Source organism: Gobio gobio (genome assembly GCF_949357685.1).
Source record: "Gobio gobio genome assembly, chromosome: 14".
Taxonomy (NCBI): domain Eukaryota; kingdom Metazoa; phylum Chordata; class Actinopteri; order Cypriniformes; family Gobionidae; genus Gobio; species Gobio gobio.
The window spans coordinates 7,701,585-7,766,337 of record NC_137107.1 but is presented as its reverse complement, the minus strand read 5'-3'; the positions used below and the strand labels follow the sequence as shown (position 1 = coordinate 7,766,337).

The 64,753-nt window shown below is 43.8% G+C and overlaps 2 protein-coding genes across 3 annotated transcripts; both read left to right on the top strand.

Moving 5' to 3' along the window:
• Positions 1–8,243: 8,243 nt before the first annotated feature.
• LOC307136765 (uncharacterized protein) lies at positions 8,244–48,508 on the top strand. Of its 2 annotated transcripts, XM_079834017.1 has the most exons (4): positions 8,244–8,455; positions 33,669–33,725; positions 34,676–34,755; positions 47,406–48,297. In XM_079834017.1, the coding sequence occupies exons 3-4, from the start codon at positions 34,731–34,733 to the stop codon at positions 48,131–48,133; spliced, it is 753 nt and encodes a 250-aa protein (XP_079690143.1). In that variant the 5' UTR covers positions 8,244–8,455; positions 33,669–33,725; positions 34,676–34,730; the 3' UTR covers positions 48,134–48,297. The 2 variants fall into 2 exon arrangements, with proteins under 2 accessions (XP_079690143.1, XP_079690142.1); XM_079834016.1 differs by lacking the exon at positions 33,669–33,725 and having other exon boundaries at positions 8,252–8,455; positions 47,406–48,508.
• Positions 48,509–59,020: 10,512 nt separating this feature from the next.
• Positions 59,021–60,468, top strand: LOC307136764 (uncharacterized protein). The gene is made up of 2 exons (XM_079834015.1): positions 59,021–59,134; positions 59,316–60,468. Exons 1-2 carry the CDS (start codon positions 59,077–59,079, stop codon positions 60,284–60,286), a joined length of 1,029 nt encoding a protein of 342 aa, XP_079690141.1. The 5' UTR covers positions 59,021–59,076; the 3' UTR covers positions 60,287–60,468.
• Positions 60,469–64,753: the final 4,285 nt, after the last annotated feature.

Sequence of the window (64,753 nt, the reverse complement as noted above, 5' to 3'; positions counted from 1 at the left end):
ACCTACTATGGTCGGTCGAAAGTTTATTTGATAAAGTTTTAAATATGAATATTTGTCTTACACAAACGCATCGATTTGCTTCAGAAGGCCTTTATTAACACCCCAGAGCCGCGTGGAGCAGTTATTTGACAGACAGATGCACTTTTTATGGACTTCAAAAACAGAGCAACTGGACTTTTGTAAAATAACTCAGATTTTATTCGTCTGAAAGAAGAATGTCATATACACCTAGGATGACTTGGGGGTGAGTAAATTATGGGCTAATTTTCATTTTTGGGTGAACTATCCCTTTAAGTGGGCAATTTCGTTGTGAAAACCTGGCAACCCTGAGGCCGGGGGGTAAAATATGTGGGGTTTTTTGGGCACGCCATGGCCAATGGTCCTCGAGTGCCACCTTTGGCTTAATTTGACTGAGATCAAGGATGCTGACAAGACAGCCCTCCTCAACTCCCCTGTCTCTCCCTCAGGCTTATTTGGTTCCCCGGTAGATGGCTATGCTGAGAGCTTAACGTTGGCTCAAAAAACATCACAAGCTATGTGCCATTTTCTGCCAAAGTAAGTGAGTTCCTCTGCTGCTTCAAGTCGCCCTAAATCATCAGCAGCATGTCAAGCCAGCTCACGACCCACTCAGTCCCAGCAAAAGGCAGAACCTGAGGTGAAGAAGCACTTCTGTCCAACAAAGCGCTACCCATTTCCTAGGCGCCAGGGACCCCACCCTAAGCTAGAGCTGATCCCTGAGCCACCTAAGCAGCCCTGATATCTTGGGCACAAGGAGGCCGGACCACCACCTCCCAACCCCATGTTCAGTTCCGGACGTTGTGTTTGCTGCCAGTACTAGGTCCACCAGATCTCTCTGCTGTTACAACGAATCAAATAAAAAACAAACAGCTTCACAAAAAGAGCATTCCTCCTCCGTTTCACGCTACAGCAAGCGTCAGCCCGCCGCCACAGTGCTGCCATCTGCGGCTCAATCCCTTGCTGCCTGGAGCCAGGCTTGGGAAGCCATTATCAGTGGATCTAAAGGACGCATAGCCTACTTTCCTATCCAGATAGCTCCTTAACACAGATCATTCTTGAGATTCACGTTCGAGTGGGTGGCTCACCAATATAAAGTCCTACCATTCAGACTGTCCCTAGTGATGGCCAAATGAAGCGTTTCGAAACATTATTGCTTTCTGATACAATTGTGTCGAAAATGGTTCATTACTCGAAGCTTCATTCAGATAGAAATTGCAGCACCATCTCCTGGTGAAGTAAATGTAATGCAACAAAGCTGACAACCATAAAATGCAAGTAGGCTTATATGTTAACGCCCCGTTTATTACCGAGGCGATCAAAGCTGAAACGGTGTTAGTGCTGTGAAACTCATTTAGGTGAATTTTACAGATACTGATGAATTTCATGTGTTCACCTTGACAATAAAACATTAAGCTTGATGTGTGTGTGTGTGTGTGTGTGTGTGTGTGTGTGTGTGTGTGTGTGTGTGTGTGTGTGTGTGTGTGTGTGTGTGTGTGTGTGTGTGTGTGTGTGTGTGTGTGTGTGTGTGTGTGTGTGTGTGTGTGTGTGTGTAATTATTTCTTTAGACAAGGACAGAAGATCAGACCAGCTTAAAAAAAGTTGGAAACATCACAGAAATTCTAATGGTTTCTATTAAAATACCAATAGGAACCATTGGCTCTTACCATTTAAACCACTACAGAATTATTTTTGGTAGTGTGTTTGGGACATATTCCATTAGGATTTAATGCCCCCACCAACAGAACCCAACATATATCAGTAGAGACCACTATAATTCCCATTACAACCAATAAAATTCCCATAAACCATTAAATCCAATAGAATTTCTGTAATGGTTTCTATGTTTTTTTTTGCAGGGCAGTATCATGTGTGAAAGCTTTGTACTTGTGTAATGTTGCAGAGGGTTTATGAAGTTTCTGTCTTTGATGCATTTTTTTATGTAACAATGTTCACATGTTCTCTAATTAATAATAATTAAAATAAATAAAATAAAAAATATGGCAGAGGGTGACACTGAAATAAACTCAATCCACTCTCCTCAACAATAACGCAGATCCAAACACCGACTACTACGAGTGGTTCATTGCAAGGACCTTTCGAGTTTGAAGCAAGCTTCGGAGCGTCAGTGTCAGATGTAACATCACTAACTGTCCCTAGCTTCACACACTTATGAAATGTGTGGATGGACCTGAATTACCTCGACGATTGGTTGCTCTTAGCCCAATTGAAAGATGCTCCTCAGCCATCTAAAAGGTCTGGGGATCAACTTGAGCAAAAGCTCACTGTCACCCAATCAACGCCTCCAAGGCTGCGTTCACACTGCAGGGCTTAATGCTCAATTCCGATTTTTTGAAAAAATGCGATTTTTTTTGCAAGGCCGTTCACATTTCCAATTAAATGCGACCTTTTGTGATCTCCTGTGTGAACGTGAAATGACCCAGAAGTGACCCGCATGTGCAGAAGAGAACTCAACGGTCAACGACGTCACTTGTTCACTTGTTGTTTACGGAAGTAGCCAAATATGGGTGTCAGCATTGGAGTTCGTTTAGCTTTATTAAAGTTATTTTCGCAACGGAGCCAGCACCATTACAACCTTCTCATGTTAAGAAGAAAATTAAAAAAGAGGAGGAGAGCAAGGTTTTTGGCAATGGCGTTTTGTATCTTCTCATTCCCGCCTACTTCAACGTACAATGATGACGTTTGTCGCATATCAACGACGTGCGGGTCGGATACATGTGACCTGGCAGTTCAGACTGAAGACGCATTTTAAAAGATCGGATATGTATCGGATTTGGACCACATACCCAAGTGGCCTGGGTCGCATTTGAAAAGATCGGATCCGTGTCGTTCAGACTGTCATGAAAAGATCAGATACAGGTCGCATAAGGGCAAAAAAATCGGAATTGGGTCGTTTCAGCCTGCAGTGTGAACGCAGCCCAAGACTGGTTAGGGTCCAGTCAGACAGGTGCACCGTCTACTCCTGTGGGCAGGGATACTGGACTCCATGAACATGGGACTAGATTTTCTGTGGAGACTCCACCCCCAGGATTGTATTGATTGTATTTTTTCGTCAAAATTGAGCAGCTGCTTGGAGCTGGAAGCAATAAGTCGATAAGTCATAACTAAACAAGCAGATGCAACAATATCTCCGACCCACTGGAACGGTCATGTCAGTTTCTGGCTCAACCAGTGGTGTGAATTTGGGGGCAGGTCTACATTTGTTTGAACCAAGTGATTAAGGTTTGGCTGGTTACACAGCACTGGGGCTGAGGCATGCTGGGATAGGCTCCAGTTGTCCCTGTGACCCAAAACAAGATTTTGGGTATGGGAGATAGATATATCTGTGGTACACCTTTAAGGGTTATTCCATTATCCCAGCATTTTTGCATCTTACAGTTTTTCTCGATTGCTAAGACACATTTCTTGAAAGCTGCTCTCCTTTTCTCTAAACTGTGAACACAAAACCCAATTTTCAAGCTACATTCACAAAACCTCAGACTCTTCTTTCAAAACCAAACTTTCACCTCAAAACAGTTCAATCTGTGCTCAAAACTGAACTATGTTGTCAAATCGTGCCCCGCGTCAATCAAAATTGAAAACACTACTGAACAGTCACTAAACACTACGTAGAAAAATAGAAAACACAATGCTCAGGACATGAAGCTGGAGAAATAAATGTTTATTGTTCACTGTAGGCTAAATGCATGTTGCAAAACAAAAAAAAACCTGTTCATTTAGCACTTGTACAAAAAGACAAAACAGAAATCTTATGCATTTGCCACTTGTGTACAGTAAGCCCATGGGAAAATAAAGTACAAAAATATACATGGAATACTTGGCCTACGAACAGTTAGACCAACCCTCCATTACAATACTACAGTATATTGGTACAGTGATGTACTGAAACATACACTCTAAAAAAAAGGCTCGTAATCATAGGGGAACCTTTTTTAGTGCTATATGGCACCAATTTTGGTGCTTCAGTGGTTCTTCAGCGGTTCTTCAGAGGTTCTTCAGAGGTGCTATATAGCACCTTAGTCAAAGAACCGGTGAAGAACCTCTGAAGAACCGGTGAAGAACCTCTGAAGAACCGCTGAAGAACCACTGAAGCACCAAAAATGGTGCTATATAGCACTAAAAAAGGTTCCCCTATGATTACGAGCCAAGAACTATTTTTGGTGCCATATAGAACCTTTTTTTTTTTTAGAGTGTATATTTATTTACAGTTTACTGTGGTACAGTATATATGTCTTACAGTAATTGCTGTCAACATTTACGTACTGTACTATAATGTCAAAAAAAGGTAATTACCTGTTCTCTTCTCTAAATCTTGGGATTATGGTGGACACAGTGAATCTACTGATGTTTGGTTGTACCCTTTGTCCAGCCTCCCTCATGCTCATACCATGGACAAGAACATGGTCAATTACAGTAGCTCTAATTTCATCAGGAATTACTGTTCTTTGTCTTCGCTGATCACCTCGACCACCTTGACCTCCTCTCACACGAACTCTTCCTCTCAGATTTCTATCCATTGTAGGGCCTCACAAACCAGTGCTCTCTGAACTGGCTTACTGTATATGTTCCCTCACATCATTAGCCACAAGTGTGATCAATTTTGAGTTGTTGTGTTCAATTGGTGACATCTGTGCTTTAATTGTGATTGACTTTTGTCACCTGTGCTCACCATTTTGCAGCACGGGTGCATAGAAAGCATCCTGACCAACTGTGTGGCAGTGTGGTATGGGAGCTGCTCTGTTGCGGAGCGCAAGGCACTGCAGCGGGTGGTGAAAACTGCCCAGCGCATCACAGGGACTCCACTGCCTGCCATCGAACACATCCAGAGGAAACGCTGCCTGCATCGAGCTCGCAGCATCCTCAAGGACTCCTCTCACCCAGCCCACAGACTGTTTTCTCTCCTGCCCTCCGGCAGGCGTTTCAGGATCCACCGGACCAGAACCAGCAGACTAAACAGTTTTTTCCCCAGAGCTGTCTCTTTACTGAACTCAAACCCCCGTTGATCCACTTCCCTCATAAACTGCTAACTCTCCTACCTCACATCTGCCTTCACTTTGTTATTTGCACTACCGACTCTTTATCACAGTAACAACTGTTTACTTAAGCATTCTGCACTACCATATCTTACAGTTTTTCTCAATTGCTAAAACACTAAACCCTATTGTCTGAACCAAATGCTCAGTTGCCTGAACCCACTGATTGAATCAATCACTCTTTTGGCAAAACCATAAGCACTTTTCACCTGTTTAGACACAACTTGCCAACACATTTTCATTGTGATGCACCCGTGCTGCAAAATGGTGAGCACAGGTGACAAAAGTCAAACATATTAAAGCACAGATGTCACCACTTGAACACAACAACTCAAAATTGATCACACTTGTGGCTAATGATGTGAGGGAACATATACAGTAAGCCAGTTCAGAGAGCACTGGTTTGTGAGGCCCTACAATGGATAGAAATCTGAGAGGAAGAGTTCGTGTGAGAGGAGGTCAAGGTGGTCGAGGTGATCAGCGAAGACAAAGAACAGTAATTCCTGATGAAATTAGAGCTACTGTGATTGACCATGTTCTTGTCCATGGTATGAGCATGAGGGAGGCTGGACAAAGGGTACAACCAAACATCAGTAGATTCACTGTGTCCACTGTGTCCAAGAGAACAGGTAATTACCTTTTTTTTACATTCTAGTACAGTATGTAAATGTTGACAGCAATTACTGTATGACATACTATATACTGTACCACAGTATACTGTAAGTAAATATATGTTTCAGTACATCACTGTACCATATACTGTAGTATTGTAATTGAGGGTTGGTCTAACTGTTCGTAGGCCAAGTATTCCATGTATATTTTTGTACTTTATTTTCCCATGGGCTTACTGTACACAAGTGGCAAATGCATAAGATTTCTGTTTTGTCTTTTTGTACAAGTGCTGAATGAACAGTTTTTTTTTTTTTTTTTGCAACATGCATTTAGCCTACAGTGAACAATAAACATTTATTTCTCCAGCTTCATGTCCTGAGCATTGTGTTTTCTATTTTTCTACGTAGTGTTTAGTGACTGTTCAGTAGTGTTTTCAATTTTGATTGACGCGGGGCACGATTTGACAACATAGTTCAGTTTTGAGCACAGATTGAACTGTTTTGAGGTGAAAGTTTGGTTTTGCAAGAAGAGTCTGAGGTTTTGTGAATGTAGCTTGAAAATTGGGTTTTGTGTTCACAGTTTAGAAAAAAGGAGAGCAGCTTTCAAGAAATGTGTCTTAGCAATCGAGAAAAACTGTAACTGGATTATGCTCATTTGCACTGCCGACTGTATTTATAGTACCAATGTTTACATTTGCATTTTGCACCGTACTTCTAACTGTAATATGCAACCACTTTCCACTGCACTTTTACACTTTTTTTTCCGGATAGCTCTGTCCATAATTTATTGCACTACCCTAATCCACTGCTATATTCCTCATCTTGCCTAACATATTATTGTATACCTCTAACTGTAAAATTCTGTTTATAGTAATAGCCATCTGTATATTGTATTCATAGTACATATTCACCTGTAAATTCTGTTTATAGTAATAGCCATCTGTATATTATATTCATAGTACATATTCACCTGTAAATTCTGTTTATAGTAATAGCCATCTGTATATTATTCACTGTACATACTCACCTGTAAATTCAGTTCTGTTTATAGTAATATTCATCTCTCTATTTATACATATTTATATATATTCAGTATATTTCCATGTCCTGCACTTATGCAACCATTGTATATCCTGCACTTGCTGCTATTGCACTTCTGGTTAGACCTAAACTGCATTTCGTTGCCTTGTACTTGTACTTGTGTAATGACAATAAAGTTGAATCTAATCTAATCTAATCACAATGAAAATGTGTTGGCAAATTGTGTCTAAACAGGTGAAAAGTGCTTATGGTTTTGCCAAAAGAGTGATTGATTCAATCAGTGGGTTCAGGCAACTGAGCATTTGGTTCAGACAATAGGGTTTAGTGTTTTAGCAATTGAGAAAAACTGTAAATACACAGTTTTAAATAACATGTTCAGTCTTTTGTCTAATTTGAAAAAAATTAGAGCTCGACTGAGAATGATGCTCAAAAAATTATTGTGTTTATGTAGTTTCTTTCATACGGAGGCGTTTTTATGTTGGAGAACAACATGTATTTATTATCAGCCATCACAGAGAAATCGCTCTTTACATTATTATAATTCTTTTTAAATGCAATTCATATTTTTTAGGATGAACCTTTATAATTTAGGATTAAAGGTCTTGGTTTGGGACAAGACAAGAGTTAACACACACACACACACACACACATGTTTGTTTTTGTGAAATGTGAGGACATTCCATAGGCGTAATGGTTTTTATACTGTACAAACCGTATTTTCTATCCCCTTACACTGCCCCTGCCCCTAAACCTAGCCCTCACAGGAGACTGTGCAGTTCACTTTCTGTGAAAAAAAACTTGTTCTGTGTGATTTATAAGCATTTTGAAAAGTGAGGACATGGGGAACGTCCTCATATTTCACCCTCTTTTTGTAATAACTGTGTCATACCCATGTCATTATATACATTTGTGTCCTGATATTTCACAAAAACATGCCCACACACACACAGCTTTCATGTGTTATGGGGACTCTCCATAGACATAATTATTTTTATACTGTACAAACTGTATGTTATATCCCCTTACCCTAAACCTACCATCACAGAAAACTTTATGCAGGTTTACATTTTCAAAAAGATTTAAGCTGTTTTCCTTATTGTGATCAAAAAATGTCCCCACAAAGATGGCAATATCCAAAATCCTTGTCCTTGTAGGGACATTTTATGTTCGTAATGTAGGGTTTACCGGCCACACACATGATGGCAGATCTCTAAAGCAGTGAGAGGATGGATACCCGACCCGAGCCCGACGGGACCCGTCGGTAACCGACGGGCCGGGCCGGGTTCGGACAGATATTTATAAATATAGTTTGGGTTCGGGTCGGGCTCGGTCACGTCAGCGCAATAAGGCATTGAACATCTGAAATTTAAAACAGCTTATGTAGGTAGCCAATGGGCCTTTTTAACTTGATGTTTATGTGATTAAAATAAATTAAAAATATTACCTTACCATTCGTCTTCCTGTGCGCGGAAATTTGTTTACGTAGCTGTGACAACGCGCAACCAGCGCGCAAAACGTGCGTGCATATTTGCATATTATCAGGCTACATGTGGCTGGCAGCGCAACTTCAGCTGCTGGCAGGACCATCGAGCAGAGGACAGCCTTGAAGCCATCCACAGTTGATCCAATCCTTTTTCTGCATAATAACCTGGATTAGCCTAAACTTTGATAGATGGATTATGTAAATAAATCCCATGTTGCAGTTTAGTAGCCACACAGTTTTCGAGAAAAATGGTAAGAGTGATTTTCTCTTCAATAAGCTGCATTTGTGTTACGTTGATGTTTTGTTCTGTTAGTTGGGCCATTTTTGGTAGACTTTTGTTCATTTAATTTTGGTTTCACAATTGGCTATTTGATTTGGCCCCGTGTTAACGTGTGTATTTGTTTCCCCGTGTGCGCGCTGATGCGCTCATCTGTAATCATTTCAGAATGCCTTCCTACAGTTTCTTAATAAAAGCAGGCTTTCCACACGAACAAACGTACATGTGTCATTAGTATGAGAAAAAAAATAGTGTAATGTCTGAAGAATGACAGACAAGGGAGGCTCTGTGTCCGAACTTTTAATCAGAATGAAGATGAACACACTCTCACTCAAGCGCACCCGTCTTCAGGATTTGTTTCCGTCCTCTGAACTCCCTTTGTTAACCCTATCACTGCCGGTGCAAACAAAACAGCAATTTCACAACTATGAAGAGTCTGTGCGCTACATTCGGGCTCGGGTCGGGCTCGGACATAAATATCTTAATGCCTGTCGGGCTCGGGTCGGGTTCGGTTACTACTCTGTCGGACGCGGGCCGGGCTCGGACAGAAAAATGCGGCCCGATCCGCACTCTTAAGCAGTGAGGCATGAGAAAATAGTATGACTTTTGAAGTCATGACTTGGCAGGATATTCTAGTTTACAAATACATCATTGATTATTCTGTCTGTGTGTCCTAAGAATCACACAAGGACACAACCTGAAGGCCTTTGATTTAGAGGTCTACCGATAGTGGATTTTACCGTTACAGATAACTAGGTTGGACTGCACTTGCTGATAACCGATTAATCGACCGATAGTTTATTTTAATGGATGCTGGATAAAAAAACATAAGTAAAACGGTGCTGAACTTTATTACAAGAAATAAAAGAACAGTACTGATCCATGAAAATGTGCTAAATTAAAAACATATAAATATGAATATTAAAATGAGAAGTTCTAACAGAACAAATTCTTCAGAAAATTATTTAAACCTTAAAATATTACAGGTCAAATCTGTTTCTTTAGCCATAACCTAGAAACATGCATGCACATTTCATAGGTAACACTATGCAAGTCCCTATGCAACAAGGATGTGTTAGCTTACATGAACTATAAGCATTATGCAATATACATTGTATATTGTATGTATTAATATGAGCAATACAATTTTACCTTGATCATTCATGTTAGTTCATAGTGCATTAACCAAGGTTAACAGATAAAAATAAAAATTCAAACTCAATTTAATGTTGAAATGAACATACTAACAATGAACAATACTTCCACAGCATTTACTAACCTTAGTTAATGTTACAAATGGAATCTTATTGTAGTGTTACCAATTCATATAAATCCAAACAGTCTGCTTTTTTAGAAGGCGATTATCTAATAAAAAAACGAGTGCGCTTCTGCTTTGTTTATATTTCTGTCGGCAGCATGACGATACAGTTTTTTCTCTTTCATAGGTTCACTCAACGCTGCGTAGCTATGACAAAATGGGAACGCCCTCTGGGTGTGCTGATTGTCTGAAGCCCTTATAGAATTGCGCCAATTCATTGGCTGATGGCGCGGGCGCGCCTCGGCGCTCTTACGTCGTCATATTATACTGGCCCGCACGCCATCCGCTCCTCAGATTTCAGCCTTCACGAAGCGGCCATTTCTAGCCCTTCGGTTTCGGTTTTTCTGGCCCAAATACATTGGAATTCGTACAACTTTCATCACCAGCACTTCAGCGACTGCGGAAAGTGGAACTTTGTTCTCTTTGCGGTGAAGCGTCATGGAGTTTCGTCGCTACCTGCCACCGTGCACTCGCTTTATTGTAAATGACGACCCTCAAAGTAATGTGGCGTTCACACCGGACGCGATTTGCGCAAATAATTCGCGCTAATTGCGCAAAGGTGGACGCTTGAACATTTTGAGTTTACTCGCTTCATTTGTGCGTGAAATTTGCGCGAATCGCGTGTGACATTCACTGCACAACAGACGCGAATTCGCGCCATGGGCGGGGCTTCTGCCAGCCGGCTCGTCTCGTTGAGAAATGGCTGACATGGGCTGTGTTTACACGTCTTTTTTTGTTAAAATCTACTGTTAATGTGTGACAAAAGTACACCGTTTTAAGGAGTCTTAGTTTTAAGACTTTTTCAGTCGATAATGTAGTTGTTTAAAGCTCAAATCTGTGGTTTATTTATATAAAGAGTGCCTATATGAACATTTTATCTGATATTTTCGGAGTTGTGAGCTCCAGCGGATCAGCGGTGGTCAGCGGTTGTCAACGCCGCCGAGGGCAACCTTTCCTCGGCCAGTCCTTCTGACGTCTGCCGCTGGCTCTGATGTCTCTGTGGTGTGTCTCGAGCTAAAATTAGTCTTGTAACGGGCGATCTTTGGTCTCATGGATCTATAATTTGTTCCCTGGCAAATCGTTTAGGCTCCGGGCGACGAAAGTCACCGCCCGTTCCATTGGTCAGGCGATGTCCACGCTTGTGGTCCAGGAGCGACATCTCTGGCTCAACCTGGCCGACATGAGGGAGACGATAAATATCGGTTCCTGGACTCGGCCATTTCGTCGGCTGGGTTGTTCGGCGACGCGGTCGAGAGCTTTGCCCAGCAGTTCTCGGCCGCCCAGAAGCAGACGGAGGCCATCAATCACATCCTGCCCCGGTGGCCCGCTGCTGCCTCCACCCCGCAGCCGGTGGCGCCGCCGAGGACGTCCACCCACCGCCGCCTCTGCCCCCGCCAAGGCACCACAGCAGCCTAACACCAGCCGACGGCGTGGGGCCGGCCGTGGGAAGGATGTCCAGGCCGCTGCCAAGCCAGGTGGCAAGCGTCGTCGCAAGCGACCCTGAGACGGGCCGCCCAGAGATGGAGGAAACTGCTCTTCGGGAGATGGCTGCAGCACCACTCCCTCCCCCGGAGGAGGGCCGGGGGAGAATCTTTTGTTTGAATTCTGTTTGGCACCCAAAACTTCAAAAAAAGAGCAGTTTCCAATATCTCTGGGTGCCAAGAGAGCGCGCTTGGCGGTGGTCGACGCTCCCATAACTCGCCACCCTCAGGTGCCTCTCCCTTCGCCAGCAGGGGACGCCGGCTGTCGGGACGCACTCAAGCGGCCTCCCCACACTCGCATGTCCCCTCCGCGGATGCAGGTAAGTGTTGCACATTACACTCAGATCCCGCTTCGGGCCGCTCCCATGCCATCCGAGCCGGATCCCTGCGTTCCGTCTCGCTGCCCCGCTGCGGGTACGTCTGTGGTGCCATTGATCCCCCTAGCTCGGAGTCTGGGAGCCTGGCTAGCGCTTCCCAGCCCGTCTCGGTGGCTCCTCCATACCATCAGACTCGGCTATGCGATTCAGTTCGCCCGGCGTCCCCCCAGGGGCGTTCACTTTACGACTGTAGTGGAGGCGAACGCCCCCGTGCTCAGGGCGGAGATCGCAGTCCTACTGGCGAAGGACGCAATAGAGCCGGTCCCTCCAGCCGATATGAGGTCCAGGTTCTACAGCCCGTACTTCATTGTACCCAAGAAAGGCGGCGGGTTATGACAGATCTTGGACCTGCGATTCCTGAACCGGCCCCATTACAGGCTGCCGTTCAGGATGCTAACGCAGAAGCGCATCTCCAGGTGCATCCGTCCCCAAGAATGGTTTGCAGCGATCAACCTGATGGACGCGTACTTTCATGTCTCGATTCTCCCTCGCTTCAATGCTGGCTACACGACCGAGTCCCGAGATGGGCGTGGCACAGCGGATCCCTCTGCGTCCAAGTGACTCCGAGGTGCGCCAAACCTTCAGCCCCTGGTCGGACCCTTCATTTCTACGGGCGGGAGTTCCCCTAGAACAAGTGTCCAGGCACTCCGTTGTCACCCCGGATGCCTCATCCACGGGCTGGGGTGCCACGTACAACGGGCTTGTAGTTTCGGGTCTGTGGACGGGGCCTCAACTGCAATGGCATATCAATTGCCTCGAGTTGTTAGCAATTCATCTTGCACTCAATTGCTTCAAGGTGCCGCTCAGAGGCAAGCACGTTCTGGTCTGTACGGACAACACTGCGGCCGTAGCGTACATCAACAAACAGGGTGGTCTACGCTCCTGTCGCATGTCGCAACTCGCCCACCATCTCCTCCTATGGAGTCAGAAGCATCTGAGGTCGCTTCATGCCATTCACATTCCGGGCCTGCTCAATCGTGCAGCCGACGAGCTGTCACGTCAGCCGGTGCTTCCGGGAGAGTGGCGACTCCATCCCCAGGTGGTCCAGCTGATCTGGAGTCGTTTCGGGGCCGCACAGGTAGACCTGTTTGCCTCCCCAGAGATGACCCAACTGTCAGTGGTTTTATTCCTTGACCGAGGGAACCCCTTGGGTCGGATGCCCTGGCCCACAGCTGGCCCCGGGAAGAACGCAAGTATGCGTTTCCCCCAGTGAGCCTTCTTGCACAGACACTGTGCAAAGTCAGGGAGGACGAGGAACGAGTCCTGTTGGTCGCTCCATATTGGCCCAACCGGACTTGGTTCCCGGAACAAGTGCTCCTCGCGACAGCACCTCCTTGGCCCATTCCTCTGAGGAAGGACCTCCTGACTCAGAGACGGGGCACCCTATGGCACCCGCGTCCAGACCTCTGGAAACTCCATGTCTGGTCCCTGGACGGGACGCGGAGGTTCTAGGTGACCTACCGCAAGCGGTAGTTGACACCATCACTTCCACTAGAGCCCCCTCTACGAGGCGCCTCTATGCGTTGAAGTGGAACCTGTTCGTCGATTGGTGCTCTTCTCGCCGAGAAGACCCCCGGAGATGTTCGATCAGGTCTGTGCTTTCCTTTCTACAAGATGGGTTGGAGCGAAGGCTGTCTCCCTCCACCCTCAAAGTCTATGTTGCCGCTATCGCCGCTAATCATGAGCTAGTAGATGGAAAATCTCTAGGTAAGCACGATCTGATCGTCAGGTTCCTGAGGGGGGCGAGGAGACTAAATCCGCCTCGCCCTCCCTCCATACCCTCTTGGGACTTAACTCTGGTGCTAACTGCACTACAGAGAGCGCCCTTTGAGCTTTTGCAGTTAGCTGAGTTGAAAATCTTGTCGTTAAAGACAATACTCCTGACTGCCTTGGCCTCCATCAAGAGGGTAGGGGACCTGCAGGCATTTTTGGTCGACGAATCGTGCCTGGAATTCGGGCCCGGTAACTCTCATGTTATCATGAGACCCCGGCCTGGATACGTGCCCAAGGTTCCCACTACTCCCTTCCGGGATCAAGTGGTGAGCCTGCAAGCGCTGCCTTTGGAGGAGGCAGACCCAGCCCTAGCTTTTCTCTGTCCCGTCCGTGCTCTCCGGACTTACGTGGACAGAACGCAAAGCTTCAGGACCTCAGTGCAGCTCTTCGTCTGTTACGAGCCCACTCCACTAGGGGTGTTGCTTCTTCCTGGGCGCTGGCTCGTGGCGCCTCGCTGAAAGATATTTGTAGAGCTGCGGGCTGGGCGACACCTAACACGTTCGCTAGATTCTATAGCCTCCGTGTAGAGCCGGTATCTTCCTGTGTGCTCACTTCCCATAGTCAGTAACACCGAAGTGCCTGTTCCAGTGTCGGCTTGCTGCGCCATTCCCTCCCCTATGGTAGACGGATACGTGCGCTTATCTGCTCCAGTCGAGTTCCCCGGAACGGCGAACCCTGTTGAGTCCTCCGCAACCCACGGCAGTCGGACGGCCAAAGGGTCGGGGTGAGAGGGGCTGTGGCAGGTTGACTGGTTTTCCCACTCAGGAGGCAGCAAGCACAGTTACGTACCAGCTCCTCAACATCAGAGTCTATGTGGGGCCACCACACTGTGTCACGGCAGCGCTGCTTCACCTTGACCACCCTCATGTGCCATGTGTAGTACTCTTGACCTGAGAATCTCCGGAACGACCGCACGGTGGCCACGGGCCAGGCACACCGGCCCCCAGCAGAAGAGCTCGTTGCGGAAACGGTAATAGGGAAGCAGCCTGTCATCCACTTTGGCAGGCCAGCCATCCTGGACATAGGTACGGAGAATCGTGAGGGCCTCATCAGCAGCTGAGGCCTGCTGCAGCTCCGCCAGAGTGACTACTGAGCTGAGGGGCCCATGTAGGACGTGGACCCAGTCTTCGCCGCTCTCTGTGTCTGCTGTCACCCCCCACATCTCTTTCGTCACGGACACAGCTCTAGACAGGAGGTCGGCCACCGTGTTGGCCCGTCCAGGCAAAAACTCCAGGCTGAAGTTGTACTGGTTTAGCCTGTCAGCCCATCTCAGCAGTGTCATGGGCCTGTGTCCTGAGCCTTGAGTCGCCAGCAGTGCTGTCAGCGCTTGGTGGTCAGTGCGGATGGTGAAAGGCCTCCCGTATAGGTACACATGCCAGCGTTCGCACGCCCACAGGCAGGCCAGGGCCTCCCTCTCCCCCACCGAATACTTCTGCTCTGCAGGATTAAGTGCCCGTGAGGCGAAAGCCACTGGACGTTCCACCCCTTCCTGAGCCTGGGAGAGCACAGTGCCTAGCGCCACCCCAGAGGCGTCGCAGGTGACCATGGTGGGTGCGAACAAGCTGAAATGGGTAAGTGTGGGTGGGGATGTGAGATGCCGTTTGATGATGCGCACAGCTTCCTGGCTGGCCGGGGTCCAGTCCCACGTAACATCCTTCCTGAGCAGCAGGCGCAGGGGGGCCGTTTAGTCAGAGTAGTGTGGCATGAATCTGAGGTAGTAGGCGGCCATCCCCAGGAAGGAAGACAGCTGGGATGGTGACTGCGGGTCTGGCAGGGATAGAATTGCCTCAGTGTGGGACATAATCGGGGCGATGCCCTCCTTCGAGAGTCTGAAGCCCAGGAACTTGACCTCCTCAACCCCAAACATGCATTTCTCCGAGTTCAGTGTGACCCCATGCTGTTCAAAACGCTGAAAAACCTGCTCCAGGCAATCGTCATGCAGTGCAATGGAGGGCGCATGCACCACCACATCATCCAGATAGATGGAGACACCCTGAATACCAGCCAGTATGAGTGACATTATCTTCTGAAAACAGCTCGGGGCTGATGAAAGTCCAGATGCCATACGTTTAAATCTGAAAACCCCCATGTGCGTGACAAACGCTGTAAGGTCCATGCTGGCCGGTGAAAGAGGGACCTGCAGGTAGCCGTTACGCAAGTCCATCTTACTGAAAACAGTGGAGCCGTGGAAATGGCTAGTGAGGTCCTCAGCTCTAGGTAGGGGGGTACTTATCGGGGATGATGGCTTTGTTTACATCTGTGAGGTCGACACAGTGTGATCGCAGTGTGCCCCCCTTTTTCTTGGCTATTACCAGGTTAGACACCCACGACAAGGCATCGATGGGCTCTATGACAGCCGCCTCTACCTGGCGATGAAGCTTGGCCTCCACCACATCACGGAGAGCCAGGGGAATGCGCTGACGGGGCTGGATAATAGGGCAGACCGACAGGTCAACCTTAGGCTGGTGTACAAATCCAGTCATGCAGCCCAGCCCGTTGAACAGTTTTGGGTAGCGGTCAGGCCAGGAGGTTGCAACCTGCAGGACATGCAGGCCCCTAGCATCACTCACAGTAAAACCCAGGGCAAGGAACAAGTCTAGGCCCATAATGTTAGCTCCCTTCCGGGTGATACAGAACTTAGCGGCAGGCGCACATTGTTGATCATATCTGACGGAGAGGCGGGCCACACCCAGAGTGGAGATGGGAAAATGGCCGTAGCCTAACAGGGTCTAGCCCCTGCTTCCAGAGCAATGTCACTGAAGAAGCGGTCATATGTGCATTTATTCAGAATTTACACTTTAGCCCCTGTGTCCACGAGGAGTGGAATGAGAGCAGTGCCCACACGGCATGTGCAGAGCTTGAATGAAGGCCGGGAGGTCTGTACAGTGTTTATGGGGACAGCAGCAGTGTCATGGTAAGCAGGAGAGGAGCGACAGCAGCATGCAAAATGGTTCAACTTGTTGCAGTTACGACAACGTTTCCCCATGGCAGGGCATGACTGATCTGTAGTTGTATGTTTAGGAGAGCCACAGTTGCTACAGCTCTTGCACCCACTCTCCCTGGGCCCCCTGTCCACTCTCTGTACATCCAAACTGTCACTCACCCTGTCATCTGCTTCTGCAGTTGCTGTGTGCTGAACTAATGGTGGTGATGACGTCACAGGCGAACAAACTTGAGTGCCTCCGTTAGGGCCGTTTCCAACTGCTTTCCAATTACTAAAGCGTCCGCTAGTGTCGTGGAGTCTGGCTTTAGTAAAAGTCTCTCTCTCAGTTGGTTACATGACGTTTTTTCTATTAACTGGTCAACTATAAGTCCGTCCTCCAACACCCCAAAATCACAAAGTCTGGCCAGCTCACGTAATGCTGATACATAGTGGGCAACGGTCTCACCCGGCTTTTGGGTCCTCTGACGAAACTCAAAACGATGCATCCGCCGGCTTCTTCCGGAACTGAAGTGAGCCTTCAATGCGGCCGTGGCTGTGACATACTTACCATCCGATAAGGTGAGCGTGGCGAAGATTCGCAGTGCCTCCTGCCCGAGACAATGCCGCAGGAGCGCGCACTTCCTCGCCTCCGCTAGGACTGAGTGACCCAAAGCCAGCAAATAATCCTCAAACGATGTCAGTCAGCGATCCCAGGGAACAGCTGGATCACCGGTAAGATGAGTTCAGACATCCTCGTTCACCAAATGTTGTGTTTGTGTAGGACTCGATAACCACACCGTGTAACTTCAAGTACTGCCGTGGAAGTGCAACAGACGATGCAGCCAGAATGTTTTGGGAACAGTGATGGCGATGGGAACAGTGCGACTGCACTGTGCAAATTGGCGTCTAGACGAGTAGTGATGGCAAGCATTGTTTACCCCGACAATATTTTTGATGATTATGATAAATGGCTGGCGAGCCGGCATGCCATGCGGTAAGTATTTGGCTGCAGCCAAAGGGGGAATGATACTCAAATGAAAGTTTATGAGGGGGCTACAATATTTGCTGAAAATGTTCGCATCTTGATGCATATTGATATACATGAAAACGAGAAAAGGCCTCAGGTAAATCTGAGCCCGTTTGAGATCGTTTTTTGGAAGACCACCATTCAAGGGAACTGGATCACCGGGAACAGGTAGAAAAGGTGGCGGTGGTGGTAAGACCAGTTCAGACATCCTCGTTCGCCAAATGTTGTGTTTGTGTAGGACTCAATAACCACACCATGTAACTTTGTTCATATCACTTTTACTTCAATACCGCCAACCTCCCGTTTTCCAACCTTTTGTGAAAAATGTTGAAACAACTGACTGGAGGAAGGTTGATTGTGATGCACAGTGAGAAACTGTGGGCATTTAGATAAGAATGTAGCATGAAATCAAGGTAGAGAGCGAAGTGACCCATTTGGCAGACACACAAAATAGAATCAGTGCATAAGGGACATTTGTGCTTTGAAAATACGCCCTGCATGGGCAGAGGTGTCATCTAAACTGTGAGCAAAGCACAAAATGTAAACTGAAGGATGTTTTATGTAGAGACTTAAAGTGCTAAGATGGATTATTATCTATCTTATTTTTATTGTTTAGTTTGAGTTGGACCACTACAGGGAGTGCAGAATTATTAGGCACGTTGATTTTCTGATCATATTTTTTTTCCAGGCACATTTGACCAATTCCAAACCACAGTAATCCTAATAACTACTATTGATTTAGTATTTAATAATGTATAAGTGATATATAATTGTTCATGAAGGCTGGAAATGAAAATCACCTTATATGCAGGTGTGCAGAATTATTAGGCATGTTTTCTTTTACAGATAAATTGAGCCAAAAAAGAGATGTAACTCAGACTGAAAAGTCAAAAAGTATTAAATGCCCATGAGAAGGATGCAATACTAATGCAATACTAGACATTGCAGTTAAGGCGAGACCATTGGACAGTGAAATGCTCGTTGGGTCAGCAGGATCTGACAAAAACAGGTGGTGAAGAAAAGACACCTGTTAACTGCAAAAGAATTAAGAATTAAGGTGAAGAATTAAGGGTGAAACCATCAGGAACCCTTTAGTCTCCAGCGCCACCATTTTCCAAAGCTGCAACCTACCTGGAGTCTCCAGAAGTGCAAGGTGTCAGGATCTCAGAGACTTCAGTTAGGTAAAGAATCCTAAAAAATGACCCCCACTAGATAAGAATCACAAGCTGAAGTGTTGTAAAATACATGAAGAAGGTTTTTTTATAGGCTTTATGGACAGATAGGTTGAGAGTGACTCTTGAAGGACCAGCACCACCCTTACGAAACAAAAATATATTGCAGTATATTGGAAAATATCATGTAATACATTAGGCGATATATTCCCATATATGGGATTTAATATTTATATTTTCCAATATATTGCAATATATTGAAAGCGGCAATCATTTGTATATTTTGCAATATACTGCAATATATTACATATATTGTATATATGTACCATCAATATATTAACAATATATTATAATATATTTCAAGTAATATATTGGTAAATATATTTTCCTTCTGTAAGGGCACATCCTCTAGTACCACTGTTTGAAGAATTCATCTGCCAGAATCTGGCAGTACGTTTTGGGAGTTCATTTTAGTCCATCCTGAAGTCCGTTTCGCAGAGATGGACTAAAAATGAACTCCCAAAACGTACTGCCAGATTCTGGCAGATGAATTCTTCAAACAGTGGTACTAGAGGATGTGGTGCTGGTCCTTCAAGAGTCACTCTCAACCTATCTGTCCATAAAGCCTATAAAAAAACCTTCTTCATGTATTTTACAACACTTCAGCTTGTGATTCTTATCTAGTGGGGGTCATTTTTTAGGATTCTTTACCTAACTGAAGTCTCTGAGATCCTGACACCTGCACTTCTGGAGACTCCAGGTAGGTTGCAGCTCTGGAAAATGGTGGCGCTGGAGACTAAAGGGTTCCTGATGGTTTCACCCTTAATTCTTCACCTTAATTCTTAATTCTTTTGCAGTTAACAGGTGTCTTTTCTTCACCACCTGTTTTTGTCAGATCCTGCTGACCCAACGAGCATTTCACTGTCCAATGGTCATGCCTTAACTGCAATGTCTAGTATTGCATTAGTATTGCATCCTTCTCATGGGCATTTAATACTTTTTGACTTTTCAGTCTGAGTTAAATCTCTTTTTTGGCTCAATTTATCTGTAAAAGAAAACATGCCTAATAATTCTGCACACCTGAATATAAGGTGATTTTCATTTCCAGCCTTCATGAACAATTATATATCACTTATACATTATTAAATACTAAATCAATAGTAGTTATTAGGATTACTGTGGTTTGGAATTGGTCAAATGTGCCTGGAAAAAAAATATGATCAGAAAATCAACGTGCCTAATAATTCTGCACTCCCTGTATTGTGTTTTGGACCCCAAAAAGGTCTGTTATGACCTTTTAACAGACCTTTTTGGGGTCTGTTGGGGACTCTTTTGGGGTCTGTTTTTGGGGTCAGTGGTTCTCTTTTAATTAAGAGAACCACTGATTGTTTGTTTCTTCATATGTGTTTTCTAAAGTGTGTATTGGGTCTCTGAGGGGTGACTGTGGGTCTGGCCAAGGGATGTGTGATGTGTCACTAAACGCTTGATAGCAACAAGGTATCGTGTGTTTGGATTTTGGAGGTATCACACACCCCTAACATGCTGGGAGTACAGTAACAGTGCTTGCTCACTTAACCCGGCTTCCAGAGATGAAATATGGATTTGTCTTTCATTTTATAGGATATTTTCAGTATGTTTTGGGGAAAACCTTCTGGTCAAGTCAAGTCAAGTCAAGTCAACTTTATTTATATAGCGCTTTTAACAATGTAGATTGTTTCAAAGCAGCTTTACAGTGTTAAACAGGAAAATAATGCAGCATAATTTTATTCAGCTGTATAGCCATTCTGGAAAAATTTCAAGTATCATACAGTGACAGTGTGGGCTTTAGATCAATAATTTGATCAGTAATTTAGTTTAAATGGTTAATTTAGTTTATTATTTAGATGTATTTCGATGTTTAGTTGAAAAATTTAGTGTCCCCAACTGAGCACGCCAAGCCAGAGGCAACAGTGGCAAGGAAACCAAAACCCCATTAGGTGACCTAATGGAGAAAAATAAACCTTGGGAGAAACCAGGCTCAAGGCTGGAGTTCGTAGCTTGACGGAAGCATGCAAGCTGATGGAGGGTAAGAGTGTAACAATGTACACAGACTAGAGTTATGAGTTTGGAGTTGAGCACGATTTTGGGACGCAGTAGAAACGCAGGAAAATTTGAAAGTCTGATGGGCGCACAATTATGAATGCTTATTTTGTGTCTAATCTGCTAGACACAATTTTCTTGCCTGGCCAGGCTGCTATCTGTATATGCGCAGCATAACTAACAACAAAGAGTTTATTTCAACGGGAAACTGTGAAAGCAGACGCAGCTGCGAAGGCCGTGGAAGTGCAACAGACGAGGCAGCCAGAATGTTTTTATTATCTGAAATAAACACGAATGTTTTGCCTTCCTTATAGACTATGCAGTCTTTCAACTCAGGGCCAGAGAAAAGCAGCGATGGGAACAGTGTGACTGCACTGTGCAAAATGGCGTCTAGACGAGTAGTGATGGCAAGCATTGTTTCCCATGCGGAAATGTAATATATGTACATATATGAAATATACAAATATTAAATATATCCACATAGAAAGTGAAAACATGTAGGCCTATGTACATATATATCTGCCCATATATAAAACCTATTAGAAAATGGAACAATTTCATATATTGACATATAAAACTAGCCCATATATTTTATGTATGTATAATACAGTATTTTATATATATGTCACATATAATTATCAATATACATGATATATATTTCTTTGTATATATGTTCAATATACAAACTACACATATATGCATAGCATATTGCTTGCATACATGTTACATATATGTCCCTAATAGGGGTGCTCCGATTGATCGGCAACCGTTCTCGATCGGTCGATAATCGCTTTGGGATGATTGATCGGCGGTCTCCAAAAAGGCCGATCTCATGAACCGATCGCATGCTGACGACACATAAACCCGCACCTGCCGTGAGAGCGAGGGCATGATATGCAGCGACACCGTCTCATTCTCTTTCCAGCGCGGGTAAAATAATTATAATGCTGAAGGTGAGGTACAATTCATATTTCTATATTAAATAACTTACAAAGTCATTTGAAAACTTTCTGTGAGACGCAAGTTAAACAGCGCGAGTGAATCACCGCGTGCACGCGCTCCCTCTCACTCCCTTTCAAAATGCTCAAATGGCTTCACATCAGCGCATCTGCACTAAAATTGAGCTGCACAGTTGACACAGGATTTGCCACTTCGGGATTTGCACAATCGAGGCAGTGTCGCATCGTCACTAAAGTTTACCATTTGCATTTATTTTTAAAGGTCCCATGGCATGGCATTTTTCTATTATTTTATAATGTTTCCTGAGCTGTACTTATATTGTTAGTATGACTTTTACATCATAAAATGTCATAATTTAGAAATAAAAGGCATTTTTTCTATACTGCTGTTTGCCCTGTGGCTGAATGCCCTGCTTCAAGAGGCGTGTCTGCTGTGAGACTTCAGTAAAAACACCCACTGTTGTGATTGGCTGACATCTTTGCATTTTATATGAGCGGAGGGGGCGTGGTTTATCGAGGCACGAGCAGGCACGAGTCTGCCAGGGAGACGGATGGACCTGAGTTCACTTCACATCAGTTCTCAGCATGTCTGAACTGTTTTAGTTACAGCATATACTTTAGGTTATTAGTCTATTTCTAGTCGGAGGGACTGTCACTCATGTCAGAAAGTTAGTAACTTTAGTAAATTATGGATCAGCGCTGACTGGAGACGCGAACCGTTTAGAACGATTCAGTCCGATTTGGTGAACTGATTCGGTTCACTAAAAAGAACTGGTTCAAAAGAAAGATCGTTCGCGAACCGGACATCACTAATGTATCAGAGACTGAGCTCAGCGATTGCTAACAAAGTTATTTATAGTAACTACTGAGTTATGAGAGCGCTGTCAGTCAGCGCGAGTTTATTGTGTTTGTATCTGAGAGTTCTGAATAAACAGTCACACCGAGTCCGTCTCTTCATCATTATTCTACCAACTTTGTAACACATGCAAAGTACCATTACAGCTGTCGAGATGAACGAGTTAAAAGTAAGTGTTGATAATAGCATTATTTTTAAAATAAAATAAAAGCGTCAGTGACGCGCGTTGAGTACACAGCGCAAACAAAGACACAACAGCAGTAATCGGATGTAATCCAGTTTATTGTGGGGCTAGGCTGGCTAGCCCGGATATGCTCAAGCTTACCCCCCTTCTGCTTAATCTCACGCCGCGTTTGGTGCCTCCGCTGTGGGCCAGATGCAGTACTGTGGGTCGGGGATGTTGAAGGCCGAGCTTCGGCGTGTGTGAGGTTTATCTCTGCTGATGTTGAGCAGAAACTCATGACTGTATGCACATTTTAGAACCGATAGACGCGACGAGGACGTACAAAAACACTGACTCACAAGATATAAAACACGAAAACACCGTTCTGTCTGGAGAGAGAGAAGCCGCAGTGTGTGCACGAATAATAAATAATTAGCTACACATCAGAAATCACTGATCACAGATCAGAAGGAACTGAAAAAAGACTTCTGTTTTCATTTGTACATCCAAACACTGAGAAACTGCCAGCGTTCACTCATTCACAAGCAATGATGCAATGATCTCTCGACGAGCGTTTGCATGGGCGTGCCAGATTCTCTGGGCGGAGGAAAGGGAGGAAACCGTGCCTGCTTGGACGTCAAACCAGGAGACTTCAGGATTGGCTAGTCTGGCCTGTCATTTTCTCAAAGGCAGAGAAAGACAGCCACAACTCGGTTTTACACCGATCAACATTTCTATCCACTTGGGGACAATATTCAGGCTAGGGGAACTCATATTAATGTTGAAAAACCTCATAAAATGAAAATTTCATGCCATGGGACCTTTAAGTCTTGCCAGTGTTCAAACCGCTCAGCACTCGCGCGCTCTCCAGACCGTGCGCGCGCGCTCGCACACACACACACACACACACACACACACGCCATCTCACAAAAAGCTTGCGAGTACAAATTGCGCTGAAATAGTCAGATACACACAAATGTATGTACTAAATGACCGTCTTGACGAGTGTGCACGTAAACCCCGTCGTGACTCGCGAGTGAACGTTTGTGCAACTGCATGCAACCATATCCGTGTTCGCTCTTAAAGTGACAGCTGTCGAATAAACTGCTGCTGTCTCTGAGTTTCTCTTTGTCTTGTGTTGTTTGATTAGCCTTTATGACACTCACTGCTCTTGAATGACTAACTTTTGCAACTTAAGTGTAAGGATTAATCTAATTTAATTTATTCAGGGAAGACCAATATTAATTTACATTTGATTTCTTATTAAATGTCTTTAGTATTTCTTACCTCAATACTAATGTTAGACCTACCTGAAAAATTGTTTTTAAAAACAAAAATGCACTGCATGATCAAATATTTAGGTGAGATAATTATATACATTTATTATATACATTTATTTGGGAAAGATGGCCTACAGTAGCCTTAAGTTATCTCATTTTCTAAAATAAACACTTGGTGGTTCTCCTTAATTCAGAGTTAGTTTCATTTCTACAAATGGTGCAAACTCTGCAAGATTATAGATAAAAGATTCCCATTCCCCTGCCATTCTGTGATCGGCAGTGATCGGCAATCGGCAGATCATGATCTTGGTGATCGGTAATCGGTGATCGGCCCCAAAAATGCTGATCGGAGCATCTCTAGTCCCTAATATATGTTTTTATATAGTCTTATTATATATTTTTACATTTAAAATGAAATATATAAAATATATTTTTGATAAATGTATATGGAATATATAAATGACAACAGTGTGCACATATATTTTAAATGTTATGTTCTTATATTATGTATATCAATTGCTAAATATTTTGAATTAATGGTGTAAACTAAACAAATGTAAAAAAACATGCTTTCATTAATTTCGTACATATTTTTTAAATATAGGTTATGGATGTGTACTTACACACCTGCAATTCAATACATATGACATGCCTAAGCCTTAAATGTTAAACGGTGCAGTTAGCAAAAAATAAGTAATACAGTAAAACATTTAAACTTTATTAAAACAGTTTTAATATAAAAATAATATTTTATTTAAAAGAACTTTATTATATATAAATACAATATTACAACAAAACAAGTAACAAATAAAACAGCACAGAACATGAAAATCCACCAACAGGTATATGATACAGCCTGTAATTTTTTTTAAGTTAAGAGTCTTTTTGGATGTCCTCAGCTCAGTGATCTTTTGATTTCTAGCTACCCCTAGTTGGCCCCTGGTGGTTCCAGGAACTTTCTGGATCACCGATCACGGTTGTTCATCTTAGGCTTGCGCCCTTGTCCTTTACGCTCTGAAATTCCTCCAGATTCCTTGAATCTTTTAATTATGTTATGCACTGTTGAATGTGAAATATCCAAATCTCTTCCTATCTTTCTTTGAGGAACATTGTTTTTAAACATTTAAATAATTTTGCTCACGTATTTGTTGGCAAACTGGCGATCCTCTGCCCATCTTTGCTCCTAAAGGATTAGACCTTTCTTGGATGCTGCTTTTGTACCAAATCATAATTACAATCACCTGTTGACATCACCTGTTTCAAATCATATCATTATTTAACCATTTTACCTCATTACTAGCCCTAAATTGCTCCTGTCCCAACTTTTTTTTAAATGTGTTGCAGGTCTGAATGACAGGAAAGGATGCATATTTACAAATGACATGAAGTTGATCAGACAAAACATGAAATATTTTGTGTTCAGATTGTCTGCAATGAAATACAAGTCAAAGTAAATTTAGAAATCACTTCTTTTTTTTTTTTTGCGTTTTCCATACTGTCCCAACTTTTTCTAATTTGGGGTTGTATATATGTATATAAAAAAACTTTTTTAATGAAATGTGGATTGTGTAGACTTGTTAAAAGTTCAAGCTGTTTAAATAAGGAAAAGAAGGAATGAATTAATAAGGAAACCATAGGCATATAAAATTTATGTATGTTGTTTAAATAAATGGGCATATATAAATTAAACATATCGGGGACATATATGGTCATAACATACAATATTATATAAACAATAGTCATATATATCGTATTAATATAAGTCAATATACTAATTTAATATGGAAAATGTATATATGTTATAAACTTATATCAACATATATCTAGAGATATGTATATATGTGATAGCAATATATTGATTTATATTTAGCATATATGACGGTGTCATTTGCGATATAGAGACTTATACTACGGGGCCGTTGAATGCTTGAATCTGATTGGCTGATGAACGTTCTGAGGTGTGCAATTATTTTCTGGGAGATGCACAGCGAACGTAGTTCCAGGCAGCTCTCTTGACCGCATTACAGTTCCATATCACTTCGCATAGTTAACTGTAATAACGGAAATTACAGGACTAAAAAACAACAATATGACAGACGATTTTCCTCAAGTAAATCTTAATATTTACAGTGAATATAAAACGTTCAACAACTGGGCGGCAGCAGTATTAGACAGTCCAGATGAAAAACAACAAACGGAAGCGGACATCAAAGGCAAGCTTTTCTGTCTCATTTCTGAAATCACACATGCTCGCACACGCACTACAGTTTGCACAAAAAGGTGTCAGCGCTGCCCTGACGATTTGATCAGTAAGCATATGGAGCAACTTAGTGAAGTTTTAGTAACTAATTTCGGGAGGAGCACGTCCAGATAATTAAACCTATCTAAACAATGGAGCATGCCAGATAATGTAACCTAATCAAACCCAAGTGGAGCACCCTCAGATAATTAAACCTAATTAAACACAGATGGAGCACATCAAGCCAATCGATTTAATCAACGATAAGAGGTGTGTGTATATATACAGCATATTCACCTTCTTTCGTTGACCGTTTTTATTTTTAGCATCCCTCCACCACCCCATCTCCTCACTTTGATTTATTAAACTCATTAGACGTCAACACAATCCATAATAAAATACAGTCTAGTTCTAGACTATCTTCATCATGGGGGGGATACTCTGGGTTCGGGCCAAATTCCGAGCCCGGAGCCCTCCCCCGGACAGCACGCCAAATACGCATAATCTTTTACTCCATTTAATTTGATGTAAGTGTGAACTCGTGAAAAGGCTACACGTGACATTTTTTCACTAGCGAGGTAATAACAGCGCTGTTTAGAGACGCACAGAGGGAGCCTAGTTCACACAAGCGCTCTTTCTCTCTCTCTCTCTCTCTCTCTCTCTCTCTCTCTCTCTCTCTCTCTGTCTCTCTCGTGCGCATGCGTGAGCGTCTGTTGAGTGAGTGAGTGAGTGAGTGAGTGTGTGAACGGAGTGCGGTGAGTGTGGACTTTTTTGTGGCTTTGTGCCAAAAGAAAGTTCTTATTTTCTATCTTTTTTTTTCTCTCTATCTCTTTTGCATTATATTGTCAGTGGTTTCCGAGAAGGTGTTTTTTTGAGCTCCCTGTCTGCCAGTTACTACTGGCAGCATGGCGGCTAAAAACATTGGTAATTTGGATTTTCTCACACGGCGTCATGCTGTTAAAATTGCCTCAAACGCGAGCATTGAAGAGTGCAGTTTAGCTGTAGGGAAAGTGGTTGGTTATGAGAGCGTTGTGTCGGCATCGAGGATGAATAACGCAGTTGTTGTTTTTCTGAAAACTGTTGAGTTGGCAAATAACCTGGTTGAAAGTGGGGTAGTGATTGATGATGCGTTTGTCCCGGTGCTACCGTTATCTACTCCTTCAAAAAAGGTTACTTTGTCGAACGTACCACCTTTCATTAAAAATGAGGTTCTTGCGCAGATGTTAGAACGATATGGTAAGCTAGTGTCCCCAATTAAGATGATCCAAATTGGAAGTAAATCGCCGTTATTGAAGCACGTGGTGTCTTTCAGACGGTTCGTTTACATGGTGTTAAAAGATAACAAGGAAGATTTGGATCTAACGTTTAATTTTCACCATGAGGATTTTAACTATGCAGTTTATGCCACAACTAATAACATGAAATGTCTTAGTTGTGGGGAAACTGGACATTTTGTGAGGGTTTGTCCAAAAAAAGGTGGGATAAATAAAATTCCTATGATGGTTGAAAGTGTGGATTTGGTGCAAACTGTTAGTAATGTGTCGCCTACTACATCAAGGGTAGTTGAAAAGAGTGTTGAGCAAAAACTTGTGGATGTAGATTTTGTGGAAGAAAAAGGAGAGTTGGAAGTAATAAAGCAGATGGGTGAGGTACAAGCAGCTATAGCAGAAGCGGAAGATGAGGTTTTAGACAGGCCTCAATCAGATAGTGGACTGGATAAGCAAAGCTCTGAAAAAAGCCAGGATATGGAGGGGGTAGGAGAACATGATGAGTGTGTTTTTAAAACGCCACAAAAGAGGAGGTTGAAGCAGCGTCAAGGTAGCAAACAAGCAAAAATGGATAACATTGAAATGAGTCAAACTGACACAGAGAGCGAAACTGATCTTTCAGACTGTAGTGTCTCTTATGGCATATCTCAAAATGAATCCCAGAGTCGTCCCTATAATATTGATGATATAAAGTTCTTCCTAAGAGTAACTAAAAATGCAAGAAATGTGCGCATTGGAGAATATTTTCCTGATTTGGAGCAATTTGTTGAGAGAGCAAAAGCTTTCAAGAGTGAGGGTCTGTTTTCAGATCAAGAGGTTTTTAGACTGAAAAAGATCCTCACTAAAGTGAGTTTCCAGATGGGCATTAATGTTGGTAATGACACAGTTTAAAATTACACTTTTATGAGATGATTTTACATTTGTGTTTCTTGAGTATCCTTTTCTTTTCATTTATGAGAGATCTTCATATTGCTTCTCTTAATTTAAATGGGGCAAGAGAAGAGAAGAAAAGTTTTGATCTATATGAGTTAATGAATATTAAAAAAATTGATATTTTGTTTGCACAAGAAACACACAGTGATGTTAATAATGAAGCAGACTGGGCAAGAGAATATGATGGCTTATCTATATTAAGTCATAAATCATCTCTTAGTGGAGGAGTTGCTATTTTATTTTCTAAGAATTGTATTCCAATTTCATATCAAATAGAAGAAATTTTGAAGGGAAGAATTTTAAAGATAAGAGCTCAATTTGAAAATGTGTTTTTTATTTTTGTTTGTGTATATGCTCCCACTATTGCAGTGGAAAGAATGTTTTTTCTAAATACACATAGTCCACATAGTCCACATAGTGCGAGGACGATCCGTTTAGATCTGCTCTGACGGATAGATCTGTATAGCCTTGGTGGTAAGAGGAAGGACCGTGTAGATCCGCTCTGACGGTCGAACAAAGTATAGATAGCCCTGGTGTTCCGGTCCGGGAAGATTTGTCTGTAAGGGTAATGTTTAAATGCACAGTTACCTGACAAATATTTTTTGAGTACTCGCTCTGGTGCGAGGAAGACCCGTTTAGATCTGCTCTGGCGGGTAAAACATCTAGAGAACACCCTCAAGTTAGGCCAAGAAGATTTGTCTGTAAGGGTACTGTCTAAACGCACAGTTACCTGACAAATATTTTTAAAGTAAACCTGACTCTACATTTTCTTCCACCCCAGATAGGGGATTTCATCTTTATTTTTATTTCCTTTTAATTTCCTTTAAATTCCTTTTATAACTATTATACTATATATATTTTTATTGTATTCACTTATAACTATTTTAACTTCATTTCTGTGTAAAGCACTTTGAATTGCCACTGTGTATGAAATGTGCTATACAAATAAACTTGCCTTGCCTTGCCTTGCCTTGCCTTGCCTTGCCTAAATACAATATGTGAGGTATTAAGTGATTGTGGTACTGAAGATGTTTTGTTATTAGGAGGTGATTTTAACTGTACTGAATATGCCTCAGATAGGAATCATGTTGAGCCTCATATGGCGTCTAGAAGAAGATTAACTCAGTTAATAGAAACCCATGATCTTGTAGATATTTGGAAGAACTTTCATAAGACACAGAGGCAATATACTTGGGTTCATGCATATAATAATTTGTTGTCGCTTGCAAGGTTGGACAGATTTTATGGTTTTAATCATCAACTTAATTTTTTTAGAGAAAGTTCTATTATACCAGTAAGTTTTTCAGATCATAGTTTAGTGCAATGTTTTGTAACTTTACGATCTATAAAACCCAAGAGTGCTTTGTGGCATTTTAATAATAGCTTATTAGGTGATGAAAAATTTAGAGACATTTTAAAGTTTTTTTGGAGTGATTTTAGAACCATGAAGTCTGGTTTCCAGTCTCTGCAGCAATGGTGGGACTTTGGTAAAACTCAAATCAAACAGTTGTGTCAGCAGTATACTTTCAATATCACTAAAGACTTAACTCGTTCAATGATTGATTTAGAAGAAGACATAAATAAACTTCAAGAATCTGTTGTTATTGTGCAGAATCAGGAGCTTATTGAAATTTTAGATAAAAAAAAGAAAGAATTGGCTGGTTTGATAGATCTGAAATCACAGGGGGCTCTGATCAGATCACGGTTTCAGAATATAGAGTGGATGGATATATCTTCAAAGTTTTTTTTTAATTTGGAAAAGAAAAATGGTCAAAAGAGATGCATATATGCTCTCCGTTCAAAAGATGGTGTACTCTTGTCGGATAATGTAGAGATTCGCAAGAGAGCGGTAGAATTTTATAAAGAGCTGTACAGTAGTGAAATAAATGGGTCAAGTTATAATGTGTTCACTGAAGGTCTTCCTCAGGTGTCTGAAGAAGGCAATACTGAACTCTGCAGAGCGCTGACTTTAGATGAGCTACATAAAGCTCTTCGAAGTATGGAAAGCGGCAGAGCACCGGGTATAGATGGCCTATCGATAGACTTTTATAAGTCTTTTTGGCCAGAAATGGGTGCAGACCTGCTTGCCGTGATCAATGAAAGTCTGGACAGTGGCAAGTTGCCACTGAGCTGCCGTAGAGCAGTCCTCACGCTGCTGCCAAAGAAAGGAGACCTCAGTGACATTAAAAACTGGAGGCCTGTGTCATTGCTGTGCAGCGATTATAAAATTTTATCTAAAGCACTAGCTATAAGATTAAGTAAAGTTTTGGAGGATGTCATCCACCCTGATCAGACTTACTGTGTACCAGGCAGACAAATTGTTGATAATATTTATTTTATTAGAGACGTTCTAGATGTTGGTAAGCTCTTAAATGTAGATTTTGGTTTAATATCAATAGATCAAGAAAAAGCTTTTGATCGAGTTGAACATAGTTATTTATGGGATCTTTTAGAGGCTTTTGGCTTTGGAAGGGTTTTTATTGATAAAATAAGAGTTTTGTACTGTGATGTTGAAAGCATACTGAAGGTAAATGGTGACTTATGTGCCCCCTTTAAGGCTCTCAGAGGCATCAGACAAGGGTGTGCTCTTTCTGGTATGCTTTATAGCTTAGCAATTGAGCCATTGTTAAGGAAATTTAGAGCTGAATTAAATGGTGTTGCTATACCAAATTCTGAAGTTGTTTTTAAGTTATCAGCTTATGCTGATGATATTGTTATTTTTATTAAAGAACAAAGAGATGTGAATAAGATATCTAAGATTGACATAAGATAAGACAGTGATTTTATGGTTGTCTCGTCTGCAAAAGTAAATTGGAAAAAAAGTGAGGCCATTTTAATTGGAAAATGGCCTCAAGGACAACCTGTTCTTCCGGCTGGTTTAAATTGGAATAAAGATGGTTTTAAATATTTAGGTGTATACCTGGGGAATGATGTAATGGTGAGGAAAAATTTTGAAAGAATGGAGGAAAAGATAACGGGGCATTTAAATAAATGGAAATTTTTAATATCTAAGATGTCTTATAGAGGACGTGTGTTAATAATTAATAATCTAGCAGCTTCTACTCTCTGGCATTGGTTAGCTTGTATTGACCCTCCTCAGATATTAATGAGAAAAATTCAATCCGTATTGGTAAATTTATTTTGGGATAATTTGCATTGGATTCCACAAAGTGTTCTTTTTTTGTCCAAAGATGAAGGGGGGAAAGGTCTGATTAACTTACAGAGTAGAGCTGCAGCTTTTCGAATAAAATTTGTACAAAGATTTCTCAATAGTTGTTCGAATGAAAATTGGAATTTAGCAGCTTCTGTCATTTTGAGGAATTTTGAAAATTTAGGTTTTGATAAATCTTTGTTTTTAATGAACCCTAAAAGGATGATTTTTTCAAAGTTACCCATTTTTTATTGTAATTTATTTAAAGTGTGGTCACTCTTTAATGTGACGAGGACTGAGAACACAACCTCTTTGTATTGGACTTTACAGGAACCCTTGATTTATGGCTCGCGTATGGATGTGTCGAATGAAGGCGTTTTTCCTGCCTTGACGGAACTGCTTATTAAATCTCAAGTCACTACAATTGGAACTTTAATTCAAGTAGCTGGGTTGGACCTTTCAAACACAGAAGCAATGGCTGGCAAACTGATGGTGAAATCAGTGCGAACAATAAATCAGCTGTTGCGTAAGTGGAAAGAGACCATTACAGAAGAGGAGTTTAAATTGTTAAGTGACTTTGGAAAAGACTTGATTCAGCCAAAGAATGATGATGTTTTTCCAAATTTGAATTTAGCACCTGATTTTGGGATGTGTAATGGTTTGTTTTTAAAATGTAAGAATTTAGTTTTATTAGGAAAAGAGAAAGTATCTGGAAAAGAAATGTATAAATGTTGTGTAAAAGTGTTTAACAAAAGTAATCTTGATGGTAAAATTGATACACCATGGCGTAATGTGTTGCACTTGAGTGAGAATGTAAGACCTGAATGGGGAGCACTTTATAAGTCACCATTACACAAAAAAACAGGAGACTTACAATGGAGAATTCTGCATGGAAGCGTAGCAGTTAATGCTTTTGTTTCAAAGATAAACAGAGAGGTAAATCAGAATTGTCCGTTTTGTTTAGAAAAAGAAACCGTATTTCACACTTTCATGAATTGTACAAGGTTAAGACCATTATTTTTAGTCTTACAAAATGTTTTTGGGTCTTTTGAAGAAGTGTTTTCAATGGAGGTTTTTATTTGTGGTTTTAAATTTTCACGGAAACGTTTGCATGAATGTCAGTTGTTTAATTTTGTATTGGGGCAAGCGAAAATGGCAATATATCTGAGTAGGAAAAATAAGATTGAAAAGAACTCTGATACAGATTTAACATTGCTTTTCTCCATTATGGTGAAATCCAGAATTTTGATTGATTTCCGATATTACAAAGCAAAAGGAAATCTGTTGTTTTTTGAAACGATATGGTGTTTAAGGAAGGTTCTTTGTGAAATTATTGATGATGTTTTGTTTTTTAATAATTTGCTGTAATTTTTATTTGGTGTTAGTGTTTTTTTAATGTTACAAAATTGTTGTGCAGTTTTGTAAATAAAATGAATTTTTAAAATTAAAATTCTCTCTCTCTCTCTCTCTCTCTCTCTCTCTCTCTCTCTTTCTAATAACTTCATTAATAACTGCAGTAGAATGCTATCAACGGCTCAAGCCTTCGTTAACAGCTTTAAAATGACGTTTCGGAACTAGCAAAAGAGCTGTTGGATGAGACGCGGAAGAAATAGTCCTACTCACAATAGCGATTTAAGTACAAAAACCGGACGAATCCCTTTAAATATATAATCGGATCGATGTCTTGAGGTGTGGTAACCGTAGTATAAGCGGAATAATTGACTCCGGGCCGTTCAATTATTAGAATGATAATGCACACCCGAGGTGTAACGGCCACTCCGCTTCGCGTCGTGACCGCATCACCACCTCGGGTGTGCATTATCATTCAAATAATTGAATGGCCCGTCGTCAATTATTCCTTACATATATGTCATATATTACATTTCCGTATGGGTTACCCCGACAATGTTTTTGATGATTATGATAAATGGCTGGCGAGCCTGCAGCCAAAAGGGGGAATGATACTCAAATGAAAGTTTGAGGGGGTTACAATATTTGCTGAAAATGTTAAATGATGCCCAATTGGCACTAAGGGGCCCAAAGTGTGCCAAGAAAACATCCCCCACACCATTACACCACCACCACCAGCCTTCACAGTGGTAACAAGGCATGATGGATCCATGTTCTCATTCTGTTTATGCCAAATCTCTGTTTATGTCAAGACTCTACCATCTGAATGTCTCAACAGAAATCGAGACTCATCAGACCAGGCAACATTTTTCCAGTCTTCAACTGTCCAATTTTGGTGAGCTTGTGCAAATTGTAGCCTCTTTTTCCTATTTGTAGTGGAGATGAGTGGTACCCGGTGGGGTCTTCTGCTGTTGTAGCCCATCCGCCTCAAGGTTGTGCGTGTTGTGGCTTCACAAATGCTTTGCTGCATACCTCGGTTGTAACGAGTGGTTATTTCAGTCAAAGTTGCTCTTCTATCAGCTTGAATCAGTCGGCCCATTCTCCTCTGACCTCTAGCATCAACAAGGCATTTTCGCCCACAGGACTGCCGCATACTGGATGTTTTTCCCTTTTCACACCATTCTTTGTAAACCCTAGAAATGGTTGTGCTGAAAATCCCAGTAACTGAGCAGATTGTAAAATACTCATAACCTTAAATCTTTCCCATTCTGACATTCAGTTTGGAGTTCAGGAGATTGTCTTGACCAGGACCAAACTTCTAAATGCATTGAAGCAACTGCCATGTGATTGGTTGATTAGATAATTACATTAATGAGAAATTGAAGAGAAAACTTTTACTGGGATTCTGCTTTGCCTGTCATCAGTTATTCAATTATTCCACTAAATTGTTGAAATAAAATGTTAAATAGAACAGTTGAATTTAGTATTTTACATTAATTAGGCTTTTAAATATATATAAATATTAAAATCATAATTTATAATTCTGTAAAAGTTAATTTTTGTGCTTCTGACACCAGGGGCCATCTTACCCTTTAATAATTAGACATTTTGTGCAATAACACCTTTATTAAAAAAAAATCTTATTTCCTATAATAACACATTGGCTGATGCATCATCATCCTGCACATGATACACTTATATCTGAATATGTTACGGTTTAAAAGTAAATCCACATTGTTCATGGGGGGGGGCATCTTCCCCCATGTTCCCCTACTATTGGAGTAAAACATCTGCACCTGAGTAATATTATATTAATAATAACAATATGTTCCCATCTTCCCACAGGAGAAGAAGAATCAAGCAGGAGGAATTACTCCAGGAAAAACTACTGAATGTAAAGATGGAGTTTGAGGAAGAATCACAAGGTTGGTGTACAACAATACATCTAAAACTAGATCCTAAACTCAGCAAAAAAAGAAATGTCCTCCAACTTTCAACTGCTTTTTTTCCCAGTAAATTTCGAATTGTGTGTAAATATCTGTGTGAACATAAAACAATTCAACAACTGAGACATAAACAGAACATGTTCGATAGTCGTTCTGGAAGGGTTGGACTGTATTAGGTGATGGCTTAAATCTAGCTTCCTCAGTGGGGTGTTGGTAAGAACACACAGGATTCGATCAGTTCCAAGCAAACAAGGTTTAATTGTTGGCAGTCTTTATATGTACATAACACAGCAGTACACAGGTTTGTATGAATCGATGCACGGGTGTGTGTGTGTGTGGTCTACAAAGAGAAAGGAATAAAGATATATATATTAACAATATGTCCTGAGTATTATTACTCAAACATTTTCTCAGTACATTGTTTCCAACATAAATCTCTCAAGTAATTAAATTATCAAGTTATCAGAACAAATAAAGGAATCAATATCCGAGCAATGAAATTCTAAACCAATACTGCCACTTAGTGGTCAGAAACGGTAAAACGCTCAAAACCGAAACTAAATATGACGTGATTTAACTGAAAGCACGTAATTAGAAACATCGCGTTCATTAAATGGAAATAGCAACTGCCTCAGCTGTTAAAGTTATAATCACTATAATCACTGTTTGTATCACACAAGCATACAAACCAAACACTGGAGGCAATATATATAATACGAATTGCAAGTTATTATTAGACACAATAAAGCACGTTCACGTGCAATCGACAGCACGCGATAAACGGCTTTAACACTGGTAAATACTCATTACTCAATATCAGGATGACTTTGTATCAAGACTTTACAAACTCCTTAATCAGCATCTAGCATTAACTTGGTAAACAGTCAACTTACATTTACTTATTGACGCACACTCTGCACACACAGTCCCGCCGTACATTCTGCTCTCTTATGATGACTGACTGAAAAGCAGAGCATGCGCACTGAACTCGGCCTTTCTAACAGAACAAATTTCACAGACTTTCGAGGAACAGAAATGTAATAATGAGTCCCTGAACAGAGCGGGGCTCAATATCAAAAGCAGCCGTTAGTAAGTAGCAGTCATTAGGCTTTAAATGCTACAGTGCATCTCTTCTTAAAGGGATAGTTCACCCAAAAATGAAAATGATCCCATGATTTACTCACCCTCAAGCCATCCTAGGTGTATATGACATTCCCTTTCGTTCAGTCACTACGACGTAACGTTAGTGACTAACGAATGGGGGTTTCGCTTAGAAGCCTATCATCTTCGAGATCTTAGAAAACGCCCAATGGCAGTGCTAATGCCATGGGCAAGCGGAATTTGCATACGTAACGCCGCCCCACCGTGTGGGTATATAAGGAAGTAAGTGGGCAATATCGCATTATGTTTCTGCTTCGGAGCCAAGAGTACCTACCTCTTCACTCCTCAAAAGCCTTCTGAGACTCTGTCAGCTTCTTCAAGACGAGCAGCCTTCCAGTCGGTGTTGGTGTGACGGCGCGTTCCAGTGATCGCATACTTCCTGCCTGCTGATCTGTGCAGTGATCTGTATCCAGCTGGTGTGTGTTTCCCTGGGCGCTTCGGCATCGACTGCAAGGTTTTCCTCTCACAAAAAGAGCTTACACGTGGCACGTCCTTTTCAGAATGTCTCGCCCGTGTACTTCTGGGTGTGGTCGGTCTCTTACGCCTTCTGATGGGCACGATCGTTGTTCAATGTGTTTGGGCTTTCAGCACGCTCGTGGATGACTCATGTTCCCACTGCGGGAACATGGCCATCTCTGTGTTACGATCAAGACTCTGTGAATTCCGTGAACTCCGTGCGCATGCCAGAGCGAGAGTCCCCTCTGCCACACCCCAATCTGTGGTCTACACGAGAGGCGGCACTTTGGGTGGTGGCCAAGGTGATCTGAGGGTGACGGTGTGGAATCAAGCTCCGACGCTCATGCCTCGGCCCACACCCCCCCTCTCATGCAATGCACCCGCCGTGCGTTCAGGCGAGTACATCGGGGTCGGCTCCTGCTGTCCCGATTGTCTCGTTTGGCACCACAGAAGACGAAGAGATGTCGATTGCCACATCGCATGGTGGGCTGGAGTCATCTGAGGATGATGATTCGGCTTTGCTGCCGCCCTCGGGTGCGCCAGCATTGTCCGAGTTGTACCCATAATTGACAACCATGCTTTCCCGGGCAGCCGCGAGTCTCGGGTTGGAGTGGGACCCTCTGCCCCGACCTGAGCGCTCTAGGCTGGACGATTGGTTTTTGGGGGCAGCGCGTCAGGACACTCGTCCTGCCACCCCTCCAATTCCTTTCTTCCCGGAAGTGCATGAGGAGGTTGGGCGGTCCTGGAAGAACCCGTTGTCTTCCCGTGACCGTTCGGCGACCTCCTCCGCCTTCTCCACCCTCGATGGGGCGGTGGCTAAAGGGTACACTGGGGTCCCCCCCAGTTGAGCGCTCTGTTGCAATGCAACTGTGTTTCTCCAGAGTGCTTCGTCCTGGCGTGGTCACCCAAAGCACCCCTCCAAAGCCTGTAGGTTTTCGTCATCTCTGGTGGCGATGACCTACAGAGCTGCGGGGCAGGCCGCCGCCTCTTTGCATGCCATGGCAAGTCTTCAGGCCTACCAGGCCAAGTTGCTGTGTGACATGCACGAGGCGGAGCTGACCCAGGACTCAAAGAGGAGTTGTGTGCCGCCACCGACCTCGCTCTCCGTGCAAAGAAGGTGACCACGCACTCCCTGGGCCAGGTGATGTCCACAGCCGTGGTCCAGGAGAGACACCTTTGGCTCAACCTGGCTGATATGCATGATGGCGAGCGGACCCGGTTCCTCGACACTCCCATATCTCAGGATGGGCTATTTGGCGGTACGGTTGAGAGCTTCGCCCAACAGTTCTCAGCCGCCCAGAAGCAGACTGTCCCGGCAGCCAGCTGCTGCCTCCACCCAGCCGCCCGCGAAGTTGCCTCAGCCTGCTCGCCGCCGAGGGCGCCCTCCCGCGGCTCCCTCTCCCTCTGCGCCACCCCAGCAGCAGCCTCCACCTGGGCCGCGCAGAGGAAGCCACAGGAAGGCGCCAAAGTCCGCTCCAGCCCCGCAGCCCGCGAAAAAAACGCCAGGCTAAGTGGCGCTCCTGACACAGACAGCTCAGTGATGGGCAGTTCTTTCAAGGAGATGGCAGCAGGGCCACTCCTTCCCCCAGTGGAGGACTGGGGGAGAATATTTTGTTCAGCTGCTGGCCCCCGGGTCAGCAGCACCCCAATGTGGTTAAAGAAAGAACTGACACTCCCATCCCTGAGCAGCCAGAGACCGGCAATGACAGTGTGCGCCACCCCCGGGTCCTGCCACTCGCATACCTATCTGTCGCCTGCCTCCTCTCAGAGCAGACCTCTGGTCCCAGTGGAACGCACGTCCTTCCCTGGTCTCCTCTGTCAGGACGCAGCCGTTAACCGTGCCCCCACACCGGGACACTACGCCTCCCATGTCTGGGCCGGTAACGCTGCCCCACCCTGGGTACGTCTGTGGTTCGAATGACCTTCTGGTGCAGTTCCTGGGAGCCTGGCTTCAGCTTCCGGGGCTGTCCCGCTGGGTCGTGAGGACCATCAGGCTCGGCTACGCGATTCAGTTTGCGCAGGCTCCTCCCCGCTTTCGGGGAGTCCGCCACACCATGGTCGGGGCCAATGCCCCCGTCATGCGTGCGGAGGTTGCCACCCTGCTGGCGAAGGGTGCGATCGAGCCTGTCCCTCCGGCCGAGATGAAGTCCGGCTTCTATAGAGCCTTCTCGCACAGCTCTTGTGCAAGATCAGGGAGGACAAGGAGAAGGTCCTTCTGGTCGCCCTGTACTGGCACGGTCGGACCTGGTTCCCCGAACTCTTACTTCTTGCAAAAGCCCCTCCCTGGCCTATAGCTCTGAGACCTGACCTCCTCACTCAGAGACGGGGCACCCTATGGCACCCGTCTGTGGAACCTCCACGTGTGGCTCCTGGATGGGACGCGGCAGGTTTGAGTACCCTACCACCTCCGGTGGTGGCTACCATCACTTCAATGGCCGTGGATCATCCAGGGAACGACACACAGCACTGAGAATCAATGGTTCATAAACTTTTTATCAGGGTTATTTTAATAAATTCAGCTATTTTTTTTGTCTTGTGGACTATGTAAAAAAAAAATATGTAAAATATCTTATTCAGGACAGTACTAAATAAAAAATAACATGCATTTTGTATGATCCCTCTTATTTAGTTAAAATTATTCCTATTTTCACAGATTCTGCAAGCGGTTCACATACTTTTTCATGCCACTGTATATTATTTAAATGAAAACATAATATATGCAGTTACACAGGAATTAAAATCAAGGGAAACAATGCTTTGAACATTTAAACATTAACTTAATTTAAAAGATAATGAAATAATAAACAATGAAATACAACTCATAATAAATAAAAATACAGACTTTTTAATTTCCTCTGCCTGCAATATATATATATATATATATATATATATATATATATATATATATATATATATATATATATATATATATATATATATATATATATATATATATATATATATACTCACCTAAAGGATTATTAGGAACACCATACTAATACTGTGTTTGACCCCCTTTCGCCTTCAGAACTGCCTTAATTCTACGTGGCATTGATTCAACAAGGTGCTGAAAGCATTCTTTAGAAATGTCGGCCCATATTGATAGGAACGCATCTTGCAGTTGATTTGGAGATTTGTGGGATGCACATCCAGGGCACGAAGCTCCCGTTTCACCACATCCCAAAGGTGCTCTATTGGGTTGAGATCTGGTGACTGTGGGGGCCATTTTAGTACAGTGAACTCATTGTCATGTTCAAGAAGCCAATTTGAAATGATTTGAGCTTTGTGACATGGTGCATTATCCTGCTGGAAGAAGCCATCAGAGGATGGGGACATGGTGGTCATAAAGGGATGGACATGGTCAGAAACAATGCTCAGGTAGGCCGTGGCATTTAAACGATGCCCAATTGGCACTAAGGGGCCTAAAGTGTGCCAAGAAATCATCCCCCATACCATTACACCACCACCACCACCACCAGCCTGCACAGTGGTAACAAGGCATGATGGATCCATTTTCTCATTCTGTTTATGCCAAATTCTGACTCTACCATCTGAATGTCTCAACAGAAATCGAGACTCATCAGACCAGGCAACATTTTTCCAGTCTTCAACTGTCCAATTTTGGTGAGCTTGTGCAAATTGTAGCCTCTTTTTTCTATTTGTAGAGGAGATTAGTGGTACCCAGTGGGGTCTTCTGCTGTTGTAGCCCATCCGCCTCAAGGTTGTGCGTGTTGTGGCTTTACAAATGCCCTCCTGCATACCTCGGTTGTAACGAGTGGTTATTTCAGTCAAAGTTGCTATTTTATCAGCTTGAATCAGTCGGCCCATTCTCCTCTGACCTCTAGCACCTCTAGGGCATTTTCGCCCACAGGACTGCCGCATACTGGATGTTTTTCCGTTTTCCCACCATTCTTTGTAAACCCTAGAAATGGTTGTGCTGAAAATCCCAGTAACTGAGCAGATTGTGAAATACTCTGACCGGCCCATCTGGCACCAACAACCATGCCACGCTCAAAATTGCTTAAATCACCTTTCTTTCCCATTCTGACATTCAGTTTGGAGTTCAGGAGATTGTCTTGACCAGGACCACACCCCTAAATGCATTGAAGCAACTGCCATGTGATTGGTTGATTAGATAATTGCATTAATGAGAAATTGAACAGGTGTTCCTAATAATCTTTTAGGTGAGTGTATATATATATATATATATATATATATATATATATATATATATATATATATATATATATATATATATATATATATATATATATATATATATATATATGTTTTACGCTTTGATGATTGTCATAATTATGTGGTAACTTTACTGATAGGCTATTGTAGGCTACGGTAGCCTATATTTCTTACTACAATTGTGCCAGCTGGAACAAATGCTATAATGAAATTATGAAATATTACGGGTAGATCACCGCAGGATTAAACGTTGTTGAACGTTTTTTCAAAGAGCCAGAAAGTAACTTTGCAGCAGGCACAGCAAATTAACAATGAATAATGTTAGCATTTCAGGTAGGACAGTAGATACTGTATATCAGCAAATATCGTTCTCAAAGAGATTATTTTTCAGAGACCCTCAATTGGGTTTAAGTCATGGCTCTGGCTGGGCCATTCAAGAACAGTTACGGAGTTGTTGTGAAGCCACTCCTTCGTTATTTTAGCTGTGTGCTTAGGGTCACTGTCTTGTTGTAAGGTGAACCTTCGGCCCAATCTGAGGTCTTGAGCACTCTGGCTGGAGAAGTTTTTCGTCCAGGATATCCCTGTACTTGCCCTGTCCCTGCAGCTGAAAAACACCCCCACAGCATGATGCTGCCACCACCATACTTCACTGTTGGGACTGTATTGGACAGGTGATGAGCAGTGCCTGGTTTTCTCCACACATACCGCTTAGAATTAAGGCCAAAAAGTTCTATCTTGGTCTCATCAGACACACCGAAACGTGCGCACAAGCCGTTTTTTTTTCGTGTCTTGTTACACACCCGAACTGTCAAATACACACACAGTTATGTTAAAATGGCTGTCTTGATGAGCATTTATTTAAACACAGTCGGTTATGCTTTAAGTGAAAGATATCGTTTGGGGAAAGAAATAGATTTTACCAAGACTGACGAGTTTGTGAAAGAGATCGTAAACCCGGCCGGTGCGAGACTCTAAACGTTATCGGAATCTTGATTACTGAGTATAACACAATATAAACGATGTAAATTGAAAGATAAAATATGAATCTAAAGTTAATGATTAACAAAATCATTTAAAACCTTTTTCAATATACCGGTTACCTTTTGGAAACCGGTATATCACAATAAACTCAAACTGGTACGGGCAATCTCAACGTTTCTCTGTGTTCTCCCGTCTCTGTGCTTGTGTGTCTCCCGAGCCTCCAGACAGTCTCTCTCTCCTCGAAGCCCTCTTCCGGATGGCTTATATCCGGTCTTTCCACGCCCATTACTGAAACAAAACACAGGTGTTTATGCTTTGCACTTGACCCACTTACGGCGCACCTGTTTCCCGACTCTCTCTCCCGTCACAGACCTCGCTAAACCACCACCCCCCGGCACATACAAGCCCCCCCCGGAGAGGAAGTCAGCTACCACCATCTGCACCACCGGCCTGTGGATCACCTTGAACTTAAAAGGCTGTAAAGCGAGATACCAACGGGTGATCCGCGCGTTGGTATCCTTCATGCGGTGGTGCCACTGCAGAGGAGCGTGGTCCGAACGGAGGGTGAATTCCCGCCCCAGGAGGTAATAACGGAGGGTGAGGACGGTCCACCTACTGGCTAGGCATTCTTTCTCAATGGTGCTGTACTTAGTTTCCCTCTTAGAGAGCTTCCGACTAATGTACAGCACTGGCCGATCCTCACCCCCCACCTCCTGCTCCCAGCCCCCTGTCCGATGCGTCAGTCTGTAACATAAAGGGGAGAGAAAAATCAAGAGACTGTAAAAGTGGCCCCCCAGATAGGGCAGCCTTTATCTGGGTGAGGGCCTGCTGACATCGCTCCGTCCACTGGACCGGATCTGGCGCTTCCTTTTTTAGTGAGATCAGTCAGCGGGCTAGCGAGTTCCGAATAATTGGGCACAAACCTCCTATAATATCCCGCCAGCCCCAGGAACTGTCTCACCTCCTTTTTGGTCTTGGGTCTCGGACAGGTTGCAATCGCTGCCGTCTTATCAATTTGGGGACGCACCTGCCCGTGACCCAAGTGGAAGCCCAAATACCTGACCTCCACACGCCCAACTGCACACTTCTTTGGGTTGGCCGTTAGCCCCGCCCCCCTCAGCGTTCTCAGAACAGCCCTCACATGCTCCATATGTCGCTGCCAGTCATTACTATAAATTACAATGTCATCCAGATAGGCAGCGGCATATGCAGCGGGGGGCCGTAAAATGCGGTCCATGAGATGCTGAAACGTGGCGGGAGCCCCAAACAACCCAAAAGGAAGTGTGACAAATTGGTGCAACCCGAACGGCATTGTAAAAGCTGTTTTTTCTTTAGATAAAGGTGATCTGCCAGTATCCTTTCATTAAATCCAGTGTCGAATAAAAACGAGCGGTGCCCATCCGATCAAGCAATTTGTCAATCCTCGGCATTGGATACGCGTCGAATTTCGACACAGCATTCACCCTGCGATAATCCACACATAAATGCACAGAGCCGTCCGTTTTAGGTACTAAAACTATCGGGCTGGCCCTGTCACTGTGGGACTCTTCTATTACCCCCATATCAAGCATTGCCTCTAACTCACTCTGAACCACCTTTTTTTTGTGTTCAGGCAGACGGTACGGCCGACTGCGAACTACCACGCCCGGCTCTGTCTCAATATGGTGCTGAATGAGATTAGTTTGCCCGGGAAGGGGTGAGAACACATCCGCAAAATCTGCTTGCAACTGGGCCAGATCAGTGAGCTGTGACGGCGACAGGTGATCTCCCCCTGGAGCCAGAGCGATAGATTTTGTGTTAGCGGTCACTTCTGGCCCGAGATCATCCTCTGTCCCAATTACCGTCATCAGCATCACTGATTCCGCCTCGCTCCATTTTTTAAGGAGATTAAGGTGGTAAATTTGACGTGCCCCACCCCTGTCCGTGCGCACCACCTCATAACTGAGATCCCCAACTCGCTGTGTAACCTCAAAGGGTCCTTGCCACTTCGCTAGTAATTTAGAGCTTGATGTGGGGAGCAATACAAGGACTTTCTCTCCCGGTGTAAATTCTCGCAGTTTAGTACCCCTGTTATACAGCCGGGTCTGTTTGTCCTGAGCCTGCAACAAATTCTCCATTGAAAGCCGCCCCAGAGTCTGGAGTTTTGTTCTCAGGTCCAGGACATACTGAATTTCGTTTCGCCCATCAGAAGGTCCCTCCTCCCAAGTTTCCTTTAGGACATCCAGCACCTCGCGAGGCTGACGGCCATAAAGTAGCTCGAAGGGGGAAAACCCCGTGGAGGCTTGTGGGACTTCAGGGGTTCTAACCATTTATCCCAATTTTTGGCGTCCTCGTGAACGAACTTACGAATCATGGTTTTCAACGTGCGATTAAACCGCTCCACCAGCCCGTCTGTTTGTGGGTGATAGACACTGGTGCGAATCGATTTAATGCCCAATAATTCGTACAGTTCGCGTAAAGTACGTGACATAAACGCCGTGCCCTGATCCGTGAGGATCTCTTTCGGGATCCCCACGCGGGAGATTAAACGAAACAGAGCATCCGCAAAACTTTTTGCTGAGATGTTACGGAGCGCTACTGCCTCCGGTATCGTGTTGCATAGTCCACTATCACTAATGCAAAGCGATGCCCCCGTGCAGATCGTTCTAATGGCCCGATGAGGTCCATACCAATTCTCTCAAAGGGGACCTGCATTAACGGAAGGGGCGCAATGGCGCTTTTGGACCGGCCGACGGATTCACCAGCTGACATTCACGACAAGACGCGCACCACCTGCGCACATTCTCATGAATGCCCGGCCAAAAGAAACGGGCCATGAGACGATTTAATGTGGTTCCCTGTCCCAAATGTCCAGCCATGGGATTACAATGAGTTGCCTGGAAAAGCATTTCCCGGCGGCTCTTTGGTACTAACAACTGGGTTGTATTTTCTTTTGACTGAGTGTCTTGCAACCGGTCTTTTATAATAGCAAAATACGGAAACGAGAGCGGTTGTTCAGGTTGGAGGGTCTGGCCGTCAATGGAACGGACCTGTTCGAAAGCGCATTTTAACGACTCATCCTGAGACTGTTCCAGGGAAAAGTCATCGTGCTCCGAGAGGATCAGCCTCTCAATAGCGCTCGGTTCCCGCGGGTCAGTGCTCAGTGGTCCTGGTTCAGTCTCTCCCACCTGCACAGTCGCTGCCGTTCCCGGCTCCCTTTTATCACAAGAGACATCCGCACACAAATACCCCAATAAATCTTTAAAAGCTGGCCAATTGGTTCCCAGAATCAGCGGATGCCTGAGGTGCGGATTAACCGCCACCTCCACATTATGCTTTTGCCCCCGAAATTTAATCACAACTGACACTACAGGATACCTCACCACGTCCCCGTGCACACACCGTACCTGAACCATGCGGCTTGTATCCAATGCCTCGGGCAGAATCAGGCTTTGGTGGATCGAGGTTTGGTTACAACCCGAATCCACCAGAGTCGGATAGGTACCCCCCTTAATACTCACGGGTATCTGGTACCAGCCAGGCTGACCGGGGGCAGCCTGCAGGACATCCGGGACCCGGATCATTGTCCCCATCTCCATCATCGGACACCGGTCCATAAAATGGTCCGGGTCCCCGCAACGGCAACAGACCGGCCCAGACCTACCCGCCACCCCTGTGGTGGTAAGTGGGCCAAGCGATGGGTGTGGAGAGAGCGGGAACGAGGGCGCAGCATTGGTCCCGCCGGAGCTCAGCCCCGCCCCCCTTGGTGGAGCTCGCGGAGCCCCGGCAAACTCCAGGCTGTATCCACCCCTCCCTCGGGGTGGAATTCTAGGCGGGCCTGGAGGATGAGACCTGGGGAGAGGGACAGGTTTCTGAGAGGAAGAGGAGGGAGGGGAAGAAAAAGAGGAGAGAGAGAGAGAGAGATGGTAGGGGTCACCATGTGGTCCTCCGCCAGGGTGATGGCCGAGTCCAACGACGTCGGTCGGTGGCACTGGACCCACTCGGCGGTTCTCCGTGGGAGCCGAGTGATGAACTGCTCGAGAGCCACGAGGTCGATGATTCTCCCAACGTCGTTCCCCTCAGCCACCAGCCATTTGCGGCAGGAGTCCCGGAGCTGCTGGGCCATCACGAAGGGCCGGCCACTTTCGCCCAATTCCAGCGACCGAAACCGCTGGCGGTGTTGCTCGGGGCTTCGGCCGACCCTCTGCAGGATGGCCCTCTTGAGGTCGACGAAGACCAGGAGGTTCTGGACAGGTAGCTGCTGGGCTGCAGTCTGGGATTCCCCCGACAGCAGGGGGATCAGCCGCACTGACCATTGGTCCTAAGCCCATCCTGCCGCTGTGGCCGTCTTCTCGAAGAGGTCCAAGAAGACCTCTGGATCGTCCTGTGGCCCCATCTTGTTCAGCGGCAGGTGGGTGGTCGCACTCGGGACCGCTGGGGTTCCTGCCCGAGCCTCCCGGTCTATCCAGCTCCGGAACCTCTCGCGGTCCTCCTGCTGGCCCTGCACAATCGCCTGGAAGCGGCGTTCCTGGTCGCCCCTCAGGTCCAGCAGGGCCTGGTGCTGTTCCTGATGCAGGACCGCGAGGGATGAAATGACCTCCGCAAATGGCGATGACGGTGGCTGCTTCTTCCTTCCCGGGTTTTCGGCACCACTGTAATAAAGTTCGATTGTTGTACGGAAGGAAGAAGGCAGGGTCGGCTTGTTGGAGACTCGGGTGCTTTATTTTTTTATTTATTTTCGCTTCAAAGCAGCTTCACAATGTTAAACAGGAAAATAATGCAATAATGCAGTAGCAAGGAAACCAAAACCCCAACAGGGGCATAATAGAGAAAAATAAACTTTGGGAGAAACCAGGCTCAGTAGGGGTGCCAGTTCTCCTCTGGCCAATTTACAAACAGCGTATGATTATTGTTCTGGCAACTTTACAGGTCAGGGGTCATATTAGATCGGAATATTCGAAAGATTAGAGGCAACACGCCAGAGACGGATTTATTGAGGATGACGTATCGATTAAACAATTATTAAATTGCAATATTCGAAATATCTGAGTCATCACGCCGGAGACGAGAATACTCAGTTGCAGGAACACTTAGGCTAAGAAGAAGCAAATATATTTATTAAGTATAACGAGGTTGGGTTCCTATTCAACCGTCTATCCTATTAAAATGGTAAAATGTAAAAAGTGGGCAGGGACGATGTGTAGAGAGCAATCGGACACTCTCTTAACGCTGGATGCTCTTGGATTGGGCTGATCTCCCTGACAGGTCTTGATTTACCGTGCACCGTAGAATAGGAGAACACGCTGAAAATGTGCTGAAGAATCATCACTCATCGACCAGGATCTTATTACTTGTTACTTATTTTATGTAATTATACAAAAAATTATCTATTGTGACGTTTACACATGTAAGTAGTTCTTATGTTCAGTAAAACACTCATATCTCGTTTATAGAGGTTTTTGGGTTTTTGGAAAAAAGGCTACCTTGGTTCCAAATGCCATAACTTTTGATTGATGTGAGATATCAACCCAAAATTAGGCTCAGATGTAGTTAACATGATTTTGCAAAGTCCAAACTTGATAAAGACTTTATACTAGTCAGCATGTCAATCAATAATAACCAAACAAATCAATAAATTGCATCACTTTTTCTGAGGGTTTCTCAGCAGTGATGTAACATAAGAACTTCCAAACATGATCAAAATTATCTTTTAAATACAGTATCCTGAAAAGTGGATGTTTCTTTTTTGCTGAGTTTATCAGACTCCGTAGTAAACTGGATTTGTGCAAAATTGAAATTGAACCATATTTCTTTTTGTTTCTCCTCTGTTCTTTTATTGAATATGTTGATTTTAGACCCAGGGGAAGTGAATGAAGACAAACAGCAGAAACCTCATCATCTCACAAATGAAGATGGAAACACAGTCACTTCAAAGACTGAAGACAATGTCACACAGAAACAAGCTGGAAAATCTGGAGTTGAAGGATCTTTCACCTGCTCTCAGTGTGGAACGAGTTTCACATATAAAGGACACCTAAATGTGCACATGAGGATTCACACTGGAGAGAAACCGTTCACATGCTCTCAGTGTGGAAAGAGTTTCAGTCAGAAAAGCTCTCTCGATGATCATCTGCGCCGTCACTCTGGAGTGAGATCGTTCAGCTGTGATCAGTGTGAGAAAGCATTTGTTGTGGCATCAGACTTAACACAACACCTTACAGTTCATACTGGTGTGAAGCCTCACGTTTGTTCTTTTTGTGGAAAGAGTTTTTCACTAGTGAAGTATTTAAAAGTGCATGAGCGCATTCATACTGGTGTGAGATCTTATATGTGCTTTGACTGTGAGAAGACCTTCAGTAGATCAGGCAACTTAAAAAGACACCAGCGAGTTCACACTGGAGAGAAACCGTACAAGTGCTCACACTGTGGGAAGAGTTTCTCTCAGTCAGGATCATTGAAAGCTCATGAGAGAGTTCACACTGGAGAGAACCCGCACCAGTGCTCTTCATGTGGGAAGAGTTACAGCTTCTCCTCTAATCTACTGAGACATGAGAAAAAGTGTTGCCCAAAGTCGTCGAAGTGATCAAAGTTCATGTTCAGATCACTTTCATGTAAATAATTTGATATTCTGATAAATCAAAAGATGGAATTTATGTGTTTTTATTATTAATGTCATTCATTATATCTATACTTGCATTGCATGTAGAATTTGTTACAAGAATAAAGAAACAAAACGTTGAGTGGCTTAAGTCATGCGCACCTTTTTTTAATTAACAGTCTGTAAGCCCACAGGTCCAATACCGGTCTCCAATAGCACAGGGAAGGTGTATCTGCGTGTCACTGTCTTTCCTTTTACGCAAAAAACAGTATTTAAATACATTTCTTTGTATGCATTTACCTCTTTGTTTCATCTGACTCCATTAATGAAAAAAGGTATTAAATGATTTTGTTAATCATTAACTTTAGATTCATATTTTATCTTTTTTATCTTTTATCCGACAGAGGTGATTAACTGATATTCTGGACGCCCGTACAATACGTGGATCATTCCAGCATACATTTATCCAGTCCCCTTAGATCTGAATTCACTTAATTAATGCAATATTGTCTCCAATCAGAGGTCATGACCAGTGATGGGAATAACGGCGTTATAGATAAACGGCGTTACTAACGGAATAATTTTTTTCAGTAACGAGTAATCAAACAAATTATTGTTTCTCCAGTTACAACACCGTTAGCATTACTGAGAAAAAAAAATGCGGCGTTACTATAACTGAAGCGGTTTTCATCCGAACAGGCTCTCTGTCAGTCGGACCTGCAACGTGTGTGTGTGTGTGCGCACACCAGCCATGCGTGTTGGGGGGTGGGTTGTTTGGTACACATCACTGATGATGATTGGTGGGTGGAAGACAAGGTTGAGGTTGATAGGTTGAGTTCACACCTATTTTTTTACAGTCTATGGTTATCACACACACACACACACCTATATCGCACACGCATATGCACAGTCAGCGAAGGAAAGTCCAACGACTTCAAAGGTAGCTTTCGCAAACTGGAAGTATAAGCGCTACTTTTCCCTCGTTGAGGTGAAAGGTAAGAATGTTTATGTAACGTGCAACTTATGGTCAGGAAGAAAGAGTCTCTCCACGTCGGTGGCAAGTAATTAATGAAGCACCTCACATCACATGCCGCCACAAAATTAGTGGCTAAAAACCCAGGTGATAACATGAGCTCCACTACCAAAGGAGGAGTATAGTACTGATAATATTTACACAATATTTACACTATAGTAGGTCTACTGATAATATTTACAATAATGTATTGAATTTGATAGGTGTCTCTCACATTGTCCCACAGCAACATTACAATAGTGTACAATGTTGTATAATAGTAATTTATTCTATTTAGTGTCCAATTCATTCATTTAACATATCTAATATTGGGGGCATCCAAGTTATTTGACATATTTGAACATTTGGGAAAAAAACGTAACACGGTAGTTACTTTCCCTGGTAATAAGTTACTTTTATAATGATGTAACTCAGTTACTATATGTATATGCATCCCTCCTTCAGTTCCGCTAATGCTCACAAATCTGCATCATCCCTTTGACAAATTCTTTCAGCAACGCCTCCTCCTCCTCACCGCCTTCAAAGAAAACCTCAGAAAAAGAGATGCAATTTATTGATTTGTTTGGTTATTATTGGTTGACATGCTGAACCACATATTGCTATCAGCATGCGTCGTGGTGCTTCGTGCGTTCACGTCAAAGGCCCAGGCGGAAGACAAAAACTTGTTGAATAAAGTCGCTATTTTGTGTATATATATATATATATATATATATATATATATATATATATATATATATATATATATATATATATATATATATATATATATAAGCAACAATTTTAACAAAAAACTGAGAAAATCGTGTTTTTGTCAAAGTCCATCTACACTCCTAATTCTTGCACAGTCCTAGAACTCGTCCTGGGTCGACATTTCATTCAGTAACGTCTCCGGTTACGTGAGAACAGGGAACGAGACGCTGCGTCAGCTGACGCTACGGGGGAACGCCTCCAGCGTGACAGGTGTCTGAATCACTATCGAATCACTTCAATCCTATTGACTGGCGACAGCCCATGATGTCATCAAGGTGTGACCAGGAAGTATATAAGGGCGCCTTGCAAACATGTCACCGCTCTTCTTCGGAAGGGACTGTTTGGCAGGCAGGCCCCGAGGCATGGCAAAGCGACGCAGCGTCTCGTTCCCTATTCTCAGGGAACAGAGGTTACATATGTAACCGGAGACGTTCCCTTTCGAAAGGGAACTCACGCTGCGTCAGCTGATGCTACAGGGAACAATATACCCACGCCGCCATGCCGAGGGGAGTGCATGCCCACTGGAAGTGACAACTGTCAGGACAAGCAAATTCAAGTGAAATGCCTGAACCACTCCCCCTCTGGTCACATTGGGCAGTCAGTGACAGCATTCCCTACGGTCATGGCCCAAGCTATAAGCCTTGTGAGGAACCTTAGTGCATCCGCACGAGGTCCTACCCAGGCTGCTCAAAGGCCTGGAAACAACCAATTCAACAAAAGGGGTTCCTTTAAGGGAATGTGGCTAGGGGACCCGAGGGCGCCCCAGCCAGTCACTATTTGGGAAACTTCACCGAATGCCCACCAGGGATGCCTGACCTGGTGCCGCTTCCATGGGACACTTCGGCTTGGCCACCCCTGTCTGTTTGAGAACAGAGCCTCTGGACATTCGCCTCCCGGAGAGGCATCCAGACTAAGGTACTGCGGACTGGCAGTGTCCTCCTCAGACCGGATCTCAGAGACGGGTATCCTGGAGAGCGAGACTCAGCGTAGCGCCTCCCGAACTGAGAACTCAATCCCTCAGGGGGATTCAATCCCTACCACCTGATAGCAATCCATGCTAGCTGTCAGAGAATCCAAACTTAGGAACTCATCCTCAGGGAGGCCTGATGAGGCCTACTACCTGATAGCAGTCGAAGCCAACTGTCAAGGTAACTGCGAAAACGAGAACTTGTTCCCTCAGGGAGGCCTAGTGAGACCTACTACCTGATAGCAAGCTATGCTAGCTACCCGAGCATCCTGACTCGGGCACTCACCCTCAGGGAGACCTAGTGAGGCCTACTACCTGATAGCAAGCCTTCAGGGAGGCCTGGAGAGGCCTACTACCTGATAGCAAGCTATGCTAGCTACCCGAGCATCCTGGCTCAGGAACTCACCCTCAGGGAGACCTAGTGAGGCCTACTACCTGATAGCAAGCCTTGAGGGAGGCCTGGTGAGGCCTACTACCTGATAGCAGTCGAAGCCAGCTGCCAAGGTGGCTGGGAAACGGGAACTTGTTCTCTCAGGGTGGCCTAGTGAGGCCTACTACCTGATAGCAAGCTATGCTAGTTACCCGAGCATCCTGACTTGGGAACTCGCCCTCAGGGAGGCCTAGTGAAGCCTACTACCAGATAGCGAGCTTTCAGGGAGGCTTAGTGAGGCCTACTACCTGATAACAAGCCTTCAGGGAGGCCTGGAGAGGCTTACTACCTGGTAGCAAGCTAAGATTGCTGCCCGAGCATCCTGACTCGGGAACTCGACCTCAGGGAGGCCTAGTGAGGCCTACTACCTGATAGTGAGCCTTCAGGGAAGCCTGCTACCTGCTAGCGGCTTGTGCTGACTGTTAAGTGACTGAAGCCCAGGAACGTGCCCTCAGGGGAGGCCTGGTGAGGCCTGCTACCCCATGGCAACCCTTCAGGGAGGCCTGGTGAGGCCTACTACCTGCTAACAGCTCACGCTAACTGTCAAGTGACTGAAGCCCAGGAACGTGCCCTCAGGGGAGGCCTGGTGATGCCTGCTACCCAATGGCAAGCCTTCAGCGAGGCCTGGTGAGGCCTGCTACCTGATAGTCCCGCAAATGCCCGCTGCCAGAGGTGTCCTGGTCCAGGGGCTCACCTTTAGGGAGGCCTGGTGTTATTGAGGCCTGCTTCCTGCTAGCAATTTATGCTTGCTGTTAAGGTGGCTGGGGTCCAGGAACTCGCAACCAGGGGAGGCCTGGTGAGGCCTACTACCCGCTAGCGAGCTTATAGGGCGGCCTGAAGGGGCCTACTACCTGCTAGCAATCCATGCTAACTGTCACGGTGACTGGCAACCGGGAGCCCACCTTCAGGGAGGCCTGGTGGGGCCTACTACCTTATAGCAAGCCTGCAGGGGTGGCTTCCTGATGGCAGGTTTGAGAAACTGGCTGCTATGACCCTGGACTGACAGTAGCTTCTCTGCTGGCTGACAGAAGTAGACAATTAACTACTAACTAACTGGGGTTACTAGTTGGGAAATTCCTGCTAAAAGCCGACATCATTGGGGAGTAAGTACATATCACAATACACATGGGGCCGACTTTGCAGGAGGACTCTTAAGGCTGACTACCTATCTAGGTCACCGCTGTTAATTTGTTTTAACCTCCCCAAATGTCAGGACTCACTCGCAAGGAGGCCTGCTGAGGCCTACTACCTGTCATGGAGTCTACTGCCAAGACTGCCCAAGCTGGCTGCTCACAGCCAACTGGCTTTAATACGCCCCGTTCTCTCCCGGGGCTGATCCATCCCAGAGGCCTACTAAGGCCTACTGTGTGACGGCGCAGTCTTACCAGCAGCGCCTACAAGCTCTGGAACCTAATTACATTGCCCTTAGCAGTGTACTTGGCAAAAAGGGCCCTGGACCCTCTAAGCAGGGGGAGTACCACATACGCCACCCACCCCCATGGAGGCCCTCCTTTTATTAGCGGCCTACCATTCCATGCAAGGGCATCTGCCATGGCAATGCTCTGGCTTCAAGGGTGCTTACTACCAAACCAACATATAACTAGTGTTGTTTTTGGCGGTTTTAATTTTAGTTTTAGTCTAGTCTTTGTGTCAAGCTGTCATTTTAGTTTTTATTAGTTTTAGTCATAGTCATTCTCTTTTTAGTCTAGTCAAGTTTTAGTCGACTAAAAGTCTGAGCATTTTAGTCTTATTTTAGTCAGAATTATCTATGACTATTTTCGTCTAGTTTTAGTCGACGAAAACTGATGACATTTTAGTCAAGTTTTAGTCAATGAAAATTGTATTTTAGTCTCTTTTTAGTAATGCAATTCTATTTAACCCAGTCAATATAGTATAAGTACGTATTATAGACAAAACCAAAATCTTCTTTTAGCCAAACCCATTTCAAACAAGGTCATCTTATTATATTATTGTTACCTTATAGACTCAAGAATACATCCATTCCAGACACGGAAGACGCTCTGATTTGAAGTTACTACATATTTATTTTACCAACTAAACATGTTAGAAGTACACACATACATTTAAATAAAATAAATAAAAACATTGAGATGTGTCTTAAGGTTTGTGGTGTTTTTTCCTGTGATATTTGTGGCCACATTTCTCCCCATCTATTTCCACAACACCTGTTTTATTTTCCACTTCAATGTAATAAGTTTTTCCAAATGTCTTAATAAGAATAAATGCATATTTAATTTAATAATAGGAAAATAATATCCAAAATATTATTTGATTATTTAAATATGTTTAAAATTAGACCCACATTATAGTTCAAATGTTTTTCTGTCTTGTATTTTATCTCAAAATAAAGGATGTAATTTTATTCCACATGGAAATGAGTGGAAATAAGTGAATATAGCCTCTTAATCGCTTATGAGGTATTCATAATGCTGCGGTTATTTTAACATATATAATTGTTGCCGTTATAACGGCACATTTCAAATGTTTACGTGCTTTTATTTCTTTTTTTTTGAGTGGTGATGAAATATTTTGCTCTTACTTGCCAATATTTCAGTAATAGCCTACAAGTCTAAGTTAGATCTTTAAAATGCATCCAAATAACAGCGAAGCACAAACGCACGGTGCTCTGCAGTGGCCAAAAAGGATATAAACCGTGAATTCTGAAGTGATTGAAAACTCAGAGATGTGGATTCAGATGGCACCACACGACCTGTGTTTGTCAAACAGTAATTCAGTTAGGTTTTTACACGGGTGGTGGGAGAAAAACACTGATATTCTGCATTAAGACGACATTAAAAGCACTGACTAGCCCCTGTAAATGATGAAGACACCTTACGACCGCAGGACAAACAATTACCGTCCGAATAGGGCTTACGAACCCCGGCTGGCCGGCCATCGGACCCGTTCACTCACCGGAGACGCCGCGCCGCGCGAGTGGGGTTTGAAGAGAGTGATGTCAACTACGTCTGCGCAGTGAGACCTGATGGAGCCCTGAAGGAGACGCACAGAAATACTGCAAAATAAAAACACGACTTTTCGTCAACGAAAATGAAGAGACATTTTAGCATAGTTTTTATTTTGTGAACCACATTTAGTCTCGTTTTTATTCGTCATCGTCACATGACCAGCATTTACGTTGCGTCTCGTCTCGTTTTCGTCACGTTATAAAGGTTCGTTGACGAAGATATTTAGTCGTACTTTTTGTTGACGAAAACAACACTACATATAACAAAGGTTGCGAAGTGCTGCTCAACCCAAGCCATGGGTGAGGCAGAATGATACAGAGCTACGAGTGGGGTACTCAAATCTACCCTGCCTTATCAGAGGAGTACTGCCACCTGGCCAGGACATATAAACAAGGCCAGAGCCTGCCTAAAGCTGGCGGCTTTTCTAAAAAGCTAGCTCGGGGGGGCGGGGTTGAGCTATTGCATACAATCTCTTCGTATTTGTACGAAAGATGGCCCGCCCCACAACCACTGGCTAAGTCGCTATCAAATCTGCACAGCACCAACCTGCATTACTAGTGAAGGCCCCAGAACGCAGAGAAGGGGGCGGGCCTTGGCCGAACAACTCAACATGAGAGGAAGCTGACAATAGGGATACTAAAAAACCTACATTCACTTAGTGAAAGGCCCAGGGTGATAGCGCTTATCTTTTCGTTATTTAGTGAAACCCTGTCATCCCCAGAAAGCCTAGGCCAACTAAACTGCATTAATGCCCTCCCGAAGGGACCTGCCGGCATAGATCTGTACCCGAGACTCCCTTAGCAACCGTGTCACAATGGTGGAGACGCTCGAGCAAAAAGGTACCAACCGTTCCCCTCTTTAGGTGGAACGGAAACAGATCTAACTGTAGTTAAGCATTAGTCTAAATCTACACACTCTCTGAGATTACACTGAGAGGGGATGCTAACCGCTTTTACCCTGAGGTGGTACCAGCCATCAGCTTAAACTAGGAGAAAAACCCGCTTAGCAAATGCACTACATGCCCGTTTCCCGGGAATGAACGGTATGCAGACCTACACACATTTCAGAAACGAGGTCTATAAACTGCGTCTTCTTTCACAACAAGCAGAACATAATTTTCCTGCTTGCACACCCGTTCACCAAGGAGCCTATGCGACTAGTGTCTCAATGTTATCTTTCTACGACCTAACAAGGGAACTACAGGGGCCTCACAAATATATCCAATGATCCAGCGATCCCCGAAGCCCTCAGCAGGGAGCATAAGTCTATACGAAATATATCAATATTTCCCTTTTGGGAAGACTTACCCGCTCGCCTGTGGCCGCCATGGTATCCACCCACAAGCTTTATTCACAACATTTATGCTTAGGTGCAACACTACCACAGGCCTGAGGGGAGCCCTCCCACGAACCAAGCCAGGCGGGCTGTCAGAGTCTGACGTATTTACTTTTCCTGCTCATCACAGGCCCCACCCGGCCTGGTGCAAGAAGTGCCGGGGGAAAAGGGAATTAAACTGGAGGAAGGACTAGATGTTGAAGTCTAGCGCAGTCCTCCGCGGTGCTGGTTCCGGGCCACCTGCCCGGCGTCCTTCCTCTTCCGGGTGCGAGAGTCTGTGCCTCTTCTGTGTCCTACGCACGAGAGACGACATTAGCTCGCTGGTCCTGCCGCCGGTCCTCCAACCGTGACAGACCAGGGCCTCCCGCCTCCCTGGGTGCAGCCCCAGATCTCTGCTGAATGCATGATCTAAATGCTGCTGAGCGCCCTCGCCTCTCTGAACTTTCCCACCACTGCCTCGACGGAGGTGCCAAAAAGTTCAGAGGGCGAGACCGGGGGATCGAGGAGAAATTATTTTTCTTTCTCCCCAATGTCTGCCAGGTTCAGCCACAGATGTCTCTCCGTGGCAACCATAGCCGCCATCGGCTGTTTGTTTGGTCGCCCGGAGAGCAAAATCTGTAGTGCGGTAGGCCCTCCCCCTGATCGAGATCCTTCAGAAGATCAGCCTGGTAGGCCTGCAACACCGCCATGGTGTGCAGCGCCACCGCAGCCTGACCTGCTGATGTGTATGCCCTGCTGTTAAGGTGTGCAGTGTTTTTAAGAACATTGGATGGCAGGTCGGGAGTTTTCAATGTCGATGTCCTCCCAGACGCGAGATAGTTTGCAAACGTCTAGTCGATTGGTGGCATCGACACATACCTGGACTCGGCGGATCCCTCGACATCAGTGAAGTTCCCCCGCTGATATCAGAAAATCTGAGCCGAATACGGGTTCTTCCATGCCCCCGAATTTTGATCGTGGAGATCTGGGAAGAATGGAAGACTCCTGGGTGCCGCTGGGGTATGATCGGAGAGAAACCTCAACCCATTCATCACCACCCTGCTCATCCATCCTCTGCTCATCCGGAAGAGCACCAGCTGACGGAGAGGAGGAAAGATCCGATTCCTCGCCCAGCAGCTGCCCCTCGCGATCTGGCTGATCGTCCGAGAGGACTACACCTCTCTCCAGACGATGAGCCAGATCCATAGGGGAACCCCAGGAATGTGACCAGCGCTCGGCCTCAGCACGGACAGGACCTTCCCCAGATGCTGGACCCTCCTCCCTCGAGAAGAGGGCCAGGCGAGAGCGGAGCGTTTGGTTGGAAAAAGCTCACAGTTAGCACAGATCCGCGCATTTCCTGAAATTGCGCTCTGACTTCTCTGCGCGCTTCATTCTCGTTTTTATGCTGTGATTCTTTTACTCGACTCAGACAAACAGTACCTGAAGACGAAGAAGCTGTGTCATGTTTGCAAGGCGCCCTTATATACTTCCTGGTCACACCTTGATGACATCATGGGCTGTAGCCGGTCAATAGGATTGATGTGATTCGATAGTGATTCAGACACCTGTCACACTGGAGGCGTTTCCCGTAGCGTCTTTCTGACGCAGCGCGAGTTCCCTTTCGAAACGGAATGTTGATTATCTAGACTGTAAATGGGTCAACAAAAAATTATGAGAATATTAAAAATACCCTAATTTGTGTTCCGAATATGGACAAGTCTTTGGGTTTGGAAAGACATTTGGAAAGACATTTATTGGTGTGAACTATACCTTTAAGAAAGGAAGACCAAGAGGGCTGACCCCTTCCTCCAAAGTTGGTTTGAGTTCTGCAATGAACAACACAGACATTAATGATTTTAATAAAATGTGAACAAGAAGTCATACTGTTGTTGCATAAAAAGAAGTAAACAGGCAGGAGACAATAGAAACATTTATTTTCACGGAGTCGCGAATACCTCGAACATTTAAAGAAATGCATTTGAACTTACCAAACTTGCCATCGCAAAAGGGAACTAACTAAACAGTAGAATAATGAGAATAAACTTTGGAGAAAGTGAAGACTGAGATATCATGAAACATTAAAACATTCAGAACGCTTGCATTGCTCCCGATTTATGTCATAGGCTAATGTACAGGACAGTTGTCAAATTCCAACCGTTCAGGTAACATCTGGAACATTAATGCGCACTCCGTTAATAAAGGCAAAGCCTCTTCGAAAGCCATACACATCTCCTTTAGCTGCTTTTTTTCCCAGATTCAAAGTCTTCTCCTTGTGGGTCGTGGTGTCAAGTAATATTTTGCTTACGGTAGAAAGAGAGGAGATAGAAGAGGCCGTATTTTCCATGATTTTTTCCATGGACTCGACACTTTGAAATGTGCCGTCACACTTCAATGTAAGTTCCACAACAGCTGCAGGAAGTGAATCAATTTTCTCTTCGATGTTGGCCTTTAATTTACCCTTTTTTCCGAGTGGACTTTTGCACAAGTGCACGGAAGCGGAGTAGCAAGCAGCACTTTGAGTCCAAAGAAACTTTGTCAATATCTTTTCTTTCCTCAGTCGCCATTCTGGTTACTTTCATTTGAGCTTTTTCTCGATTTCTAACCCATATGGGCCTGACGAGCTTCACAACAGAAGAGGAGCACTTTAACTAACCATCAAGAAAATATATTGTGGTTATCATGCATATTTTCATGTAAATCTCAGAATTGCCTGACGACACCATGTGATTTTCTCAGCTTTTTGCTCAAAATGTTGCTTTTTTTGTGAAACTTACCCATATTCAAGTGTTGATAAAAAAGAATGCATAAAGCTAGAATAAAACAGTTTTTTTTTTGTTTAAAAGAGAAGAGGGTCTGCTCTTTCTTTTCATATGTTACATGCGCAGATATTCATAAAACAAAATATTGTATTGGCTATTAAGTTTTTGTGAAAATGGTGGCAAAAACCCTGGCGGTGACTGGCAACTTTTTTTTTAAATGCTGGCGGGGAGAGAGTTAAAAAATACTTATAAATAATTTGTTAATTTTCCTAGTAGTTCCCTCCTATATTCCCCAAATATAACATATTGTTCCTTTATACCTAATATAATTACCGAAAGTTATGCTGTAAATTCGTTTTACTAACGCAGTACTTTCTGGGCCGTAATCTAAAGCATTATCGCATGTTTATCAGGCAGGGGCCTTAGTGGGACAGCCCAAAGGGAATTGTTTCTAAACGACTATTTGAGGAAACATTTGCACATGGATAAATGAGAGTGATTTTGAGTGTGATGATCATCTGCTAAATGAGCAACAGTGACCACAATTCACACCTTCAGTCAGTGAAGCCTCTCCCACAGCCGTTCATGAGAGTTTAAATTCTAGGAATATTCCCATCTTCCCACAGGAGAAGAAGAAGAAAGCAGGAGGAATTACTCCAGGAGAAACTACAGACATACTATTGTAAAGATGGAGTTTGAGGAAGAACCCTGCAGAATAGAAGATGAAGAGACAGAGGAACAAATAGGTTGGTGTTCTCTTTAATGAGGAACATTAAGATGAAAACTGACATATAACAATACATCTAAAACTAGACACTAGTAGACTCAGTAGTAAACTAGATTTAAGCTGAATTAAGAATGAAGTCTGTGTTTCTCATTTGTCCCTTTTAAATTGAGTCTGAATTCAATTTAATATGTTGTTTTTAGATCTGATGGAAGTAAATGAAGACAAACATAATTTCACAAATGAATATGGAGATGCAGTCATTTCGAAGACTGACGAGAATTTCACACAGAAACAAGCTGGAAAATCTGGAGTCAAAGGATCTTCCACTTGCTCTCAGTGTGGAAAGATTTTCACATATAAATCAAACCTTAACAAACACATGAGGATTCACACTGGAGAGAAACCATTCACATGCTCTCAGTGTGGAAAGAGTTTCACATTTAAATCAAACCTTAACAATCACATGAGGATTCACACTGGAGAAAAACCGTTCACATGCTCTCAGTGTGGAAAGAGTTTCACTAAGAAAAACCATCTCAAAGAGCATCTGCACTTTCACTCTGGAGTGAGATCATTCAGCTGTGATCAGTGTGAGAAAACATTTGTTTTTGAATCAAACTTAAGACAACACCTTACAGTTCATACTGGTGTGAAGCCTCACGTTTGTACTTTTTGTGGAAAGAGATTTTCACAATCGCATAGTTTAAAAGAGCATGAGAGTATTCATACTGGTGTGAGACCTTACATGTGCTTTGACTGTGAGAAGACCTTCAGTACATCATGCCACTTAAAAAGACACCAGAGAGTTCACACTGGAGAGAAACCGTACAAGTGCTCACACTGTGGGAAGAGTTTCTCTCATTCAGAACACCTGAAAAAACATGAGAGAGTTCACACTGGAGAGAAGCCGTACCAGTGCTCTTCATGTGGAAATAGTTTCTCTCAATCAGAAAGCCTGAAAAACCATGAGAGAGTTCACACTGGAGAGAAGTATCAGTGCTCTTCATGTGGGAAGAGTTTCTCTCATTCAAGAAGCCTGAAAAGACACCAGAGAGTTCACACTGGAGAGAAGCTGTACCAGTGCTCTTCATGTGGGAAGAGTTTCACCCAATCATCTAGTCTACAGAGACATAAGAATAAGAAAAAGCGTTGCTCGAAGGCGTCTAAGTGATCACAGTTCATGTTCTGATCCAGAACTTTCATCCATAATATAGTTTGATTTTGTCATGGTCTCTACTCAATATGGACAATATTGTATTTGATTTTAGTGATTTTCAAGTATGGACAAGAATATAAGAAAAATATTTGTTTCCCTATTCTGTTTTCCTCTATTCCTAAATAAATTTGTCATGTAAGCAGAGTGTTTTTACTGCAGCAAAGATCTGAATGAAGACGAACATCTGTTTAAAAAACCTCAACATTACAAAAAATGGATCCCCCTAAATTACATTCCCCTAAAAGCAGCCTTTAAAAATAGAAGTTGATTTTAGTTTAATAAAATCAATCGAAGTCAAAACCTGGCAAGTAACTGGAACAGGAACAGGCCAAAAACATGCCAGAGTCTTCCAACTGATGCAGGGCCTTTTGTAAACAAAGTGCCTAAAGAACATGACAAAGCAACATAATGAATATCAGTAAGGGTAGTTAAATAGTCCATTTTATAATTTCAAACACTTTGGGCCCTATCTTGCACCCAGCGCAATTGACTTTGTACACCGACGCATGTGTCATTCCTATTTTGCACTCGCGCAAAGCGCGCTTTTCCCTCCACAGAAGCACGTCGCTAAACTAGTGAATGAACTTGCGCTCCCTGGGCGGTTCAGCGCAAAAAAGGAGGCGTGTTCCGGCGCAAACAATCCCTGGTGCTATTTTGCTGTTCCATTAAACAATTGCGCCACTGACCAGAAAAAACCTAGTCTAAAGTCAGTGGCGCGTTGCACGTTGTTCATTATGCTATTTTAAGGGCGCATGCTTGACCATAATGTATAGCGTGCACAATGCGCATACACTTTGCTCATGTAATCTACACAGATGCAACAGTTATTTTTGCAAATCATAAATTGTTACACTAAAAAATATTAACACATGAGATGACGGAAATCATTGTGGTGTGCCATGAAGATGTGAAAAAATAGGCATAAATCTAGCTTACAAATTATTCAGGCTAATTGTAGTCTAATAATTAAGGAGACCTGTTTGCCCAATAGTGGCAACTTCTGGCAAGACATATATGTATATAAGGACATCTAACAAATTGGTTTGTCCGTCAAGAACCAGGAAAAAAAATCGGTGAGGGTGGACGCAGCGATGTCCTCTGCTGGCGTCAGGTCCTGAGTAGAGGCAGATCCACCTCCGTTACACGGCGTGCCCGATTGATGCTGGTAAGCTTGGACTTTCCCCGTCTTCTGATGTCATTGTAGCGCTTGCGGCACTGGTGCGACGTCCTGGGGATGCCAGCTGATGAAACAATTGTGGCTATTTCCTCCCACGCCTGTTTAACCGACGCTATTTTGGGTGGGTTTCTCCCATCCCCATACAACACAACTTCTCTGTCTTTCACTGCTCTTACAAGAACATCAGTCTCCTCGGCTGTGAACCGCTCCAGGCGTGCGCCTGGTAAATACGCCATAATAATAGCAATCCATAATGGAACTTGCGCACCTGCTTTTACAGGGAATGTTGGATGACGCTCTGATTGGTTTATTCACGTTACGCCCAAACCACACCTATGAATAATGAAGCTACTTCAGACCAACCCATTTTAGATTTGCGCCGGGCGCAAGAGCCATTTATCCCGCCGGGAAAATAGCAACAGCGCCGAGACCCGCCCACAAAGTTATTTGCGCTTCGCGCTTTGACACTTGCGTTTCAGATCGTTAAAATAGGGCCCCATGTCTAGTTGTTTAATGTCTCTTTTTGCCACAACACTCTACAATGCTATAATGGCAGGACCAGTGTGAGTGCATTTGATTCAATTGATTATTATTGACTTACACAAATGATTCATGAAACTATGCCGCTCATTCTCTCTGAAACACACAGAACATGCATTTATTTGCAACACACACTGACTGGCTGTTGTCATGTTTATTGATAGGCTGTTAGATTAATCCATATATAGTAAAAATGTCCAGAACTTATTGTTAGACATATTTTACCATGATCTCAATATGATATTGTTTTTTCTGCCCAGTACTATTTAAAAACCATGTTTTTGCCACAATGTTTCGATTTAGGGTGCAACACCTGTGTGATGTTTTTCTGTCGTTACGAAGATCAACAGTTAACAGGCCAGAAAATTCTTTAAATATAAATATCTTTTGGAAAACTACTATTTGGTTGAAGTATTAACACAGACATGACATACACATACCTTACAAATGTTGATGAACTTGGAGGGCTGCTCTTTAAAGTGTTAGTTCACCAAATTTGAAAATTGTCATAATTTACTCACCCTCATGTCATTCTAATACCATAAGAGTTTTGTTAATCTTTGGAACACAAATTAAGATCTTTTAAAAGTTCTCATATTTTGTCCATCCATTGTCCACCCAAGTCTGATATGACATTTAGGATTTCATACATACTGTATATAAATATTGGTATGGATTACTTCTACAATCAATTTGTATTTTTGATGCTTGAAAAATGTTGATTATCTAGACTGTAAATGGATCAACAAAAAATCACTATATATTAAAAAATAACTTCATTTGTGTTCCGTACATGGACAAGTCTTTGGGTTTGGAAAGACATGAAGGTGAGTAAATGACAACAATTGTTATTTGTGTGAAATATCCCTTTAAGAAAGGAAGACCAAGAAGGATGACCCCTTCTCCAAAGTTGGTTTGAGTTCTGCAATGAACAACACAGACATTAATGATTTAAATAAAACGTGAACAAGAAGTCATACTGTTGTTGCATAAAAATGAAGTAAAATTTGAAGTAAACAGGCAGGAGACAACAGAAACATTTATTTTCTAAAAATAAACTCACATAAACTCAAAAGAATTAAGCACTCGTAGGTCTCTGGCTTGGTCTACAAAGGAGCAAACATGCAAAAACAACTGATAAGGACGTGGGATTTTAAAACTTCATTTACCATAAACCGTCTTTCCCTCTCTTTTGAAGAAGCGAAGAAGATCGCACAGCAATCACCGGTGACGGTTACTCTCGGCGTGGGCAAGATGAACACACAAAGCTCATCAAGTCTGAAATATTACATACAAAACATTCATTTGAACAATTATCGCTTCAACAGCATCAACATACATTTAAGAGTTTTCATTTTCTGACAGAAATATTTAATCTCCCCATTGGGTTTTCCAAAAATTTACATCAGAGTCACAGGAAGGAGTCAAAAAAGTACTTGAGCATCTGTAGGTCTTCTGAAAAAAAAGTCTCAGTTATGTATGTAACCATGGTTCCCTGAGAGGGAACGATACGCTGCGTCAAAACGCTGTGAGAACGCTTCTGCGTGATTGCGTCTTGAAGCACTTATGGAAACAGTCCAATGGACAGACGGAACATCATAGGCGGGTGACGTCATAGACCGGAAACTATAAAGCACCCGTGAACACAAACAGAAACTAGCTTCTGAAAAAGCCTGAAAGTCGCTCACGGGCACACAGGGGAATATGGCAGGATGACGCAGCGTCTCGTCCCCTCTCAGGGAACCATGGTTACATACGTAACCTGAGACGTTCCCTTTCAAGGGAATTCACGCTGCGTCGAAACGCTGTGAGAACGCCATACCCATGCCGCCATAAGAGCAAGTGACCGTATGTGTGAAATCAAAAGCGCACACTCCTACGATAGCACCTGCACCCCAGGAGTGGCAAAGCAGATTAGTTTCTCTTGGTCTGACGCCAAGGAGGACAAAGACCAGCAGCACTATAGGTATTACAATACTAGTAGAAACCCCAGCAACATAGCCCGGCCTAGGATAAAGAAAACTTTCCCTATGCCGGGCGCAAAACCTTGACAGCAGCTCTAAGCCTCAAAACGCCACGAAGGAAACAAGTAACTAGCGGGTGTCTCCTCAAAGAAACCTGTAAGAATCGGTTTTGGTGCTAAGACAAAAGCTGAGATACACACCTCAGCAATTGAACAATAAAAGTCACTAATCTTGAGAGAAAGATCTCACAGAAACTGTGTGACAACACCCTGACAAACATTTCTCCCCCTCCCCATTTTGCCCTCTCCTTGTCCTGGTTTCAAGTCACCAAATGCAGATATACCAGTGATGATGTATCTTGTAAATCTATTGTTTTATCCCTTTCATGTTTGATGTCTTTTTAAAGGTCTCAGTGCGAATGGTAAAATGGTCTCAGTTTCACTGCAGTCACTGGTAGTATTAGAAAGATTGGAAAACTAATGAGAATTCAGTCCTCCTTTTGAGGAATTTCTTCAAAGATATCTGATCCACTCCCCCAAAACCAGGTGGGTGTGTTGCAAGTATTTACAACCTTTTGTTCTAGTTGGAGTATTTAAGGCTGGATAATCTAACTCTCTGGGGGAATATTCTGTAGTCAGAACCCCCCGTGCGGTGCAAACTGCATGTATTGTGCCAGACATGATGACTCTTTTAAATTATTTTCATATTGCTTTGCAATTGTGTTTTATGTTTTTACGCTGA

Excerpts from the sequence above, each read along its gene's own strand:
- LOC307136765 (XM_079834016.1), top strand. The coding sequence starts at position 34,731 with ATGGAGTTTGAGGAAGAATCACAAG. Across the intron at positions 34,756-47,405 it reads GTTTGAGGAAGAATCACAAG|ACCCAGGGGAAGTGAATGAA; the intron begins GTTGGTGTACAA and ends TGTTGATTTTAG.
- LOC307136764 (XM_079834015.1), top strand. The coding sequence starts at position 59,077 with ATGGAGTTTGAGGAAGAACCCTGCAGAATAGAAGATGAAGAGACAGAG. Across the intron at positions 59,135-59,315 it reads AGAGACAGAGGAACAAATAG|ATCTGATGGAAGTAAATGAA; the intron begins GTTGGTGTTCTC and ends TGTTGTTTTTAG.